Genomic DNA, 71,243 nt, shown 5'->3' with positions numbered 1-71,243 from the left:
TGTATTGCGTTCATCTACCTTAAGTTTTGTTAGACTTGCTTAAAGTTTTCAAGGGCGATGTCAGGTGGGTTACAAGAGAAGTTGACATTCAGACATCAGCAGACTAGTCATGATTAGATAACATAGGACACTGTATTGACTAATTGTGGATGTCCTAGCAGAACACTCAAATCTCTTTAAACCAAATCCGCCGTTGGATTTGAATTCCTTGTTCTTTATTGCTAAAGGAACCCTTGTTATTTGAATTTTCCTGTGCAATACTCTCCTTACTCTGTGGTCTATGACCCCACCACCTTCATGGCATGTAAATTGGTAGTAGTTGCCTGGTTAATAGCTTATGGTGCCACGACGAAACTAAGGGCTCCCTGTGGAATAGCTGCCACATGGTGACGCTGCTCGGCACGCGCTGGTATCGAGGTTGTTGACCAAGTACCTTTACCAAGTTACACCGCCATACCACTTTTGCTACAAATAATTTCCTTGGAAATGTTCAGGTGTTTAAATGGGAAATCCACAACGGGTTAATGAGATAGTGTTCTTGCAAGGTAAGCAAGAGGAGGTGGTTTTGAGGGAAGAAAGTATGACATAGTCTCAGTCTACATGAAAGACAGATATGGTCGAGTAAAGGAAAGAAAAAGAAGGGTAGTATGGGAAGTTAGCCTTGGATAGTCGGGAGTAATTGTAAAAGCCTAAGTGGATATCATGTCCCAAGCCCTGTGTTTAGTTGACCGCACTACGCATGCTGGGTCGTTTTGCTGTGTGCCTTATGAACATTGTCTGTATCGGGTCCTTAGCTCTCCGTTCTTGCATGGCCACGGCATCGTGCCGCACTCATCGTCTTTGTGCACTGTGTGTTTCTCCTTTTTCCAGCATCCGGTCGGCTCTCGACTCTCATGCCTCATCCCCGTACCGGACCCCCTTCCCCTTCTCTTTTGTCTTGGAAACATGGTCGCCCGCACACCTTCCTCATCGAGTGGACCCCCTCTCCTCTCCTCTCCTCTCCCTTATCTTCTGCCTGCTCACGTAGGAAGCACACCATGTCTGACCTTATCTCCACAGCATGACCCATCTATGTACCCTATCCATGTCGCCTCCACTTCTAGTGTGTTGTGCTCCACCTCCGTTCACCACTATAAGATCCCCTTGATCCTTGCTCTTCTTCTTCTTCATCCCATTCCCTCACATTCGGAGTCTGGATTTTCCTCAAGGATAGTTTGGAGAGATGCTCCGAGACCTCGGCCGGCGTGCAGCATGTTGATGGTTGGTGGAAATTGGTCGGCGAGCTGGTCGGCGAATTTGCCCCTCAGGGCATCCTGATATGTAGTTGCGGTGTTGGCGAGCCCGAAAGGCAGGGCGGTGGGCCCTGGAGTCTGCCGAGCATTGAATGTTGACAGATCGGGATCGGAGGGTGCTCGGTGCTGAACAAGGGTGTCCAGAGCCGACTCAGCAATGGAGAGGCAATCGGCGAGTTTCAGGCCGACCCGATCGATAGATTCGATCAGATTATCGTTGTTGACATGCCTCCTCTGGTAGCAAGGAAGCGAGCGGCGGGTGGTTGATGGAGTCGACCCCGGAAGTGGTTCCGAGATTGGATCTGCAGTTGCAGGTGCAAGGGTGGTCAGTGCAGAACAGATCTGCATCGGCTCAAGAAGCTCTCCAACTCCATCGGCGCTGATGACCCATGTGATGGATCCAACCGTGAAGATCTGGTCGGGCTACGGGAGGGACGAAGAGCCTGTGGGAAAAACCATCTTGTTCGACAAGGAAACAACACGCTGAAAGGTCCTAATGGCTAGAGGGGGGGTGAATAGCCTAATAAAAATTTCTACAACAACACTTAACCAAATGGTTAGACAATTATGAGGCGAAGCGAGTGTTGCACTAGCCTACTTAAAATGCAAGCCACCTACCACAATTCTAGTTTAGATAGTGTCTATTCACACAATAGCAAAGACACTATCCTATGTTAGTGTGCTCTCAAAGACTAACTAAAGAGCCACACCAACCAAGCAAGCAAGCTCTCACAACTAGCTACACTAAAGAGCTTGTCAACTAGTTTGCGGTAAAGTAAAGAGAGTGGTTAGGATAGTTATACCGCCGTGTAGATGAAGAGCCAATCAATCACAAAGATGAATAATAATGAAGACCAATCACCTCGGAATCAATGATGAAGACAATGATTTTTTACCGAGGTTCACTTGCTTGCCGGCAAGCTAGTCCTCGTTGTGGCGATTCACTCACTTGGAGGTTCACGCGCTAATTGGCTTCACACGCCAAACCCTCAATAGGGTGCCGCACAACCAACACAAGATGAGGATCCCACAAGCCACGGGCAATCCACTAGAGTACCTTTTGGCGCTCCACCGGGGAAAGGTCAAGAACCCCTCACAATCACCACGATCGGAGCCGGAGACAATCACCACCTCCGCTCAACGATCCTCGCTGCTCCAAGCCGTCTAGGTGGCGGCAACCACCAAGAGTAACAAGCGAAATCCACAGCAAAACACGATCACTAAGTGCCTCTAGATGCAATCACTCAAGCAATGCACTTGGATCACTCCCAATCTCACTATGATGATGAATCAATGATGTAGATGAGTGGGAGGGCTTTGGCTTAGCTCACAAGGTTGCTATGTCAATGAAAATGGCCAAAGATAGTGAGCCACAGCCGGCCATGGGGCTATAAATAGAGCCCCCATCAAATAGAGCCGTTATACCCCTTCACTGGGCAAAACGCGCTCTGACCGGATGCTCCGGTCATACTGACCGGACGCTGGCCCTCAGCGTTCGGTCGCCCGATGGACGCCACGCGTCATCAGCTTCAAACGCTGTTCGTCAGATTCCAACGGCTACGAAGCTGACCGGACGCTCCGATCAAAACTGACCGGACGCTGAAGCCCCAGCGTCCGGTCGTTTCCAGTAAGCTCCCTGAGGCATGTTTTTCCGACCGGACGCGTCTGGTCCACCTTGACCAGACGCAGCCAGCGTCCGGTGCTCAACCCTAGCCTTCTGTGCCGTCTGACAGCTCGACCGGACACAGCCTTTCAGCGTCCGGTCGCTGAGTGACCCAGCGTCCGGTCAGTAGACCGACGCCAGCATCATTTCGACCAACTCCATTTCAACTCTAACTTCTTCACCCTTGCTCCAATGTGCCAACCACCAAGAATTTTGCATCCGGCGCAATAGAAAATAGACATTTCATTTTTCCAAAAGCGACCCAAACCCATCTCAACCCTACAAACACCTTGTGCACATGTGTTAGCATATTTTCACAAATATTTTCAAGGGTGTTAGCACTCCACTAGATCCTAAATGCATATGCAATGAGTTAGAGCATCTAGTGGCACTTTGATAACCGCATTCTGATACGAGTTTCACCCCTCTTAATAGTATGGCTATCAAACCTAAATGTGATCACACTCTCTAAGTGTCTTGATCACCAAAACAAAATAGCTCCTATGGTTTATACCTTTGCCTTGAGCTTTTTGTTTTTCTCTTTCTTCTCTTTAAGTTTAAGCCCTTGATCATCTTCATGCTATCACCATTGTCATGTTATGATCTTCATTTGCTTCTCTACTTGAAGTGTGCTACCTATCTCATGATCACTTGATGAACTAGGTTAGCACTTAGGGTTTCATCAATTCACCAAAACCAAACTAGAGCTTTCACACGCACACCCCTACCTGGCGCGCCAACTATCGACAGAATATCGTCGGCAGTCCACCGAGGGGCACCCCATGATGGTAGATTGATCGGTAGAGGAGAGTGTAATCAAGAACAAGAAGGCAACAGAGACACACGAGTTATACAGGTTTAGGCCATCAGTACGACGTAATACCTTACTCCTGTGGTCTGTTGGTTTGCATTAGCTATCGTATGATTTGTCGTGAATTCGTAGGGGGTCCCTGCCCGCCTTATATAGTCTGGGGGGCAAGGTTACAAGTCAGTTAGATCTGAGAGATAACCGAAAAGTAATAATATATTACAAGAAACATGGGATCGTACATATCCTATCAAATCTCGTAACATCTTTAGGATATCCTCTCTGTGCCTTGCGGGGGCCACCAAGCAGAATCGTGCCCCGCAAGTCTCCTTCTTGCAGGCTGGGCCACCCCTGGAGGCATAGCCCATATAACCTGCCGTGGGTATTCGGGGTCATACCCCCCACAGTTACGAAATCTAGTTGCCATTGTAAAGCTTGGTTCATCAGTCTGAGGTGATGGTGTAATCTGAGAAGAAGAAAGGATATGGTTTCCAAAGAAGTTCAAGTTCCCTTGGTTAGTTTGGTCTTAGGGTTCACAATGTTTGAGTTCTAGGAGTCCTGTTTCTGGATCTGTTGGTGCTACGCCATGTTTTATATAATCATTATCTTGTTGTTTCTCCATTGTCCTCGTCTATCTCAACTTTTGGATTAAGTCTCAGTTGTACTAGGTTGCTCTTGACCAAGTATCCCTAGATCCCCATGTAGTTTAGCATTCGAAGTCATGTAATCGTTCGTGTAATCCCTGATATACGAAATGTAATCACGTTTCCCCTCTTTTGGTTCTTGCTTCGAATCTCGGGACGAGATTCTTTTTAAGGGGGGTTGATTGTAACACTCCTGGTGTTACGATCTTGTTTAGCACCATGATTTAGGTCTAAGAAAAAATTTTGAAATATTTTTTCTTGGATTTTAAAATTTTTAAAACCAGCTTTTCGCGTCAATGGTAAGAATCAGGAATTATATTTTAAAATGTTGTTTGTGGCGATTTGTTTTGCGCAAAAGAATTACGTAACACTTTTATATTTTGTTTCATGGCATGGTACGAGTATGAGCTATCGTGTTCAATATTTTTTATGTGAACGGCAGTCACACCGAGCATTCAAGCTTGTAGCAGGTCCTTTTTCTTTTCCCCGATCTATCTGGCGCGCCTGCTTTTCAAATGGCTCTTGTCTTGTCTCTTTGCCTGCCTTGCGCGGTCTCATCCTTGCCTACCTCCGTTGTCCCGTCGAATTAGTGACCTTGGCGTGCTGCCCTGGCTAGCACTGCCCTGCACATGCCTTGGCCGACCGCTCACATGCGCATGCTTCCTCAATGGCCCCGCTCTCGTCCTTCTAGACCTTGGCCGCACTCACTGCTGTTGCTGCCCTCGTGCGCCTTAAGACAAAAGCCGAGCCGCGCTGCTGCCGCATGCCACCGGTGCTCTCGGCTCCCTGCTCGCTACCCTACAGTGCCGCCCTCCTCTTCCTCCCCCACGCGTGCCCTGACCCCGCGTGGACCTACTGCTCCTCCACGTGCTGAGCCACAGCGCCCCGTGCACCAATGTCCCTGCCGCTTCCCTTCCCGCGCCCACAGCCACCTCGCCCTTGAGCAACCGCTGGGGTCACCATCATCGCGCCTCACCAGCCGGTCTGTCCGCGCCTTGCCGTGGCCGGCCATCTCTTTCTGGCTAGGTCCGGCACGCCGCCTCCTTGCTCCTGCTGCTTACCGTTGGCCCACGTCGGCCAGCGCTATGCGTGGTTCCACCTCCTGGCGCCACCTTTGACCATGTCACGGCTGCCTTGGGGTCATGGAGGGACCCGTGCTGGAGCCGACCGTCCCGTCGTCGCCGTGGCATACCTCCCCGCGCCGCCGTAGGGGCCGGTAGATTATTTCCTCTGCTCTGTGCTCTTCATTGGGGAGAAAGAGTAGGTGAGGATGTAGAACTATGAATAGAATCGTTCCCAGGGGCGAGGTGTGATGACTGTGACTCACATGAATAGTGGCGTACCAAATAGATGGAAGCATAGGTACGTTTTTGCAAAATTGTCATGCGCCGGTCTGTTGGGCCACTCGCCTTGCACCTCCGCGGCCTTGGCCTGCTCATCGTCCGTGTTGGGCAGCGCTCACTGCGCCTGGGCCGCTCACGCCTGCGCTAGGCCGGCCTGCCATCGCCTGCGTCGTGCTAGGCCGCGCTCGCCGTGCCGTGGGCCGCGGCCTATGGTCGCGCGTGCGTCCTGCCCACGCATGGGCCATCCGCACCGCCTGCCCACGACTGGGCCACGCGTGCGCCTTCGGGCCAGGCTAGTTCGCTAGTTGTGGGCCGATCTGATGGCCGCTGGCCTTTTAAATTTCTGAAGCAGTGTTAATATAGGTTTCTAGTTAGCTTGTAAAATCAAAATAATATTGTATAGGTGTTCAAAAATGGTGAAATCAGTTTTGTTGAGTTACTAAAAACATGATCCACCTGTTAGTATATTTTGTTCACATAGTTTGACAATATTCTTGGAAGCTATATAATTAATTTAAGGTACTTAATATTGTAAAAATATAAACTTGTAGGAATTATTGTGATAAATTGGTAATAGTGTTGAATCTGAAATTTTTACAGTAGGCTCCTAGCAATATTAGGTACTCATTGTAATTTTTGTGGCTCCAGAATAATCAGTTTGCTAGGTAGTTAATGATGCTCTATTGCGAACAAGGATTAAACCGATAGAATGAAATAAAGAAACAACATGGGTTTATATAACTAAAATAATTATTGGGACATAACGCCTTATTCGACAACATGGATACGTAGACTAGCGTTAGAGCTACCTCGTTAGCTTGTGAGGCATGATCGGATTTCTAAGTATTTCGGCTGTCGTCGATTATTTACATCTATACATTTGCATCAATGCATATCATATAGGTACGATGATGGGTCAACGGATCCATTGAAGGATGATTAGAAATCTGAGGATGGTGTGATAGTATTCTCTCTAGAAGATGATGTAATGGGTTTTCTATCTAGTTGATGGGGATGATCTGAAGATGCAGATACTAACTTTTTAATATATGTTACCCAGGCAAGCCCCGGTGCATAACCCCTACTTTTCTGCATTTTAAATTATATTTGTGCATTAAGTTTAAGGAGTTGAATGAAACCTAATTGCATATATATATATATATATATATCTTTATCCTATGAGTCTTACTAGTTTAACAGGATCGTGTAGATTGCTATGCTACAGGACTCCGGTAGAAGTCGAGTGATTGCCTGTCACTCACGAGAGATAGAAAATATATTACTATATTATTATCACTTGGAAAATATAAATGGTGGAAAGGAAAAATGGTGACCGGGCAGGGATATGGTTTGGGTATTGATGGGTGTAAGAGGTTGTATTGCCGTGGACGCGGGGCATGGCTTGGTTACACTGCTTTTCCTATCTGTGTTGATTAAGGACCGGTTGTTGCATAAGCCATCGAGGTAAGTCATAGATTTATTATCCCGAGCACATACTTGTGTATAAGTGCTTGGAAGACTTGTTGCTCTTTTGTCGTGGGTTCTGGCTCTTTCCGGACCGACTGTTAGGGTTTTGTTTTGATGGAGGAGGTTCTTGCACCGCACTGAGTCTGGGACTCAGAGGCGGGGACTTGGAGTCCCAGTTTGAACGGGGACCTAGGACCCCAGGACAAAAGGGTGATGGATTGGTCCTACTTGTGCCTTGGATACAAGCGGAGCGTGTGTTTTCGGGATACCCAGCTAGGGACATTGATTCGCGAATCGCCGTCGAGTCGGTACGGCTTGTTTCGTGCCTAGCACCGTAGTAAGAACTGAAAGATGGAAGATGAAATAGAAAAAAGAAATCTAATTGTTTACCACCTGCTTGAAAGTAGCACAGGCGCTTACATAGAATGGATAGTTAATGAACCAATGTTGCTGTTAATAAAAATCGAATATAAGGACGCACGCTTAGTAATGCTTCATGCAAATATAATAAACCCACGATCCAGATAACCTTGCATATCCTTAGAGTCTTTTCTTTCCTCCTGTCGGGTAAGTTTTGCTGAGTACAATTGAGTACTCAGGGTTTTATTTCCCCTGTTGCAGGTGACAGGTGGATGCTAGAGCTGACCCTTGTGTGTGGATACCTCTTGATGAGCTCAGCGAGGATTCCTTTACGCCGTGATCGTAGTTGTTATTTATAACTCTCACCAAATGCTTTTATGAATGAAAGTTTCAGAATATGTTGTCGTAGTTTATATATCAATACTTCATCATGTCATGATTAGATATTTATTCCCGTTGTAATTCTGATCACATGTTTATATTTCGCTGTTAAATTAAATTGTTCATAACTTTGATAATATGATTACATTCCGTTGTTATAATAATAAATATTATACTCTGATATTATATTAAAAGTGATGTAAGAAATGGTTAAGAATAATGTAAGCTTTATTCTCTCATTTGTGATCCTGATGGAAAAATATAGATTTTTGGGTTCTCCTTCGGGCTGTGCTCGACGGGACCACTTGATTTGGTGTCCTCCCTTGGATGCTTAGTGTCTAATGAAAGACGAGTGCTCCTGAGAGGCATTAGATTAGGTGGTTCTGCCACAGCTACTTCCACTAAGTTCCTAAAATAAATCATTTTGGACAAGGCTAGATCAAACATTAGGAATATAAATCGTGAATAACTTTTAAGTTGTTGTGTTTGAAAATATGAAAATCAATAGATTTGTGTTGAAAAATATTTTCATAAAAATATACCTACATCACTTTTCAATAAATATTTTTTTATAAAAATAAAAAATCAAAGTTATGCTTCGGAGATCGTGTCGCTGTCGGGACGACATTATTTTAAGAACCCGGAGGGAGTACCTAGCTAGCTCTAGTGCTTTATTTGTTTCTGTTTGGGATTTGTTGGTACATTGTAAACTAACTGAAGGTGACGCCGGAGCTCTCTCACATCACATGCATGACGGTAGGGATCGGAGGTCCAAATAAACTAGCGCATCATACAGTGAGTACCTCTGTAGTCCTCGATGATCTTTCACTGTCAGCATCACAACCGACCAAGTTAGGTTAGGTTGTTGACCTAGCGAGCATATATCATGCTTTGCCTATATATATATGTAGGTGATAATCGGTGCCTCACCAATTTTTTCTTTTCACGGCCGTGCCTAATATAAACACCTAATATAATTAAAAACGTTTTTCATTAAGGCCTCGTTTGGATGATCATTTATTCACCTCAATTCATATGCGTTGTGGATTGAGGTGAATACATGGTTATCCAAACAATTCCTAAGAGAATAGTTCAGAAACTTCTTCATTTGCATTGATTGCGGCACTAATTAATTGCAACAGATATTCTGCAGTAAAGGGTTTGTTGTTGGCTTGTTACCGACACAAAGAAAATTTATTCTTGACATAACATATATTACCTCCGTCTAAAAAAAAGATATAATTGTAGATTTGGATTGAGTCAGACTTCTTTAAATTTGACCAAGCTTATAAAAATATTATAAACATTTATTACTTCAAATAAATACACTATAAAAATATATTTTGTGATTAATCTAATAATATTTATTTGTTACTATCAATGTTAGTATATTTTTATAGATCTAGTCAAACTTAAAAAATGTTTAGCTCCTTGAAAAACGAGAATTGTAATATTTTTTTATGCCGAGTGAGTGTATACTTTGTAAATAAATCAGCCAAGCAATGCAAATTTTTGGGGTAGCAGTTTGGCGGATGGATGTCGAAAAGTTGCTTTTCACTCGTGTTTTGATCCAAATTCCAAACGGATCGAGTACAAACTGCCTCCCATCGTCGCATTATATTGTGACATAATAACAAGCAAAGCGCAAAGGTATGATGTACTCCTATATACTAGTTGCTATACTCAAGAAATGCCAATGCATACATATTCTCTCTTGGCCCGGGCTGGTGGGTCATGTGGTTGGGATCCGATGGCAGCATGCCTGCCTGCCTGCCATTGTCCTCTGAAATTATTATTAGGCTATACCAAGCTTGCGGCTAACTAAGGCTGTCCGCAGAGACACAAACACCGTATGAACTCATCAACCCCACAGAGCAAGTAGTAGTCATAAGGAGGAGGAGGGAGGCGGGGCGGTGCGGGTGCGGGTGCGGGAAAAGAGGAGGGTGGTGCGGGAAAGGAGGGAGGCGGGGCGGTGCGGGTGCGGGAAAAGAGGAGGGTGGTGCGAGAAAGGAGGGAGGCGGGGCGGTGCGGGAAAGGAGGAGGGAGGCGGGGCGGTGTGGCCAGGAAAAAAAAATTTATTTCTTTACCGAGTATTCTAGATCAGAACATTCGGTAAAGTTTTTTTTTCATTTTTTTATTGTCTTTCTTTTTCTAGAAAAAAGATTTTATTTTTTGTCGAGTGTTTTTTTTACACTCGGCAAACCCCCTCTTTGCCGAGTTTTTTTTTTGCCAAATGTTTTTAGCGCAACACTCAGCAAAGAACATGTTTACCGAGTACCCGAGAAAATACACTCGGTAAACATAAAAACACTCCGCAAATTTAAGAATTCCAGTAGTGCAGCTCACGGCGGCTAGCCAGCTCGCATATTCTATACTAGTACTACGCGGCCGTCACGACCGCCGAGACTCGCGTGCAGAGACGCGAACGAGACTGCGGCAGAACCCTAGCCGCACAAAGCGAAGGAAAAAAAGGAGGGAGGGAGTGGCACGCAGTGCCTGGCGTCGCTTTTTGTCCAGCCGTTTGGCTGGGCTAGACTGCCGAACGGCTAGGCTGATAAGCCCAAACACATCCAGCCCAGCAAGCCAGGGTGTTGAGTAGTCAATACACAATTTCTCATGCTTCTTGTCTACAAATGTTTTTTCTTTTGAGTGTCACTATGGAGATGCTCAACTTTTATCTGTTCATATCTCAAGAAAAATTATCTTTTGCTAGGCTTACCTATGCACGCCACAAACAATTGATGCATACATGTTTTAGAGGCAAAAAAAACTGATAGTGTCAGCTGGCTCTGCCTAGCCCGCGGCAATTGTTGCGGGGATCTGTCTAGTTCATATGGCGTTCCTGCAAATGAAAAATCTGACAGCAGTGCCAGCTAGGGCCCCGGGGGTTTCACTTGTTAGTAGCTTCAAGTTGGGATCCATTGCTCTCCAATCTAGTTCTATGTTATTTCCAATTGCAAAAGCCATGCCAGCAACTGCAGCGATCAAAACTGCTGTTGAACAGTTCAGGACTTGTTGCAGGGAAAAGCAGCCAAAAGAAGGCTATTGAACCAGCCAGAAACGCTACCGATGCCGCTCCTATGACAGAAAAACATAAGGCCACATAAGAAGTTGGGCATAATAACTTTACAAATCTTAACGTTTTATTTTGTTTTGTCAAAAGAAAACAGGACATACATATATGTATACAAATACACACCTTTTGTTCGTGGTGACGAGAAAACAGGCAAACCCATCATATTACAGAAGACGTGAGCAATAATTGGACATAACAGATTCCCTGTAGTTTTTTTTTTCAAAGTCAATCAACAATGAAACCTTGTTATCAGATCCATATTAAAATTGCTTACAGTAAAATATCTATAGTCACCATCCATCATGTCATAGAACCAAATGGAAATTAGAGTGCAAGCACAATCATCTAGCCAGGTTACAATCCATAAACTTAGTCAAATGTACCAAAATATGGTTGAAAAAAACAAAGATGAAATATGGAACATGGAATCATCATTTTGCTGTCATACGGTTTTGCTTTTCATGTTTCTGCAATATGGAATATCATACTAAAACATAACTGGTAATCATAACACGTACAGTGCAAATTTGATTATCCAAAAAATTGATCGAGCATGAAATAGCATGAACCAACAACCAAGTATGAATGATAAACATGGAGACTTCAATTCTAAAACCGGAAAAAGAGTTCCAGCAAGAATAGCAAGAAAATAATAACACAGGTGACAACATAAAGGAATGAGTGAGACCTGTTCGAATGAACAAAAATGCAGCGTACCATCCAAAGATTACAGTGTAGCCTAACTGGACACCTGAGGAGGGAAGGTAAGAAGTTAAATCAAGCTCAGAAGGTGCAGCAATTAGGTGTCCACAATCGATGAAACAGAAGTAATCCATTTTTTTATGCCAATGTCTGAGAAAAATATGTGGAGAACCAAAGAAGACTAATGAGTTTGAAGATGCCAATTTTCTTACCAAGCATAGTAAAAGGTAAAAGTGTAGGTTTCTAGCTTCAGATACAATTTGTAAGAGCAATAAGTCCCAGTGCCTGAACTGGAACCATCTCACTCAAGAAGTTAATATTTGCAAAACAAGCCTAAGGTTATTGCAAGAATGTAGGAATACTAAGACCATAGCTTATAGCTTAATGTATTCTATGTGGACTCTTCTGGAATGCAGATGCAGTACAGTGGTAGTGAATATTTGAGACCATTGTGCAACTGATTTAAAGGTAAACTTGTCACTGCAGAACAAACATATTAACCTAATATGTTATAGTTCTCCTTGTTTTCAATAGAAATAAAGTTAGTTCAATAGAGGTCCGAAAGTCTGCTCTGAGTTTCTGACACCAATGCTAAGTTAATCTAGCTCAAGATTTTCCCCCAAACCATTGCAGGAAGATACTAAAGGAGAAAACAAGATGTGTAAAGAAAAATACCTACAATCAGTAGCGATCTCATAAAATTGCATCCCTGCTGGTGTAGTTCGAATAAATGGTTTAAGTGTGCTGTCAACAGAAAGGTTCAGTTCTAATTAGAAGAGTACATCAATATCAACAACAGAGAACGTATAGGCAATACAATGTAGATGTGGTATGCAGCAATTTGGTTAATAAACGAATCATAAATTAGAGCAAGAAAGAGTGGAAAACTTTAGGTTCTCGTCGCCTGATCAGACCGGCCTCATCCTAAGTAGGGTCCTTGTTGCCACGCAGTGTGCGATCCAGACACGATATTGCGAGGTTCAACGCGCAAACCTGTTTGGCGCTCTCGTCGTGCGACGCTTGGAGGCTCGTGACCTTCACTGGCAAGCGACTCCAGGATCTTTGCTATTGGCGCCAACAGAATCAGGGACTGGACCATCTGCTTCAGATCCATGAGGATGGATGTCAATGGATACGACGACGTCGATATTCTTGGAGAGCTTGTCTTGCAAAATGGGATTGGAACCAGACAAAGCAAATACCAGAAGTGACGGTCGTGGATGATTGGAGGCAGGAGCATTGCGTAGGCTTTAATCGTATGACGTACTCGGGCGTGGCCATAGACCTTGAGGCCATGGCTTAGAAGCCAACAATGGCGCACACGTGACCAAGAAGCAGGGACAGCAAGAGGTAGTGGATGATGGATTCCATCTATTGCTTGAGTTCACCAATTACAATCAGCCAACTCCATCTAATTTCTAAATCAATCTGCTAAAGATAGGATCATAGGACCCGAAAGGCTGCGGAGGGCACAATGGTGAGCGACCAGCAGCCAGTGTTTGAACCCCTGACAGCGAGCACCGAGCAGGTGCCCTTCTTGCGCATGGCAAGGTGAGAGCGTAAATGGGTTCTGGTCAAGAAGCAACAACTTCTGTACTGATCTTGCTTAACAATCAAATGATAGTGTTTGGGCTATTTAAATAGCCGAATCCTAACAAACCAACAAACTTATCAAACCAAACAAACTCCTATCTTTGGGCTAACAAACTGAGAAACAATTCCCCTGAACCGACTGAAGCGATGTCGATGCTATCGCTGGTTCACCACGGTGACGCTTGGGACGACATTGATATAGAATGCGGGTCATAACAGCTAACGATCCAAACCCCGTAACAAACGAGATATCCTAACAAACCGAACTGACAACCATTACTAATCCAATGCCCCTGACTAACTGAAACTTCTGACGGGATCCGAACTTTCTTAAGAACCTAGCTACTATCTTGCCCTGCACCGTGCTCCAGAGCAGGGTCCTTTCACTCATTGCGCCACCCGTTCACAGACGTGCGCCCGTACATGAGAAGGTTAAAAAAGATACAGGCAAAGTTGGTTCCTTCGGAATACAAAAAAAAAAAATTAGAATGATGCTATAGAAATTTACCTAGACTGAAGAAGACTGGACTCAGAAATATAATTGTAGACATTTTGAATCCCCCGCATAGAAGAAGAGGTATCATGCATGCCCTGAAAACCAGCTCCTCAGTAAATGGCGCCTGGTCAAAAGGTCATCACCAAACAATATCACTACAATAGAAGAGGGAATCAAAGTGTTCTCAGTAGTAGCACTAATTAATATCAGTAGCATCCTAAACAGTACTACAGATTGCAGTATGTTCTCAGTAGCAGCACTAATTAATATCAGTAGCATCCTAAACAGTACTACAGATTGCAAAGGCACTACAGTAATTGTTAGCTGGTAATTATGGTCAATGAGTCAACAATTCTTCATTTATTGCTAGTTTGCTACAATAACCTTCGATCACTGGTTTACAACGTGTAGTATCTTATAAGTAGAGAAAAAGGTAAAAGGGGGAAGAAGGACAGACCACTACATAGTTCCGCCAAACCATAACATCCGCAACAGCAGCTTGGATCCATTGTGCAAGCCTCTGGGCGCAGCCTATCTCCACCTCATCGCCACTGCCCCACGAACTCTCTAGGAGCCACAATCTAGTGACGAATGACCCAGCATACACTAGGGATGTAAGGAGAAGTGGAATCGCCACGGCCTGAATCTGCAGAAGAACCAGTGTTTCAATACAAGCATGAAAAGCTCAACACTAATGAGCGAGCTACAAGATTGTAGCTTATATTTGGAAAAGATCACTTACCAAGTGATCCTTCCTAATGCCGAACACAGCAAACATATCAGCAAAGTCGCTGAGGCTCCAGACCTGAAGAGGAAGACGAGAAGATGGGGGATTTGGTATTCGTTCAGTTCAGGTTCAGGTATTGGAGAGGAAGTATGTACCGGAGGAGAGCACGGGTACTTACTCGGAGGAGGGACACGGTGGCAAGGGCAGAGGCGGCGGATGCGACGGCGGCGCAGGCGAAGCGACGGTGGAGGAAGGTGCGGAGCGAGGTCGGGGGCGGGAAGCGGAGGATGACCATCGGAGCATAGAGGACAGTGACGTAGGATACTGCCATGGCGGCGCATGCCGCCACCGCCACGACGCCTGATATCGCCGGCGGCGAGGCGGGATGGAGGCTCGCCGGCGTCGCCATATAATCCAGTGAAGCGGGCGTCAGTCGATGTTGCTCATTGGATCCTAGATTTCGTAGGGGGAGAGGAGGGGAGCGGGGGTGGAGCGAGGAAAAAGATGCCGGCGCCGGAGTTGGAAGGAGGAGGAGACAAGCGAAGCGACGGCGGCTGAAGTGACAAGTGAGTCACCAGTATACCAGCGATGGGACAGGAGAATGTGCCGGGATTATTCAGGCTCAATGTTCGGATGGGCTTTGATAGTGCAAAACCTTTTAGCATGTAATTTGTGGAGGCATCTATCAGAGATTGAGATGCATTTTATCTTGAAGAGAAAATACTAACTGAATTGTCAACAATAATTTTTTGATGTGCAAGTACTCAATACCACTAAACATTATTCAGTAACTGGCCTATTTGATGGAACTGACATTGCCTTTTCGTACCTGCGGAGCAATAGATTGTTGTAAGGGCATGGCAATTAAAAAATAAAAACAATGTAGTGAAGAAGGGAAATAAGAGTAGGCTCAGAAGCAAACCAAATGGCCATGTTGTTTCAAGGGCACGACAATAAACAAATAGAAAAAAATCTAGGGAATAAGAGTAGCCTCAGAAATGAACAAAATGACATCATTTGATCTCTTGTAGCTAGGCAGAACGGCATGCACTGAGAAATAGCATTATTTGCAGCAATTCATGTTGCCGGCACATACAGAAAACAATGGATGCAGAGAGGAGTGGGGTATAGTGCCAGCCTTGACATGGAATTGCAATAGACCTAGCCTAGGGAAGTGCCATGATAGGATAAATAAACAGATAGCAATACATATATATACATGAACATGCCGTGGGCCTTTCAAGATCATCAGTCTATACTCCCAAGTTATATGGGAGTTCATTTTCATCACAAGCCATACAGCCAAAAAACATTTCCATCACTTGCACGAAGCATCAGGGGAAAAACAGTAGCTAGTCACGGACGAAGCACTCAAATCAGTAAAAAATATTGTGCAGGAATGAAATTCGTATGATAAATACGTGCATCAGATAGCAGTATGGAGCTGTGTCCCAAATTACCATATCTATGCCATCTTAGCTGAGAAGACGAACCAGGGAAAGCACTGCAAAAAAACGAGGCACATGGCCAAATTAAGATGAGACTCGGAGGTGAGAGATGGAGGGACATAGAGCAGGCCTTGACAGCCGGCAGTGGAAAGGCCAGGTGCACGCCAATCCCAGCTGCTTTGTAGGGGTTGCATTGCATTGCACTAAAATAAATGCTCACATGTAGAGCGTTGTGGTGTGGAGCAACTAAATAAGCACTGAGCATCTTAGTAGTTCCTATAATGAACGACTATGCTGCTACTTACTACTGGTTCAAACAAGCAGGGCATGGCAAGGCGATTGGGTTCGTTTCCGCCGAGCCCCCAAATTGCCGGGAAAGCAAGCTGCCCACCCCTCGGCGTGCATAGCAAGCGAACCCGTCGATCCCAAGAAGAAAGATTCGGGCTTGATTTGCCTCAGAGCAAAGGGGAGAGGGAAGATCCCGCGGGGCACGATCCGGTCCTAGAACAACAACCCACTCCACACGCAAAGGCTAGGGCTTGCATCCTTACCAGGAACCGACGGAAGCGGCGGGAAGTCCGGTGCGGATCTCCGCCCCGCGGTGGCCCAGGAGAGCACCGGGGCGGGCGGGCGGGCGGGCGGGCGGGAGAGCGGTGGCGCCTCGATTCGGCTCCTACCTTTTGCCTCTACTCGTCTGTGGAATCTGAAGCGCGGTGGGGAATGGGAGGGGCGCGGAGGCAGGGGCGGGCGGCGACTGGGCGAGGACTCGAGGAGCTCGGCTGCTGCTGTGGCTGCGCCTGCGGCCGCTTCTCTCGCGAGTCGCGATCTCCGGGTGTTTTCTTTCTCCTCTAAACTTTAAACTGTAGTACAACATATATATATATATATATATATATATATATATATATATATATATATATATATATATATATAAAACTACTATCCTATAGCTGGCTGTAGAATAACTTATTCTGTAGCCACTTTGAGTTACGATAATTCCTATGTTAATTTACGAGATTTATAGTAACTCCTTACTAAGTGGTTTACTATAACGTTATGATAAATATTCCCATGTGTTATAGTAACCCAACTATCGTAAATATGTATTGACATTATGGTAAATTAGTATATAAAATTATGGTAAATAGAGGTGGCTACAGAATAATATATTGTGACTAATCTATGAGATGAATCTTTTAAGCCTAAGTAGCTCATGATTTGATAATGCGGTGCTATAGTAACATGTGCTAATGACAGATTAATTAGGTTTAATAAATTCGTCTCGTGGATTAATGATGGATTCTGTAATTTATTTTTTATTAGTATCTGAACACTCCATGTGACACCCTCATGTGACACCTCCTAAACTTTAGTCACCGGATCCCAACACCCCCTTAGTCGCGAGGGGCGCTTGGTCTTCTTGGTCCTCGCTCTCAGTCCTGTCCTGCCCGCCTGCTCTCTCTCTCCCTTTTCTCTTTTGTCCCGTTCGCTGGTTGGTTTTTGGGTTGATAAATTCGGCTGGTGCTAATTTGTTGTGAGAGAAAAATATTATCTGGTTGACTGATAAACTCTGACTGAAATCAACGAGCGACGACTAAAAGTCTGATTAATAATAATATAATAATTACGGAGTACAAGGGAAAACAGTGTACTGGACTTGTTCAGCAGCAAGTACTTTTTTTTTTACAACACAGCAAGTACTCCTGTTGAAGTTGCTTCACATTTTCTCTAGTGCAATTTAATTAAAAATGAAGTTTTCGTCACCGGGCAAGTCAGGCTCGTGATGAGTTAAAAGAGTCTGATTGGTTCCCTTGCTATGCTATAGGAGGTGTATCACGAGCTCACGGCGGCTAGCCAGCTCGCATATTCTATACTAGTACTATGCGCGTAGGTAACCATGGTCTAATTGGAATCTGCTAACCATGATCTAATCGGAGTTCATTGGAATCCGCTAACCATGATATAATTGGAATGTACGTCCAACAGTGGATATGCATACTTTTTGCCAAACAAAGAGTACAAACTGGGTTTCAATATGCAGCATGTTCGGTTGATTGGTTCGTATCATTACTGGTTCGTGAAGAAGTACTGCTGGCTGGTTTATGTAAGAGAAAAAATACTGTTCCGGCTAGAAATTTACGATCGTTTACGACAAGCCACAACCAAACGAACAGACTACATCAGGACATGGCATAGCAAGGGAACCTTGGACATGGCATAGAGTGAGTCTTTGACGCAAACAAGCAATATCTACTTGCTCGACAACACACTTATGTAGATTTCTCTGAACATTGGACATGGCATACTGATGGCAAATTTTGGGATACATGCCGCAACAGTCGGCCAAAGGTTGGACGCCTTGCTAATGTTGCTCCGAACCAAGGGGAGAGATTTGACCTACGAATGTTGCTACACATAGTCAAAGGACCGCAATGCTTTTCTGATATTGGCACCATTGCTGGATAGCAACACCCAACATTTTGTGCAGCATGTGACGCATTGGGTTTACTTGGTGATGACTAGAAATGGTTCCATGCAATGAATGATGCATCACATTGGGCATTTCCATATCAATTAAGACAATTATTTGTCACTTTACTACTTTTCTATGAAGTCAAAGACCCACTCAAATTACTTGAAGAATATATAAAGGTAATGGGCGAGGACATGGCATGCTGTGCAAAGCAGCTAGCTCCAGAGGCCCCAGATGTTATCATACAACAACATATCAGATCCTATGCATTACAGGAGCTACAAAAACTCCTCAGCGATGTTGGATACAGCCTAGATCACTTCAGTTTACCAAAGCCAGATTAAAGTTCTTCAGAGGTACTCACAAATAGATTAATAATGGAGGAGCTTTCGTATGCTTCAAACGATGCAGCCACTGAAGTAAACCAATTGATCACTCAACTCGATTCGGAGCAGAGGCATATATCTACGATATTATAGAGCATTCAATCTCAAATGAATCAGGGTATACCTTCTTCATTTATAGATACGGTGGCACTGGTAAGACGTTTCTATGGAATACTTTGTTCAGCAGTGTTAGAAATAAGGGGAAGATGCATTAGCAGCTGCATCTTCTGGCATAGCAGCTTTGTTACTCCCAGCAGGTCGAACACCGCACTCGCGTTTCAAAATACCTTTAGACATCCAAGAACACTCTGTGTGTGCCATCAAGGAAAACACACAGTTGGCTGAGCTGATACAGCACACTTCACTAATTATATGGGATGAGGCACCTGTCAACCGTAAACATTGCTTTGAAGCACTTGACCGCATGCTTAAAGATATCATGTCATCTACCAATGACGCCTCAGCACACAAACAATTTGGTGGTATAACAGTTTTCTTGGTGGTGATTTCAGGCAGACTCTACCAATTATTCCAAAAGCAAAAAAAACATAGATTTTAAATGCATCAATGACCCGATCTTATTTTTGGCGGAATTGTAGAGTGCTTAGCTTAACTGAAAACATGAGACTTAGATGTCTAGATCTCTTAGAATCTGAACGGTATGAACTGAAGAAATTTGCTCAGTGGCTCCTCTCAATTGGTGATGGCACAACTCATACCAACATGCCTACTGACCAACCGGACACATCATGGGTTCAAATTCCGGACAACCTTCTGCTACCACCTGACCAAAGGAAACTTGAGAGTTTAATTTCTTTTGTGTATGGTACCTCTCTAGAAGCATCAGAGCTAGCAGATTATCTATGCGAACGAGCAATACTAGCCCCAACAAATGAGGTAGCTGCCACCATAAATGCAGAAATCATCGGTAACATAGCTACCAACGAAATGTCATACTACAGTTCTGACTCCATTGATGATCCAACATCCAAGTATTGTACTCTAGAGGTCCTTTAACCCCAAGAGTTCCTCAACACTATTAAAATGAGTGGCCTTCCAGATCATCATCTGCAGCTCAAGATTGATGTTCCTATAATGTTACTAATTAGAAATTTGAGTCCCTCAAAAGGTCTGTGCAACAAAACTAGACTCATAGTTACACAACTCATGCACCGTATGAAAGCTCTAGTTTGGTTTTGGTTAATTGATAAAACCCTAAGTGCTAACCTAGTTTATCAAAGTGATTATGAGATAGGTAGCACTACTCCAAGTGATGAAGCAATGACAAAGATCATGACAAAGGTGATAGCATGGTGATGATCAAATGCTTGAACTTGGAAAAGAAGAAAGAGAAAAACAAAAGGCTCAAGGCAAAGGTATAAAATGTAGGAGCCATTTTGTTTTAGTGATCAAGACACTTAGTGAGTGTGATCACATTTAGGATAGATAGCCGTACTATTAAGAGGAGTGAAACTCGTATCGGAATGCGGTTATCAAAGTGCCACTAGATGCTCTAACTCATTGCATATGCATTTAGGATCTAGTGGAGTGCTAACACCCTTGATAATATTTGTGAAAATATGCTAACACATGTGCACAAGGTGTTTGCAGGGTTGAGATGGGTTTGGGTCCCTCTCTCCCTCCCGCCGAGCTTGCTCGGCGGGATTCGGCGCTTTTGGAAAAATGAAATGTCTATTTTTTATTGCGCCGGATGCAAAATTCTTGGTGGTTGGCACATTTGAGTAAGGGTGAAGAAGTTAGAGTTGAAATAGAGTTGGTCGAAATGATGCTAGCGTCGGTCTACTGACCAGACGCTGGGTCACTCAGCGACCGGACGCTGAAAGGCTGCGTCCGGTCGAGCTGGCAAAGAGGTCGCCAGTTTTGGTGTTGCACCGGACGCTAGACCTGAGATGCACCGGACGCTGGTTTCTACATCCGGTCAAACTGACGGGTCTGCACAGTGGCTAAGGGTTGAGCACTAGACGCTGGCTGCGTCCGGTCAAGGTGGACCGGACGCGTCCGGTCGAAAAAACATGCCTCGGGGAGCTTACTGGAAACGACCGGACGCTGTGGCTTCAGCGTCCGGTCAGTTTTGACCAGAGCGTCCGGTCAGCTTCGTAGCCGTTGAAATCTGACGAACAGCGTTTGAAGCTGGTGACACGTGGCGTCCATCGGGCGACCGGACACTGAGGGCCATCGTCCGGTCGGTATGACCAGAGCGTCCGGTCAGAGCGTGTTTTGCCCAGTGAAGGGGTACAACGGCTCTATTTGATGGGGGCTCTATTTATAGCCCCATGGCCGGCTCAAGGGATAACTCTTGCTCATTTTCATTGACATAACAACCTTGTGAGCTTAGCCAAAGCCCTCCCACTCATCTCCATCATTGATTCATCATCTTTGTGAGATTGGGAGAGAATCCAAGTGCATTGCTTGAGTGATTTCATCTAGTGGCACTTGGTATTCGTGTTGCGCTGCGGATTTCGCTTGTTTCTCTTGGTGGTTGCCACCACCTAGACGGTTGGAGCAGCGGTGAAGGATCGGCACGAGTTGGTGATTGTTCGTGGCCGCCTTCGGTGATTGTGAGGGGAGTTGTACCTTCCCTGACAGAGCGCCGAAAGGTAACTCTAGTAAATTGCTCGTGTCATTGAGTTACCTCACTTGTGGGTCGGTTCTTGCGGTGTCCAATCGTGTGGACGAGGTTTGTGAAACACCTCTTAGCCGCCGAACCACCAAGTGTTGGTCGACACAACGGGGACGTAGCGTGTTGGCAAGCACGTGAACCTCGGGAGAAAATCGATTGTCTCTTGTCTTTGGCATTCTCCCGGTGATTGGCTATATATTCATCTTGTGATTGGTTCATCCCTTACACGTCGGTATAATCACTCTACTCACTTATTTATATTCTTGCAAACTAGTTGACACAAGCTCTTTAGTGTAATTAGAATTGAGAGCTTGCTTTATTATTTATATTCATCTAGTTGAGCTCTTTAGAGTAGCAAGGTTGAGAGCTCTTAGTGAGTAATTACATAGCAAGTTTGTGTGCCTAAGTAATCATTGCAACTAGAATTGTTGGATAGGTGGCTTGCAACCCTTGTAGAGCTAGAGCAAGTTTGCATTATGCTATTTGTCATACTAATCAAATTGCTCTAGTTGATTTGTAGATTTTTAAATAGGCTATTCACCCCTCCTCTAGCCATATTAGGACCTTTCACCGTATCATCGAAGCTCAAATAATTACAGGAAAGGCCAAGGGAACTAAAGCTTACATTCCAAGAGTAATCTCCATTTCAGCTGATCCTAAATGGCCCTTTAAGATAAAACGGGGGCAGTTCCTAGTCCGGGTATCATATGTGATGACAATAAACAAAAGCCAAGGACAGACTTAACAAAGTTGGTGTCTACTTACCAAGCCTGGTGTTCTCTCATGGGCAACTTTATGTTGCGTTCTCACGTGTTACATCACCCATAGGCTTGCGTGTGCTTATTGAAAACAACTCTGTTGAACATGAAAATCAAACACACAATGTTGTGTACACTGAGATTTTTAGTGATATATCAAAATGTGCCCACTAAATCCATGTAATACTACCTCTCATTCATTGTTCAAGTCATATCATGCTCTTTTCGTCAAACTGAACTTTAAAGTTTGAATCATCTCATTTACTCTTAATTACCTACTCTAATGTTACATGTATTCTAATTCCATAAGGTTGTGTTTTTACCTCTTTCCATTTTTGAGGGATTACAATATGATGTACTCCACTAGAAGTTATATTCATAGGATACATTATCAGGACAATGAATACAATATGGGGAATGTTGTAGAATCTGTATTGATGGGTGTCTGCATTATTCATAGACCTGGTGTAAATCAAATTTGGAGTATATATTCTCCATTGGTCTCATCCTCATGTTCCCGGGTTCAGAGCTAAACTAATGAATCAACATGTTGTGTTTTCTGAGTATCAGCTCAAGCAGTTGCCATTACATAAAGACATGATAAGACTGATAATACTTCCTATCTTAATATGTTTTGTCCATTCGGTGTCATTGCACTTACAAGAAAAACAAAGCAGAAACATGGAAAATTGAATGCAGGTATTACAGCAATACAACAGTAAACACCAAAACCAATCTGTATGCATGGTTGAAATCATTAGCTTCTTTGAACGCTTTTCTATTGCTTTCCTCACCATGATGGGAATTTCTTACATGGCTTCATATGATAGCTAAGTGATCAAAAGGGAGGACCCCCGTACAATAATACAGTTACTGAGTAACAATGTTGACCCCTTGCCATCATGTTCATGCGATAATTTATTTACAGCCAAAAATCTCTGTCTTATTCTTGGTAACATTATGCTTTACTGCTGTGCCGATAACTGCCCTTTCAGAAACACCGGTTAGCAGTGTCAAACAAAAAATTGTAGCATTATGCTCTATTGATTATGGCCCATCAGCCCACCTTACCCTAGTTTACATACAGGTCGCAGGAAAAAAAACTAGGGGCGTCTCACTCTCGGCCTCTTCCTCTCTCCGTCCCTTTGTTCCGTTGCCTCCTCGATCTGGAATGACGCATCGAGCGCCGCCGCACTCGCTCGCCGCGCGCTACGGCCACCCTTGCCCGCCGCGCGGCAAATATTGGCTACGCATGCAGATCCAAGAGGGAGAGATGGTGACGATGTTTTGAGTTTTGACCGCCCTCATGCTCATCTTCGTCGTCAAGCGTAGGGCTCCCCAAAGTCCATCTTGCCACCGTTCCCAAGTACCTCTCCATCGTCCTCGTATTGAGGTTCGTGTCCCCTCCTCCTCGATCTGAATCACATACTATATGCAACTCATGTGTTAATTGTTATAGACATCTCCAAGTGTGGGATCATTCAAATTTGTGGCTATCTGGAAGTAAATAAGACTGAAACAAAGAAAATATGGCAAAACCACAAGTTCTTATTATTATCTTTTCTTTTTGATAAACAAGTCCTTTTATTAATTTGACATCGAACAGAAATACGTACTGTCATGCACTAGGGGAACATGCATGGCAGCAAATGAACATCACAATACACAGCACAATATTACGTACACATACACATACTGTCACACACAAACACATACATACACATACTGTCACACACAAACACATATATACGCATACACATACTGACAGACACGAAACGAACACATGAAACACGATACAAACAGAAACTGAGCTTATAAATTGCTTATTTTCCACGCGACGAAACACAAGCACGGAAAATGACAAGACAACACAGTGACAACACCATGGGTATGCTAGTTCACATGACACTGCACGAGGGCCCGCCGCCCTGCCTGTGGTGGTGGTGGCCATGCTGCTGCTGCGCGTGCTGGCAGTCAACGTCTTCACCCTCGGTGGCGGCGGAGCAGCCAGGCTCGCACTGGTCGCCGGCGGCGGCGTCGGCGTCGACGTCGGAGTCGGCGGCGGCGGCGCGGTGCAGCAGCAGCACGTACGCCAGCTGCGTGACGGCCAGCGTCGCGGTGATCGCCTCCAGCGCGCGCATCTGCCACCCGCGCGCCGCGGCTGCGGCGGCCCGCATCTCCTTGCACGCGAGGCCGAGGGCGAGCGCGGTGGCCGCCCACGCGACGGTGCCCAGCGCCGCGGCGGCCGCGAGGCCCTGCGGCCGCCACGACGCGCGCGCGTGGAACGCCGCCGCGGCCTTGGCTGCGCTGCCGAGCACGGCCGCCAGCAGCGCGAACTGGATGAAGTGGAGCGTCGCCTCGTCGCCGGCGCTGCGCGGCGCCGCTCCTGCAGGCATGCCCGTGCACATGCACGCGTCGTCTACACGCATTGAGTTGAGTATGTATATACATATAATAAAAGAATCTCTGCAAGGGTCATTATTTGCACGGTAGGAGAGGGTGACCTGCAGGTGGGTAGTATTCCTGATCGCCTATGTCGTCGACGAAGCTGTTGAGCGCCCAGCTCGCGAACCCCGTCATGGACACGTAGAGGGCGAGATTGAGCAGCAGCAGCGGGCCGGCCACGTTCCTCCTCCCCAACGCCTCCAGCGACAGCAACGCCATTATTACCAGGTGATGCCCCAGATCCGATCCCAATGCAGCCCCCTTCCCTCTAGCTAGCTATTCTCTCTCTCGATCTCTACCGTGCCTGCTACGACCAACAGCCGCCCACCGAAGAGCTCTCAAGCTAGCTGGACCCTTGTTTAACTGCACGTGTGTTCGTCGACTGAGTCTGCCGGTACTTGAAGGGCGCGCGGCCAGCCAGCCCGCACGGCAAGGTTTCGTGTGCGTGTGCGTGAAGCGCCGGGCGGGCGCCGTCCGTGCGTTCGGGCTGGCATACAGGTGCACACGCACGCGGGCGCCGCTGCGCTGCCGTGCCGGGCGGCCTCCGTGCTCCATCGCTTCGCTGATAGCCCATGCGCTGCAGTAGCGTGACAAGAGGAGATGGTGAAGCCGCCGCCACCGGCATGTCACGGTCACGCGCGAGGGGAGCTGGCCAGCTCTCAGCTGGTCGGCGCGGCGTCGTTGTGTGCGCGCGGGCCGCGGCATGCATGGTAGCTTGCAGAAATGAGTTGCTTTGGGATGACAAGTACACGTCCTCCTCTTTGTCTGATCGTGGTCATGGCGTCTCTGTTCGTGCGCCCACCGAGTCAGTTTCAGTAGCACGTCGTCTTCGTCATGCCGTGCGCCGCCAGCGACAAAAGGCCCGGCCGGCTCGATGGCGTGGGAGCTACCGAGCTAGCACAGCTTGCATTGCCTTGCCTTCTGGCTTTGTTTCGAGCTACTGGGGATGAGCACGCATGTTCTGTACGTCGACGACTTCTTGTGCTTTTGACATGGCCAGGCTCAACTCTATCCAACTCACGTAGGAAACAGAAACGCATGAGCCTTACCTCTTTCTGTGTGCAAAGGCTGTATAGAAGCAAACCCTCAAGTACACATACATTATATATATATATATATATATATATATATATATATATATATATATAATGTGTGATAAGCCCGAATGGTACTGGTTTGTTGTGAGATGAAAATACTGTTAACTAGCTGATAAGCCCTAACTGAAACCAACGAGCGAACAGCATGTAAGTGTAGGAAAAGGCACATCTTGTCCCCCTTGTCACATAGGGTTTTGACTCGTACGCCCATTGCCCTTGGGAAGCAACAAGTGCGTATGACTGCATTCGGTTGTTCTAAAAGGAGCCTAGAAACCGTTCCGGCTGATGAAGCTTAATCAAATTAACTAAGCAATCCAGCTAGGAATTTATCCTGGTGGTAATTTCTAAACAACTGTACATGCCCTTAGAGGAGCACGGTTTTTTGGTTGGAGCGTCTTCTGATCACTCGTATTGGGATCCAGTGACAAGCCGTTGCACAATAGTTAAAGTCAATAAGGGGGTTAATCTTCTTGAGTCGCATTTGATCACTCCTGATGGATACCTGTGGTAATGTACTCGTCAATAACTCCCTAAATTTACATCTTAATTATATTCACCTCTGAATTATGAAAGATACTGCAAAATTAGCCCCCTAAAATGCGATGGTCGGACAGATAAAAGAAGATGGGTAGATGCGAGGGACGTATTTGAATTGAGTATGTCTACTGCATAACCATGTGTTTTATGTAGTTTTAACACAAGTTTTTTTTGAACTGTAGGATGAAGATCCAACGGCCTCTAGCCTTCTTCTACCTCCAGCCTCCAGCCTTCTTCTACCTCTAGACGCACTGCACAAACTCGCCCCTACCGCCGTCGGCCGCCCCGCCCTTGGCCGCGGCTATGTCGGCACAAATCACAAGTAACAACAAATCACAAATCTCAGATCACAACAAACAATTTTTTTTATGAAAGGGCAAGAACAAATCGTGGCTGTGTCGGCACAAATCACAAGTAACAAATCGCGGCGGCGCGGACACGACGCGGCGAGGCCGCAGCGGCGGCGCTGACACGGGAGCGGCGGCGGCGCAGGCACGGCGCGGCGAGGCCGCAGCGGTGCGGGCACGGGCACGGCGCAGCGAGGCCACAGTGGTGGCGCGGGCACAGATTGGACGAAGGTGTGCTGGAGCTAGGAAAGATCAGACGGCTTTAAAATCACGTGTTGGATTGCTCTAAAACGTGTGGTATAGTATTTCTGATTTGAATTTATCATGATGACGCATCTCGATCAGGAGGAGGCCGGCGGCGGCGGGAACGGTACCTCCACGAGCCCTTCCAGCATCAGGACGACGCTCCTCATTGCGGGCCTCGCCTGGGGCTCCGCCTGCGCGCACCACACCGCAACCTTCACCGCCCGCTCCACCTCCACGGCCTCCGCCGCCTCGTCTTCGCAGCCCACGGCCCGCCACACCTCGCCGCGCAACAGCCATTCGTGTGCGCACTCCATGAGCGTCCGCTCCTCACCGGCCTCTTCCAGCTCCATGCTCCGGCGGCACGTCACGATCTCCAGCAGCACCACGCCGTAGCTGTAAACGTCCGCCTTCACCGTCAGCGGCCCAACGCCGCGGTACCACTCCGGGGCCATGTACCCGCGCGTGCCGCGCACCCCCGTGAACGTCCGCGTCTGGTCCGGGAGCAGCAGCTTCGCCAGCCCGAAGTCGGCGATCTTCGCCGTTCCCGACGCGTCCATCAGGATGTTCTGCGGCTTCACGTCGCAGTGGATCACGCGGCTATCCAGCTCGTCGTGGAGGTAGTGCAGCCCGCGCGCGACGTCCAGCGCGATGCCCATCCGCTCGCCCCACGCCGGCGGTCCGCCTCCGCCGGCGCTGTTCTTGAACAGACGCTCCGCCAGCGACCCGTTGCTCATGTACTCGTACACCAGCAGCCGGTTGGCGCCCTCGTGGCAGAAGCCCAGCAGCCGGACCAGGTTCCTGTGGCTCGTCCGCCCGATGGCGCGCACCTCCCGCTGGAACTCCACTTCCCCCTCCTCCACCACCTTCTCCAGCCGCTTCACGGCGATCGCCTTCTCGCCGCCGTTGTGCAGCAGCGTGCCCCGGAACACCGTGCCGAACGCGCCGCGGCCCAGCGGTTCGCGGAAGTCGCAGGTCGCGTGTTCCAGCTCCTGGTAGCTGTACGACCTCAAGGGCGCCTCCTCGTCCAGGGCCTCCGCCGCGTCCGGCTCCGCGAACGTCCTCCGGTTCGCCCAGAACTAGCCGCGCCGCCGCCAGGAGCGCGGCTAAGGACACGCACGCGAGGATCCCGGTGCAGATGAGCGCGATGGTGGCCGCGCGCCCGACACGGCTGCGGTAGCTCTTGTCGCCAGGCGCGGGGGCGGGACTCGCCGCCGTCCCCTCTGCGTTCTTGACGAACAGCGTGTACCTGCCGCCCGCGCGGCCGTAGAGGAGCGGGAGCTGCTGCTTGGTGCACCTGGAGGCGTTGGTGTCCAGCAGCACGGCGGCGCAGAAGCAGTCGTTCATGCACGCGGCCTGGCAGTCGGGCTCGCTCGTGACGTTGCCAATCACAGCGTATGACTTGTCCACCCACCACATGTTCGGCATCGTCGCCATGGACAGACCAGCTGCGGCGGCCGCGCAGTCCCCGGCGCCTGACCTCCGGGTGCAGCCAAGCGCCGCGTTGCTGCCGTCGATAAAGTCGAAGCCCGGCGGGCACAGGCAGGTGGGCTGCGCGTCGCGGTCGAGGACGCAGTAGCTGTTGAGCCCGCACACGCCTTTGACTTCGCACCGGTCCTCCGGCCGTGTATACTGGACGTCGGTCTTCCACACGCCGCCGGACGAGACGGCGTGGCGGTACAGCCGCAGGACTCCGTCGGGATCGAGCGTGACCCGGTAGAAGACTTGCTCCTCGCCGGCCGATTGCGCAGCCACGGGATCCGACACGTTTCTGGTGAAGTTGCCGTTGTTGCCCGCGGTGAGGTAGAGCAAGCCGGTGGCGTCGAGGCGCAGCGTGAGCTGGAGGCCGACGAACGTGCCGGTGTTCCAGTACGAGTCGGCCGCGACGTTGTCCGTCTGCACGGGGTACAAGACGAGGTTGCCGTCGTTGAGCTGGTTGGCGAGGCGGTACTTCCCGGCGGCCCTGTTGGTGGGCGAGACGCTGGAGAAGAGCTGCGCGCCAGGCACGAGGTCCTGACCGGTGAGCAAGGTGTCAGTGGGCGTCGCGAACGTGGACCACACCACGGTCCCGTCGGCGCCGTAGAGCACGAAGCTGCCGTCGTCGCGCATGGCCGCTGCGACGACCGTTTGGGGCGCCACGGCGAGGCTCCTGTACAGGCCGTCGGCGCCGGTCCAGAGCAAGCCGCTGTTGGTGATTCGGAGCTCGCCACCCGTGGCTGGAGTGCTGTTGCCGGCGGCCGTCCACACGACCGTCACGTTGGGCGTGGTGGCGAGCCAGACGCCGACGGTGAGGCCGCCGCCCGTGGCGTAGAAACCGAAGGCGAAGCGGCCGGATGGGGAAGACCAGGCGGCACCGGCGGCGGCCGGCATGGAGGTTCCTAAGGTGATGTTGTTGGTCTGCGCACCGGCCATGGGCAGGGAAGCAACCGTGGCGAGCGCGACCAACAGCAGACGGATGGGTATAGGTATGGCCATGGCTGCCGGAGTAACCATTTGTGCGCGCTCCTAAGCTCTATATATGTATGTATGGTGCCATGGTGGGTCAGCAGCAGTGATGAATGCACTTGCTCTGTTCCTCATCTGGCAGCTTGACTAGTTCTCCTTCAGTTGAAAAATGTGGGAGTCGCTATATTTTGGGCGCCTTAATTTTAAAAAAAATTCAGGCAACAATCTTTCACAATCAGAAATTGTTTGACTCAGGACAAATTCTGGGAGTTGCTATATTCATGCTCTTTTCTATAGGTTTGGTTGAACTTAAGATTGTTTGAATCAAGACAAATTTGCAAATTGTTTTTATTTTATTTTAAGGTGGTGGGTGTATAAAACATCATAGATCCATTTACGAACTATATTATTTTCATACATACATAGCTTACCTCTATTTATGATGCCGTAGATGTTGATCCTCTTTTGTCTAAGCCTTCTTTTTTTTTGACAAACTACTACGTATTTTCTATAAGCCTGATTAAACATAAGACAGTGCATTTGCTATTTGGTGACCTCTCAGTTGACTCCATTGCATGGTTTATTTCATAGTATAGTACCGCTACATTACGTTTTTTTTGTGTTGAAGGAGTATTTAGTCAAATTCATTGACCCGCGACCGCGCTGTGCTGTGCAGCTAGGATGCACGGAAAATCCATGTCATGATGGCTGGCACGGAAAATGATGACACGGCTACCGATGGCTTGTTTGCTAAGGTCTTCATTTTACAAATTTTTTCAAGATTTTTCTTCACATCGAATCTTTGACGCATTTATGAAGCATTAAATATAAATAAAAAATAAAACTAATTACACAGTTTAGACGAAATTCACGAGACGAATCTTTTAAGCCTAATTAGACTATGATTGGACACTAATTATCAAATAACAACGAAAGTGCTACAGTACCGTTTCGCCAAAAATTTTGCAAACTAAACAAGCCCTAAGTATCCTCTCTTTTACGGGGGATCGATTGGTGGGTTCTTCCGTTCTTACGGTCAGCCGATACGGGCGGGGGATCACGTTTTCGCGATGGCTGACGCCGGCCCCATACTTGACCAAGTGGGTATTGAACTGGATTTGTGTTAGCAATAGATACTCTCCTCCCCCTCTTACTTCTCCTTTAGTACTCTATCCTATTACAGCCATTCTGCGCTAGCAACGAAGGACAGCTTCAGGTTCAAAGCTTGGAACGGTTGTCGGACTGGGAACTGTGTTAACATTCCCTCACTCTTGGGAATCAGCATGTTCCCATATATACCGGTATATATGCACGGGAACGGCTAGTGAAACTGCTCATAGGGCTCCCAGTCCCAGGTGGCGGGCGAGGCCAGCATATACCAGTTGATCAAGACCCGCTCCACCGGATGATCACCTGAGGTCCTGTGGCGTTACAGAATTTCTTCAGGAAACTCAACGCCAGAGGAATCTAAGGCTGATGTTGCCATGAGACTTCTTGAGCTGGGAGACGTGGAAGACCGGGTGGACTTGTGAAGTACGGAGTAGCAGGCAACGCCAATTTATATGCTACAGCCCCAACTTGAGCTTCTATCTTGTATGGCCCAAAAAATCACAAGACAAATTTCTGACTGGATTCTGTGTTAGCGGCGACGCGAATGTCATTATTATCTAACTAACGTGGGCCGGCAATGGCAGCAGACTAGCAGCTAGAAGGAATTCAGCACACACGGTAGTAGGTGCGGTGAACACGGAAAGATCGTTAGTAATGGAAAATGGAAAAAAAAATTAGAGGAAGTCTATATAGAGTTTCTCCCTCTCCCAGCACTCGATTTTTTTGGACCGTTGTTCTCCTCATTCAACGGCTCACGCTCTTCTTTTCTCCTCTCGACGCCTACTGTTCTTCTTGTTCGTCGCCGGAGGAGGAGGAGGAGGAGACCTACCTTGCCCGATCCGCCATGGCCGCTGTTGGTGGGGGGAGGAGCTTGACGCGGGTGGAGGCGTTGGTGCAGGGAGGATCTCGCTGGGGAGGAGCTTGCCGGTCGCCGGAGAGAGATAGAGAGTTGTTCCGGGTCGGCGAGGTTCGGCACCGGTGGAGCGGGCCGGCTCGGCAGGTCGACGACAGTGGAGAAGAGGACAGAGAGGAGGAGCAGGGTGCGGCAGGCCTGGGAGTGGGCGGAGGGGAAATCGCGCGCGAGGAGGAGGGGAAACGCGCAAGTGCTGTATAGACTTCCTCAAAAATTAGGCAGGGAAACAGCAAGAAGGGGGATTAGTTTCTGTCTTCAGATGAGATGGTGAAGCTAAGACGAGTTCAGAGTTCAGAGTTCAGAGGAGTATTTTTGGATTCAGTTATCTCACTGCATTTTCATGGTCTGGTTTTCACAGTAGAGTATTATGTGCAAATTCATTCCAGATCTGGCTTTTCTTCCTACAAATTTTGCGACATTTCAACTGTTTTAGCACCAACTGGGAGTAGTGATGACAGAGGGTGGAACCTCGTTCCGTTATTTATCTAAAAAAAGCTGGTAGGAGGGAGTAGTAGTACCAAGCTCCCACCAACTGCATGCTTTTAGCAACTTCAGTTAAAAGAGGGAAATCCATAGCCATAATTGAGAAACCGAGAACAGCATGATGTTGAACTCCAATATTACTACACGATCGAACCTTGTGAAACTGTGTTATCCCTTTAAATGTACCAACACAATTACAGAGGTTTAAGAGCCATATTCATATAAATTGAAGTTCAAATCAAGTGCCTAGCAACTATCGTTTGAAGATATAGATAGCCAAGACTAAATAAAAAAGAAATCTAGAATTGTTAAAACAAGCAATATCGCAAAACTATCATCTGCATGCCCTACATAGATCACCCAAATTATATGGGAAAAAGATATACGTTCAGGCGATATTCTGCAAATTATAGACGTTTATTATGTCTCAAGAGGATGGTAAGCTTTTCAACTCTGGCGTGCTTGGATTAATTTTCACCACAGAAAGAGAAGAGAGTTGTGAAGGGCGTGTGGGTTCAGGCGCGGGAGTAGCAAAGTTGAACCGGGCCGGGCGAATTTCATAGCAACTGGGAGATGGGCCGATTCAGGCGGTGTAGGCGTGAGTGGGCGGGCCTTAAGGTGGTGCCACGTGCGTTGCGTCTGTGAGCCCATCCTTAAGTAAAATCGAACGACATTGGTTAACTCAACCCAGAACCTATCTCTGTCTGTGTTCACTTGTCTGAACTAACCTCCTCTTTGATTTGAGTAAGAACTAGGAAGTGGTATTTAGTTTTAGCGAGTTGTTACTGGATTTTTTTGGTATTTATATATTCTAGCTGTGTGTTTTTTTAGTCTAGTTTGCACTAAAAAACTGAATACCAACTAATATATTTTCCTTTTTTAATACAACTTGTGGAAAAACTTTTATCACTTTTTTTAAATAAAATTTATATATATATATATATATATAAAACTCTTTTTTTTTAGTGACATTGATGATGAGGCCATGGCTCTATTTGTGCGTAAGATGGGCAAATTCATGAAGAAGAAGGGCTATGGTGCAAGAAAGAGAAGAGATCACACCAAAACCAAAGAATATGTGAGAAGATGTTATAATTGCAAGAGCCCCGATCACGTTGTAGCGGATTATCCCTACAATAGTGATAATAATGAGGATAAGAAGAAGAAGCACGAGAAGGAGAAGAATGGAAAGAAGATGACCTTCCAAAATAAGAAGAAGGGTGGAGGCTATGTGATCACTTGGGATAGTGATGGCTCTAGTGATGATGGCAAGAAATCTATCAAGAAAGCACCAGCAAGCATCGCCATCAACAACAAGCCCTCCATCTTCGACACTCCATCGACATGCCTCATGGCAAAGCCTACCAAGGTAAAATATGACGTGAGTGATGATGAATAATGTGAAAGTGATGCTTGTAGGAGTGATGATGATGATGATGAGTACACCAAGGAGGAGCTCATGGACATGTGTGAGCAAGTGCACACTTGCTTTGAGATAAAGAGAAAGGAGTGCAAAGAATTGTGCAAGAAAGTTAAATTTCTTGAGTAATCCTTTGATGAGCTAAATGTCACTCATGAGAGGCTAATAGAAGCCCATGAGAAGCTTGGCAAAGCTCACTCTAAGCTTAAAAAGGCTCACCCCTCTCTCATTTAGCAAGTCAAAATGGAGGAAATCAAGGAGGAGCAAATGATTGTGTCTTGTGATGTAGAACTAACATGTGATATTATTGATGAATCTTTTTATAAGCCCATTATAGTTGCTCCCACTAACCCTTCTTATAACACTTCTACTTCAACTTCACCTTTGAGTGATGGTTTTACTTGTAATGCCTCACTAATGGTGAAAAATGAGACCCTCAAGAAGGAGGTGAATGAGCTCACTCGTGCCTTAGGCAATGCCTATGGTGGAGATGCCCGTTTGCTAAAGTGCTTGGGCAGTCAAAGATTTCCTCTCAACAAAGAGGGATTATGCTATACCCCCAAGAAAGACAAGGTGGCCTTTGTCACTCTCAAAGCGAGCTTTGTGAAGGACAATGGTTGATTTTGTAATAAATGCAAGCAAGTTAGGCATATAGAGCAATATTGCAAGACTAACAAGAACAAACAACCTAATGTATCCCCAATTAGATTTGATTCTTATTAAATGCTTGTTAAGAGTGCCAATGGTGTGAAGGCTAAGTTCATTAGTGCACCAATTATGGGCCCAAAGAAGAAGGTCATTTGGATACTAAAGACCTTGGTAACTAACCTTCAAGGACCTAATCAAGTTTGGGTACCTAAAAAGAATTGATCTTCTTTTGTAGGTCAATTATAAAGCTGGAGGAAGGCATTGGGTGCTTGATAGTGGGTACACATAACACATGACCGATGATCTAAGAATGTTCAATTCAATCAATGAAAATAAGAGCAATAGGATTGATAGTATCATATTTGGTGACAATGGCAAAGGCAAGGTCAAAGGTCTTGGTAAGATTACAATATCCAATGACTTGAGTATTTCTAATGTGCTACTAGGAGAGAGCTTGAACTTTAATCTATTATTGGTAGCTCAATTGTGTGATCTTGGTTTCAAATGCATATTTGATGTGGATGATGTAGATATCATACGTGTAGATGGCTCTAACATGATATTCAAAGGATTTAGATACGAGAATCTATACTTGGTTGATTTCAATGCTAGAGAAGCTCAATTATCAACATGTTTGCTCACTAAATCTAGTATGGGTTGGTTATGGCATAGAAGGCTTGATCATGTTGGAATGAAAAAATTAAACAAGTTGATAAAGCATGACTTAGTTAGAGGTTTGAAATATGTCACATTTGAGAAGGATAAACTATGTAGTGCATGTCAAGCTGGAAAGCAAGTTGGTAACACACATCCTAAGAAGAGCATGATGAGCATATCTAAGACATTTGAGTTAGTGCACATAGACTTGTTTGGACCAACCACATACACTAGCATTGGTGAAAATAAATACGGATTTGTGATTGTGGATGATTTCACTAGATACACATGAGCCAAGAAAGTAGGCTGCAAATGTGTCTACAAAACTAAATATGACTTCAAAGGGAATGTAGAAAGATTTAAAACGCGACTTGTGACGAAAGGCTTCACACAAAGAGAAGGCATAGATTATAATGAGACATTTTCTTCAGTCTCATGTAAGGATTCTTTTAGAATTATAATGGCGCTTGTAGCACATTACGATTTAGAATTACATCAGATGGATGTAAAGACGACGTTCCTAAATGAGGATTTGGAGGAAAATGTTTACATGGCATAACCCAAAGGTTTTGTTATAGAAAGAAAAGAACGTATGGGATGCCGCATGAAAAAATCCATTTACGGATTAAAACAAGCATCAAGACAATGGTATTTAAAGTTTGATAGTACAATAAGGAAGTTTGGGTTTCAAGAAAATGTAGAGAACAATTGCGTTTATGCAAAGTTCAAGAATGGGAAATATATTTTCCTAATCTTATATGTGGATGACATCTTACTCGCTAGTAGTGATATTAATCTACTACTAGAAACGAAGTTCTTGTCATCGAATTTTGATATGAAGGATAACAGTGAAGCTTCGTTCGTTCTAGGAATAGAGATTCACCGAGATAGAAGAAAGAGGGTTTTATGATTATCACAAAAGACATACTTAGAAAAGGTTCTAAAGAAATACAGTATGTAAAATTGTAAGCCTTCACCTGCTCCCATAGTCAAGGGCGATAGATTTAGGGAATTCCAATGTCCCAAGAACCAATATGAGATCGATCAAATAAAAGTGGTTCCATATGCTTCTTCTATCGAAAGTTTACAGTGTGCTCAAGTGTGTACACGTCCTGACTTAGCGTTTGTTATCGGGTTACTTGGTAGATATCTGAGTAATCTAGGAATGGAACACTGAAGACTGATAAAAAAAAGTTTTGCGTTACTTACAAGGCACAAATGCTCTCATGCTAACGTACAGAAGATCTGATTCCCTACACATAGAGGGGTATTCAGATTTAGATTATGCGGGAGATGATAGAAAGTCCACGTCAGGATATATATTTACTCTCGTAGGAGGAGCTATATCGTGGAAAAGTTCTAAGCAAACCGTCACTACATCATAGACAATGTATGATGAGTTTGTAGCGTGTTATGAGGCCACATGGTAGGTGAATTGGCTGAAGAAGTTTATGCCCGGGTTGAAAGTGGTAGACGACATACATAAGCCACTCAAGTTGTACTGTGATAATAATCCAGCAGTATGTTATGCTCACAACAATAAGCCAAGTGGTGCTGCCAAACACATTGACATAAAGTATTATATTATGAAAGACAAAGTCCGAGATCATATAATTAGTCTTGAGCACATAAGTACAGAAAAGATGCTCGCGGATCCGCTTACAAAAGGCTTACCACCCAACGTGTTCAGAGAACACTTAGCCGGCATGGGTTTAGGGAAAAACCTATGATTCCTGACAATAAGGCCCTAGTTGAGAATCTGTTTCAAAACAGAGAGGTGCATTGTAGCTGTTAATCTAATGGCACTGATCGTGACGATGAAGCACGCTCTATGCACTGATCTATGATGGAATGAAAAAAATAAAGTAAATTAAGTTTAAGTAATAAGATGAGATTAAGGGAGATATTGTTAGTGTTGATCTCTCCAGCTCGTCCCAACGGCCGAGTTGGACCTTGACCTCGCGCCCTGATCGGGGCGCCCAACCCTACATGGTTGGTGGGCCCCGTCGCACTGCGCTATAAAGAGAGGTGGAGGACGGCTGCTCTCAGTACGAGGTTCACCGTGAGCCCAACAAACCCAATCCGATCTAGCGAGGGGCGCAGCCAGCGACGGAAAGCTCTACTGCCGTCTTCACCGCCGCCTCTCTGCCACCACTGCACTGCGACTGACCTCAACACCGTCACCGCGACACCGCCGACCCGGACCGCATCACCTTCGCCATGGCTACGTCAAGCTCTTCCTCTAAACCCGCGGATGGTCGGTGACATCTCACATCCCTTCATCTCTCTCTTTAGATCATGTTCTAGGAAGTTTTTATCTCGTAGGTAAGGTTGTACCCGCTAGATCTATGTCTAGGTGATCCACTGTGTCTATCATGAATGTGTAGAAGGATCTGATCCCATTCCTGGTTCACTTCCTGATCACATTGATGCAATTGTTGCTGATGAATCATCATCCCTTGATTAATGAGATGATACCCAGTTCAAAAAAATTAAACTATCTACTCATCTCTGATGAAAACGAGGGAATGCAACCTATATGATGCATGTCCATCAGGAGGAGGCCGGCGGCGGCGGGAACGGTACCTCCACGAGCCCTTCCAGCATCAGGACGACGCTCCTCATTGCGGGCCTCGCCTGGGGCTCCGCCTGCGCGCACCACACCGCAACCTTCACCGCCCGCTCCACCTCCACGGCCTCTGCCGCCTCGTCTTCGCAGCCCACGGCCCGCCACACCTCGCCGCGCAACAGCCACTCGTGTGCGCACTCCATGAGCGTCCGCTCCTCGCCGGCCTCTTCCAGCTCCATGCTCCGGCGGCACGTCACTATCTCCAGCAGCACCACGCCGTAGCTGTAAACGTCCGCCTTCACCGTCAGCGGCCCAACGCCGCGGTACCACTCCGGGGCCATGTACCCGCGCGTGCCGCGCACCCCCGTGAATGTCCGCGTCTGGTCCGGGAGCAGCAGCTTCGCCAGCCCGAAGTCGGCGATCTTCGCCGTGCCCGACGCGTCCATCAGGATGTTCTGCGGCTTCACGTCGCAGTGGATCACCCGGCTGTCCAGCTCGTCGTGGAGGTAGTGCAGCCCGCGCGCGACGTCCAGCGCGATGCCCATCCGCTCGCCCCACGCCGGCGGTCCGCCTCCGCCGGCGCTGTTCTTGAACAGACGCTCCGCCAGCGACCCGTTGCTCATGTACTCGTACACAAGCAGCCGGTTGGCGCCCTCGTGGCAAAAGCCCAGCAGCCGGACCAGGTTCCTGTGGCTCGTCCGCCCGATGGCGCGCAACCTCCCGCTGGAACTCCACTTCCCCCTCCTCCACCACCTTCTCCAGCCGCTTCACGGCGATCGCCTTCTCTCCGCCGTTGTGCAGCAGCGTGCCCCGGAACACCGTGCCGAACGCGCCGCGGCCCAGCGGTTCGCGGAAGTCGCACGTCGCGTGCTTCAGTTCCTTGTAGCTGTACGTCCTCAGGGGCGCCTCCTCGGCGTCCGGCTCCGCGACCGTCCTCCGATTCGCCAGGACCAGCCGGGCCGCCGCCACTAGCGCGGCTAGCGACACGCACGTCAGGATCCCGATGCAGACCAGAGCGACGATGGTCGTGCGCCCGACGCGGCGGCCCCTGCCGCCGCCGCCGATTGCCGGGCTCCCCGAGGTGATCTTGACGAACAGTGTGTAGCCGCCGCCCGTGCGGCCGTACATGAGAGGGAGCTGCTGCTTAGTGCACGTGCCGTCGTTGCTGTTGAGCAGCACGGCGGCGCAGAGGCAGTCGGCCATGCACGCGGCCTGGCAGTCGGCGGCGCTGGTGGCCGCGCCCAGCACGGCGTACCCCGTGTCCGGCCAGGACATGTTCTGGATCGTCTCCATGGACAGACCGGCCGCGCAGTCGCCGGCGCCTGAGGCTCTGGTGCACCCGAGCGCGCCGTTGGCAGCATCGATGAAGTCAAACCCCGGAGGGCAAAGGCAGCTCGGCTGCGCGTCGCGGTAGATGACGCAGTAACTGTTGGGCCCGCACGCGCCCTTGACCTGGCACGGGTCGCTTGGCCCGATCAACTGGACGTCGGTCGTCCACGCGCCGTCGGACGCGACGGCGTGACGGTACAGGCGCAGGACTCCGTCGGGGTCGAGCGTGACGCGGTAGAAGACCTGCGTCTCGGCGGGCGACCGCGCGGCTCCGGGCCGCGTGAGGTTCTTGGTGTAGTTGCCGCCGTTGCCGGTGACGTATAGCACTCCGGTGGCGTCTAGGCGCAGGGTGAGCGGGAAACCGATATGGAACGTGCCGGTGGCCCAGTACGCGGCGGTCGCGACATTCTCCGTCTGCACGGGGTACAAGACGAGGTTTTCGTCGTTGAGCTGGCTGGCGAGGCGGAACTTGCCGGCGGCCCTGTTGGTGGGCGACACGCTGGAGAAGAGGTGCGCGCCAGGTACGAGGTCCTGACCGGGGAGCAAGGTGTCCGTGGGGAACTCGAACGTGGACCACACCACGGCCCCGTCGGCATCGTAGAGCACGAAACTGCCGTCGTCCCGCATGGCCGCAGAGAGGGCCGGCTGGGGAGGAGCAGCGAGGCTTCTATACTGGCCGTCGGCGCCGGTCCAGAGCAGGCGGCCGTCTTCGGAGAGCTGGAGCTCGCCGCCGTTGGCCGGCGTGTCGTTGCCGGCGGCCGTCCACGTGACGGTCACGTTGGGCGATGTGGCGAACCAGACGCCGACGGCGAGGCCGCCGCCCGTGGCGTAGAAACCGAAGGCGAAGCGGCCGGATGGGGAGGGCCAGGCGGCACCGGCGGCGGCTGGCAGGGAGGTCCCCAAGGTGATGTTGGTCTGCGCACCTGACATGGGCAGGGAAACAAGCGTGGCGAGTGCGAGCAACAGCAGACGGATGAGCAACACCATGGCTGCCAAGCTAGCTAAACTAACGTCTTGACTCTTGAGCACGCCTAAGCTCCATATATGTATGGTGGAGCTGGACTGCTGGAGCAGCAGCAGTGATGAATGTACTTCCTCTGTTCCAGTCTGGCAGCTTGACTAGTTCTCCTTCTGTCCAAAAATATACTTGTCCCGTTTTGTGAATTATAGTTCACTTTTTCAAGTTTGAAGAAGTTTGACCTAGGACAAAATCGATGGAATTTTATTTTATCCTAATAATAAGTTCGTACTATAATTTGGAAGGGAGGGCATAATGGCTTATATGAGTTTGTCCACCGGTGGCCAACTTTATACTCTCTCCGTTCTAAAAAGATGATTTGATTTTTCTTAATACATTGTTTTTTTAACTAATATATGCTTTTGCTATGTACTATATATCTAAATGTATGACAAAAGCTTCGTATCTAGAAAGTCAGAACGTCTTATAAATTGAGAAAATAGAGGGAATAAAAAGGAATAATAGCATTTACAATACTCCCTCGGATCTATAATAAACCAACTTCTGTACCTGTCCTAACTATTCAAACTATTTAAAATTGATCAATTCATAGAGAAGATTATCAACCTCTGCACCTGGCCTAACTATTTAAACTATTTCAAATCGATCAATTCATAGAGAAGATTATCAACGTCTACGACACTAGATAACTTATTTATGAAAGTACATTTTATGTGGAATCTAATGATTTTAGCTAGATAGCATAAAGTGTCTATGCTCTTTACTATAGGTTGGTTAAATTTAAAGATTATTTGACTTATGACAACTTTACATATTGATTTTTCTTGATATAGTGGGAGTCTATTATTTCCATATGTAAGCTTCTCTCTATTTATGCTGCAGTAGATGCTGATCTTTTTTTCTACTAGCAATATATGCACGTACGTTGCAACGGGAGAAGAATTTAATGCATTGTCAGTGGCATGAGTGTGGCTACACGGTGAAGCCATCCGTGTGTGGGCACAGTGGCCACAACAACACGCGCACCTAGTGTCACCGTGAGGCAACCTAGGACGTTAGTGTGCCAACCATTGACAAAGACATGGGCTAGCATTGTGCAATGCCGCAATGGGGCGGTACGGCGTGTGGGCGTGACTCTAGTGGTGCTTGAGTGGATGCGTCTGCCGGCGATGGCATAGGCGTGGCCTGACGACCGCGGTTGAGCGAGCGCAACCCTTAGAGTGTCCTTAATGATCGAGAAGAGCAGCATGCATGGGAGACCTATCGTCCATGCCATCGGTGCACGCGACGACGCAACGGTTGGTGGTGGTCAGCCTGGCAAGGAGTAGTTGGATCACGTGAGGGTCAATCGATTGCTCCACTGTCGGCCTTCCCCACTGCAGGTCCTCATAATTTCAGTATGGTTTATGTGTCCTCCGCCTTGCCTTATCATTATTGTTCTCATGCGCCCTCTCGAGGTCTCTAATTCTTATAGGGTCATAGGTACGACAATCCATTTGCACGTGCTAACGAGACTTTAGAAGTGGAACGGGTTATGGCCTGAGAGAGGGAAGGAGAACAAATAAGGCTACCTCTACGTAACTCGAGTAAAGGATATAATGGATGCAACAATTCGTGGTGGAAATATCTACTAAAAAATAGGAGATACTGGTTTAAAAATACGACCAAGTGATTTAGTATTAGAGATAAAGGCATTAGTAAGAAATCAACAAAACCAATAAAAAGAAAGGAAAACTCAGAGCAGACATAATTTTTGGGAGAGGAAAAGGAAAAAAAAAAAGCAGGGAAGGAAAAACAGATGAGGAGACTGAGAAAAAAAAAGATGCAAAAACAGAAAAACTAAAAAAACGGACGAAACTAAAAAACAATGAAAACGGAATCGAAAAACAAGGCGGACGAACTACCTCTCGCGCTTAATATTTAATATATTATTAGGAAAAGAAAAAAGAAAAAAACATCTGTCTACCGACCAGACCAACAACGGAACGGGCAAAAACAGAAACGAACACGATGAGAAAAATACATGATGTTTATTTATAAGATACTAGAAAATCAGATTATTCAATATCAAAGGAATTTATTTGATTAGGATTACTATCCACCTTACCTCGAGACTCCTGGCGGGGAGAAACATGGACCGGGTGGTATGCTGGTACTCAGGACTGGTTAGTCTTTTATTAGGACTACAAGTAGATAAGTGATTTTCGTCCATAGCGATCGTGTTTCGTTATAGGCCCTGTTCGTTTAGCTTATAAGCCGTATTTTTTCAGTCAACGGATAATATTTTTCTTTCACAATAAATCAGCCAACAGTACTTTCAGTCATGGCTTATCAGCCAAGCGAACGTGACAATAGTTGGCCGAATCAAACTCGTACACAACTGCACATATGAGGCAATTGCTTGTCGCCGAATCCTAGCCAGCAAGGAGGTGGAACTAAGACAAGATCTAGTCTAACTCGTATGGGCATATGTTATATATATAAATTTAGAAGGAAGAAACTCTTCATTTATCCGGTAGTTAGAGGGAGACGGATCAAAAAAAAAAATAAACTGAATTTTGCTTTTTTATTATTAGATAGGTATAGATATAGATAAGCCTTCTTGTTTTGACAAACTAGTATTTTCTATAAGCTTGATTAAACATAGGATAATACATTTGGTCACACCTCTCAATTGACTCCATTGACCACTACCTTATGTTTTTGTGTTCAAGGATTATCGGTCAAATTCATATTGACCAGCGACCGCAATGTGCGTTGTAGCTAGGATGGACAAGGACAATTCATGATGGATGGCGATAGGAAAGACCGGACGGACTTTGTGTCAGCGACGCAATGGCGGTATATATTATATATTATCTCTAATGGGGGCCGGCAATGGCGTTTCGTAGCAGAAGCAGCTAGGGGCAAGGAACTGAACACGCACGGTAGGTACGGTGCCCGTCGATAGCAATGGAAAATGGTAAATTTAGGCAGGGAGACAACAAGAGGAGGGAGTTGTTTCTGTATTCAGACTTTCAGAGGTTGAAGACGACTTCAGAGTTCAGAGGAACAGTTTATGGATTCAGTTATTTCATTGGTAATCGTCATCAGGTTACAACCCCTAGCTTATATAAGTAGCTAGTAGCGGTGTACCACTGCATTTTGATGATCTGGTTTTCACAGCAGAGTAGATGTGCAATAAATCTTGCTTTTCCTTCGAATTTTGCAACATTTAAAATGTTTTAGCACCAACTGCAGCTGGTAGCAGTATTAGTGGTAGGACCAAGCACCAACCAACTGCATGCTTTGAGCAACTTCAGTTAAAGAGGAACCATAAATATTTTTCTACTATCATGAACCTAGGACGTTAGTGTGCCAACCATTGACAAAGACATGGGCTAGCATTGTGCAATGCCGCAATGGGGCGGTACGGCGTGTGGGCGTGACTCTAGTGGTGCTTGAGTGGATGCGTCTGCCGGCGATGGCATAGGCGTGGCCTGACGACCGCGGTTGAGCGAGCGCAACCCTTAGAGTGCCCTTAATGATCGAGAAGAGCAGCATGCATGGGAGACCTATCGTCCATGCCATCGGTGCACGCGACGACGCAACGGTTGGTGGTGGTCAGCCTGGCAAGGAGTAGTTGGATCATGTGAGGGTCAATCGATTGCTCCAGTGTCGGCCTTCCCCACTGTAGGTCCTCATAATTTCAGTATGATTTATGTGTCCTCCACCTTGCCTTATCATTATTGTTCTCATGCGCCCTCTCGAGGTCTCTAATTCTTATAGGGTCATAGGTACGACAATCCATTTGCACGTGCTAACGAGACTTTAGAAGTGGAACGGGTTATGGCCTGAGAGAGGGAAGGAGAACAAATAAGGCTACCTCTACGTAACTCGAGTAAAGGATATAATGGATGCAACAAATTCGTGGTGGAAATATCTACCCCTAGCTTATATAAGTAGCTAGTAGCGGTGTACCACTGCATTTTGATGATCTGGTTTTCACAGCAGAGTAGATGCGCAATAAATCTTGCTTTTCCTTCGAATTTTGCAACATTTAAAATGTTTTAGCACCAACTGCAGCTGGTAGCAGTATTAGTGGTAGGACCAAGCACCAACCAACTGCATGCTTTGAGCAACTTCAGTTAAAGAGGAACAATCCATAATTGAGAAACCGAGAACAGTTTGTTTCTTGAAGAAATTAAAGTCACACATAGCTAGACGACATTTAAAAAAACGATGAGAAAAATGTAAACGATCGATTATCCAATGTCTGGACAAAGGAAAATCTAGTGAAGGAAGCTGCCCAACAAATAAACATGCACCCCCTTCCAGGTCTGAACCTGCAGGCCAGGGAGAAGATCAGCGTATGTAGCGTTGAACGCCAATATTCCTGCACAATAGAACCTTCGCTCCGAGACTTTTAGCCCTTATATTAAATGTACCAATGGGTCCTGTTTAGTTCCCCTCCAAAACGCTAAATTTTTCAAGATTCCCCGTCACATCGAATCTTTGGATGCATGCATGAAGCATTAAATATAAATAAAAAATAAAACTAATTATACAGTTTAGACGAAATCCACGAGACGAATCTTTTAAACCTAATTAGACTATGATTGGACACTAATTGCTAAATAACAACGAAAATGCTACAGTGTCATTTTGCCAAAATTTTCGGCAACTAAACTGGGCCCAAGGCAATTGCAAAGGCTTAAGAGCCATATTTATATGAATTGATTGAAGTTCAAATTAAGTGCTTAGCAACTCCTCATCTGAAGATGCAGGAAACAGGACAGATCTTTGGCAGTGGCACCACTAAGATTAGACATGAGACATGGAGAAATAATCTGCATGCGTCCTACATGAATCATCCAAATATATAGGAAAACATATATATATATGTTAGGGTTTCAACTCTCAAGCGCTTGAATTTTTTTTTTCTTTTTGGTTTTCCTATACACTACAGTGCCACAAAGGGGTGACAAGGGAAACGTGCGTAGGTCAACACACCATCTCAAAATGTCTTTTGCTTTCTAGCTTGTTAAATCGCTTTTCGAAAATATACTAGTATTTATGAATTATGATGTATACTCAGTATCATTAGCCTAGATTAATAGTAAACTGTGTTTTCAAAATGAACATAGACAATAAAATTAATTAATAGGACCTTCTATTACGAATCTAATCAATTAATTTCTAAAAAATTAAAATCCTTAAAAGCGAGCTGACTGGCAATTCAAGAGAGCATTGATCAACTTCTAAAAAAAATGGCTACTCAGAAAGCAAAATGTGTACTCCCTCTGTCCCAAAATAAAAGTCATTCTCGATTGCAAAGATGTCAATATTTTTTAACTTTAACCAATTATATATAAAAGAATATTAATATTTATAATACATAATTAGTATCATCATTAGGTAGATCGTTGAATATAATTTTATAATAAATTTATTTAAAAATATAAATGTTGATCAAAATCGAGAAAGTTTAACCTACGCGTATCCTGAAACGACTTCTGTTATGGGACCGAGGGAGCAGTTATTTTGCGACTGACAATGGGGGAGCATCCATCAATTTCATATTGACCCGTGATCGCGACGTCCGCCTACCTACGATGAACAGTGCTACGGATGCACGAGTGTTTGCGACAGGAAAGCAAGTGTTTGCGTGTGCTTTGACGACTGACGATAAGGACGCTGCATCGTGCAAAATAAAGACCATGGACCGACCGAAGAAACCTCACTCGTGCTCCATGTCCACGACGCACAAAATCTCACGACGACATCACTCCTTTTTTTTTTCTCGTTGTCGTAGGCAGGGGCGGATAAAGGGGAGCTCCAGCTCCTACTGAGTCTGATTTCTTCGTTAGATCGTAGTTACTTAACCTCATATTATTATTAATCTCTAGCTTTAACTTTAAATCTTTATTATTTAGTCTCCTTTGTCCACGTCCTACATCCGCCACTTGCTACAATACAAATAGGGCATCTACTCCGGTACTCCTTCAAAATTTTACACGCATCTCAAAGCATTCAATTAAGGAAATTAACTTTTTTCTTATTTTTTTTTCAGTCTGGGCCACGCTTAGACCTAGCCCATCCAACCCAGACCTGAGTCTATCTATGGCCCTGTCCCCAAAGTAAAATCACCGTCACGACGCCATCCATTTGTTTCTGCCCTTCCGTGTGCTGCACCTCGTCGAGGAAGGAGACGGCGCCGCTGCGTCGACATTCCAGAGCTAGTGGAACTCAGCCGACCGAGCGACGCCGTCGTCGCCATTGAGGAAGAAGAAACCCCTGCGCCCTGCCGCGCCACCAGCCGGGAGGTGCTTGTCTGCGCCCTCACGCGCCATGCGTTCGACCCTTGGTCAACGAAGATCGGCAGCATGTTGAGAAGGTGGCCATACAGAAGCCCTTCGATGAGAGAGTTCCAGCCACAATGCGTCAAGAACGCGCCTACCGCGCCATGCGCCAGTATGGTGATTTGAGGAACCCACTCCATGGTGACCATCCGTTGGCCATGAGTGCGCTCTTGGAAGCCGGGTGGGAGAACGTCCGACTCTGGGACACCGCGTGGGGGCGCGGATAGGTGCCTCCTGGCTGGTGGCGCGGCGGGGCGCGGGCGAGCGCCTCCCCTTGCCGGTGGCACGGCGGGGCGCAGGGGGTTTCTTCTTCCTCAACAGCGACAACGACGGCGCTACCGAACCTCCTTGATCGAATTGTCGCGGTGCCGAGGTGCCGGCGTCGCTCGGTCGGCTGAGTTCCACTGCTTCAGAATGTCGACGCGGCGGCGCCGTCTCCTTCCTCGATGAATAAACGGTGGAGCAGCACACGAAAGGGCAAAAACGAACGGATGACGCCGTGACGGTGATTTTACTTTGGCGACAGGGCTGCTGGACCGAGGGCTAGGTTGGATGAAAGCTAGGTCTAAGCCTCGCCCAGACTTAAAATAATTACCTTAATTGGATGCTTTGAGATGTGTGTAAAATTTCGAGAGAGGAGTACCGGAGCAGATACCTACAAATAGGCACAGTGGCATTCCTTCCATTCCCGGATTTCCCAGTAGCTACGGCACCTGCAGTGAGCAGTGCAGACGTCTGCACTTGTGCAGTGTGCTCAAGAGTCAAGTCAATTGTTGTTTATCGTCAACGATCAGTATTCTCATGCTTCTCTGCCCATGCATGCTCTGTTCGTATGTCGGCTGATTTCAACTAATTTAATAATTATCTATAAAGGAGAATAAGCTAAATTAAGCTACCGAGCAACACCGAAGCCGCCAAGGTGGAACTGCATGCGACATTGGTCACGGACGAAAGAAAATGCATATGCATGTCACGACGACACGTCAGTCCTTTTCGTCGTGCAGTGTGCTAGCGCTACTCCCAGGTTGCTACGGCACCTACCTCGGTGTGCCAACGCGTGGCATGGCCGCATGGTCCTGGCTAAGCTTTCTCTGTAGCTGTCATTTGGTGTTTTTTTTTTCTTTTCTAAGAAATATAATCAAACGTTTATAGAGTATTTTTTTTAGATTTGATGATTGATTAGATTTATAGAAGATACTATCACTTTTTTATATCTCTTATAATATTATTTATGCGAAAGAAAATAAATTTTATTATTCATTAATAATATATATAATGATATGACATAAACTCGGAATATTTATTTTTTGAAAAAAGTGATTATTATTAACAAGAAAGCAAGAGACACTTGAGACGGTGCGTTGACCAACGTCCCTGTCCATGGTCAGTCACCCTTGCCTTGCAACGAATTGGACAAATTAATTAATAAAGTGGTTGCGTACGTGTGGCGTGACGAGTGCCGATGCCGAATTTGGATTGGTGTCGTCCAAATTAAAGACCATGGAGCGACAAAAGGAAAGCTCGCTTGCTCCATCGAGGAATTTGTTGGGTGTTACTCCATTTTTAAATTATAAGTTGTTTTAACTTTTCTAGATACATAAATTTTATTATATTTCTAGACATAATGTATATCTAGATGTGTAGTAAAATCTATGTATCTAGAAAAGCTGGAATAACCTGTAATTTGAAACAAATGAAATATATATATATATATACTAATAGAAAAAACTTCAAAAAATTATGTTGCCTTCTTTTTTCGGGTAGGAATAATTATATTCAAACTTGGTACAGTACACCCCTTTCTAAATTAGAGAAAAAAAAACAATATTTCATCTAAGTCATTTCATCACCTTCCTCTTTGATGGCCTTGGTCGATATAGTCCATATTCTAATCCCATCCAACATCGAAACCAGAATACAGCCGAATCCGCCTCGAAACCTTAGAAATGCATGCCGTAAGATCCAATGCCAACACATGATATATCCCTGTCGCCGTCCAGCATGCATTCCAGATATATAAACATATGCACTACCACTACAAGTGTGTGTGTGTGTAAACCAATTTGGCCTATATGAAAGGTGACCTAAATATATCCTCATGTACGTTCATATTCAGCTTGGACTTAATGCACGCATGATGGAACAATCTTTGACTAACAACACAACCAAATCTCTAGTTTACTTGCAAGGACCATATCCTAATTAAATCCTCATCAGCATGCTACCAGTCAATGAATTCAATTCAATTCATCACTCCTCCTTCAGCTGCAGCCATGGTGGAGTTCATTTCATTTAGCTAGCTTGGCCACCGACGCGCGCCATGGCTCTACCCACCCCCATGCTATCGCTGCTCGCGCTCGCCACGCTTCTTTCCGTGCCCGTGCCAGGTGCCGCGCAGCAGCAGACCACCAACGTCACCTCGGGGACCTCCCTGCAGGCGGCCGCGGGCGCCGGCTGGCCGTCCCCGTCGGGCCGCTTCGCTTTCGGCTTCTACGCCACGGACGGGGGCCTCGCCGTGGGCGTCTGGCTCGCCACCACCCCCCAACATCACCGTCACGTGGACGGCCAACCGCAACGACACGCCGTCCACGGGTGGCGCGCTCTGGCTCACCTACGACGGCCGCCTCGTCTGGACGGGCCCCGCCGACGGCCAGGACCGGAACCTCGCGGTGCCGCCCCGGCCGGCCGCCGCCGCCGCCATGCGCGACGACGGTAGCTTCATGCTCTACGACGCCAACGGGACCATGGTCTGGTCCACCTTCGCCGCGCCCACCGATACCCTGCTCCCGGGCCAGGACCTCGTCCCAGGCGCGCAGCTCTTCTCCAGCGTCTCGCTCACCGACAGAGCCACGGGGAGGTACCGCCTCACCGACCAGCTCAACGACGGTAACCTCGTCCTGTACCCGGTCCAGACGGAGAACACCGCGAACTCCGGGTACTGGGCCACCGGCACGTTCCAGATCGGCTTCCCGCTCACGCTGCGCCTCGACGCCACCGGCGTGCTCTACGTCAACGGCAACAACGGCAACTACACCAAGAACCTGACGCGGCCTGGCACCGCGCGGCCTCCAGGCGAGACGGACGTCTTCTACCGCGTCACGCTCGACCCCGATGGGGTCCTCCGCCTGTACCGCCACGCCGTCGCGTCGGGGGGCGCGTGGACGACCAGCGTCCAGTGGATCGGGCCGGACGACCGGTGCCACGTCAAGGGCGCGTGCGGGTTCAACAGCTACTGCGTCCTCGGCCCCGACGCGCAGCCCGACTGCCGGTGTCCGCCGGGGTTCAGCTTCATCGACACCGCCAACGCACCACTCGGGTGCACCGAGACCACGGGCGCCGGTGACTGCGCCACGGCTGGTTCTGGTGCTACTGCTAGCATGGTCTCGATGCAGAACATGTCCTGGGCGGACACGCCGTACGCCGTGCTGGGCGCGGGCACGAGCGCCGCCGACTGCCAGGCCGCGTGCATGGCCGACTGCCTCTGCGCAGCCGTGCTGCTCAAAAGCAACGACGGCACCTGCACCAAGCAGCAGCTCCCGCTCCGGTACGGCCGCGCGGGCGGCGGGTACACTCTGTTCGTCAAGAACGCCGCGGGAAGCCCAGCGATCAGCGGGGGGCGCCGCGTCGGGCGCTCGGACACCGTCGCGCTGGTCTGCATCGGGGTCCTGACGTTCGTGTCGCTAGCCGCCCTCGTGGCGGCGGCGCGGCTGGTCCTGGCGAACCGGAGGACGACCGCGGAGCCGGACGCAGGGGAGGCCCTGGACGAGGAGGCGCCCCTGAGGTCGTACAGCTACCAGGAGCTGGAGGATGCGACGTGGAGCTTCCGCGAGCCGCTGGGCCGCGGCGCGTTCGGCACGGTGTTCCGGGGCACGCTGTCGCACAACGGCGAGAAGGCGATCGCCGTGAAGCGGCTGGAGAAGATGGTGGAGGATGGGGAGGTGGAGTTCCAGCGGGAGGTGCGCTCCATCGGGCGGACGAGCCACCGGAACCTGGTCCGGCTGCTGGGGTTCTGCCACGAGGGCGCCAACCGGCTGCTGGTGTACGAGTACATGAGCAACGGGTCGCTGGCGGAGCGTCTGTTCAAGAACAGCGGCGGACCGCCGGTGTGGAGCGAACGGATGGGCATCGCGCTGGACGTCGCGCGCGGGCTGCACTACCTCCACGACGAGCTGGACAGCCGCGTGATTCACTGCGACGTGAAGCCGCAGAACATCCTGATGGACGCGTCGGGCACGGCGAAGATCGCCGACTTCGGGCTGGCGAAGCTGCTGCTGCCGGAGCAGACGCGGACGTTCACGGGGGTGCGCGGCACGCGCGGGTACCTGGCCCCGGAGTGGTACCGCGGCGTTGGGCCGCTGACGGTGAAAGCGGACGTGTACAGCTACGGCGTGCTGCTGCTGGAGATCGTGACGTGCCGGCGGAGCATGGAGCTGAGGAGGCCGGCGAGGAGCGGACGCTCATGGAGTGGGCGCACGAGTGGCTTGTGCGCGGCGAGGTGTGGCGGGTGGTGGGCGGCGACGAGGCCGTGGACTCCGCGGAGGTGGAGCGGGTGGTCAAGGTGGCGCTGTGGTGCGCGCAGGCGGAGCCGCAGGCGAGGCCCGCCATGAGGAGCGTCATCCTGATGCTGGAAGGGCTCGTTGAGGTGCCGTTCCCGCCGCCGCCGGCCTCCTCCTGATCCCCAATTCCCGTCGGGATGGCCGGATGGGGATGCTTGCGCGCGCCATCGCGTAGCTAGCTATCTAGCTAGCTTCTTGCATTGAGGATTGACAGCATACAGTAGTACTAGCAGATTGAGGATTGACAGCATATATATATTTTTTTAAGGGAAATTTTGCTGTTGGACACTGGAAAAACATGTAATTGGCCGGCACATACCGTCAGACCGAGAATTTGCTAAAAGACACCGTAAATTTGTGGTTTTTTTCTCAGACACACCGTACCGATTATTTTATTCATTTCTCAGTTTCAGGGAGAGAGAAGGTGGAAGAAATGTCGTTTTTGCCCTTGTCTTCAGCCTCTGGCCGGCGCGACCATGACTGGAGTTGAACGTCACCGACGAGCTGGGGCTGGGCCTAGAGAGGGCACGGGCCAAGGGTCTCCTCCACCACACCTCGAGGCCCGGATCGAGCGGCTCCTCCTCCACGCCTCGCCCAGCGCCACCGGATCTGCGGCCGGCTCTGCACTGCCTCGCCCAGCACCATCGCCTCCCTACTGCCGCCGGCTCCGCACCAGTGGCGGCATGATTGCTCGGCGGCCCCGGGGAAACAGAGCAGGCGCACGCAGCAGGCGAACCACGCCAGCCGGGTGCGCGGCCCGACCTGCGGAGGTCAGTGGCGCTCTCGCACCACGCGCACGCGACAGCTCTTCCCGCCAGCCATGGCGCTCGCTCCGGCACGCACCAACAGAGGGCGAGGGAGGGAGAGGGAGCGCAAGGGCGATTGAGGAGGGCGCCGGCGTCATCAAGGCCGTCGACTGCGCGCCACCTCTCCGCGACAGCTCTGCCCGCCAGCCATGGTGCTCGCGCCGACACGCACCAAGAGAGGGCGAGGGAGGGAGAGGCAGAGGGAGAGGGAGTGAGGAGGGCGCCGCTGGCATCGGAGGAGTAGATCGGAGGAAGAGGACCCGAGCGGCAAGTGGGGATCTCACCGGCCGACCAATGACCAAATCGGTGGCGGCGTGTGTTACAGCAAATAATCAGCAAAGGTCCGGAGGTCGAAGACAAGGCTAGTTTAGACATTTCTTCCACTTCTCTCTCCCTAAAACTGAGAAATGAATAAAATAATCGGTACGGTGTGTCTGAGAAAAGAACCACAAATTTACGGTGTCTTTTGGCAATTCTCGGTCCGGCGGTGTGTACCGGTCAATTACATGTTTTTCCAGTGTCCCACAGCAAAATTTTCCTTTTTTAAACTATGCTTTTAGAAAGCACAAGGATATACACTAGTATATATATTCTTATGCATACAGGAAAATGGAAGCAGATCGGGGCACAAACATTACAATTTAAAAAGAAACTTGAATCATAGAGGTCATTTCACTTACAAATTGCAGGAATTACAAAAGGATGAGTCGATTGATACACGAGAAGACATGAACACAACAGACAGATAGCAGTAGTAGAAGAAGAGAGGAGGGGAAAAAAATCAATGGGTCGAGAAATCAAAAGAGCGAGGAAGATGAATCATAATATGTGGGCTTACGGAGCAGCGATTATATATAATATGGAGCTGAACCGATGAAGTAATGTGCTGGGCGATCAAGCCGGGGGGCCGCCGGCGGCACCAGCGGCGGCGCCCTGGTCCGTGGTGCCGCACGCCTGGTTGCACATCTTGGTGCAGGCGGGGTCGGTCTTGCCGTTGGCGCACCGCTCGTAGCAGTCGTCGTAGCAGCCGTACGCGGTGGCCGCGGGCACCGACGCCGCCACCACCAGGAGGGCCACCAGGGCCAGCGCCACAATCCTCATGCTCTGGGCCATTGCAGGGGTGGTGATTTTGCTCTTGTGAGTGCTGCTGCAAGCTTTGGGTAGCCTCGTCAATGTCGTCCTTGCATTGCGACGTGCGTGTGGTGGAGTGTATATATAGGAGAGGAGGAGAGAACATGAGTGTGGGACGTGCGCGCTTCACGGGACATCAATGGAGGGGTCGTACTGTGGACAAAAAATTGCGTTCGGACCGTCCCCTTGTATTGTTGGTGACGACGGTAAGTGCAAGCCAGACACGTGGCGTTGGTAGAACCGAACGCGCCGGTGAAGCAGGAGAACGAAATTGTGATGGGCCGGGCATGAATGGGATAGATGCTTAGCGTTTTGGGCCTCGTCATGGATCTTCCAACCATTTCAGCTTTCATTCTCTCTCTCTCTTCTCCACCACTCGAATTCAAAAAGAAAGAAAGAAAAGAATCATGACTGCAAACGTATGAAACCATATGATGATGATGGTTCAGGAATCAGGACTCGGTAGGCAGGTATCTCAGAACCAAGCTTTCATACAAAGTTCATCACACCGTAAAAGAGCAAGTCTTTTTTAGAAGGCTCTTCCTCTATAATAATCATTCGATCTAAATATCGTGCTATATGAGTTCTTCGTCATCCGTGATCTTACAGGTAAGATGTAAGACTCCTTCTAAAGTAAGATTCCCTTTAAAAGTAGTAGACTTTAAAAGTTTGATTGTTTGGAGGAAAGCGAGACGTGTACTCCTATTTTGAAACGGATCGGAGAAAACTCTGCCCAGGTAATAGAAACGAAGTCACACACGGCCTGAGCAACGGAAACGAAGTTGGATGCACGGCGACGGACTCGGCCACTCGGGTGTTGGCCATGTGTCTCCTCCGATCCGTCAGCACATTAGACAACGAGCAGTACACGGCGCATAACTGTGGAAGAGTGCAGGTTAGCTCCGCTTGCAACCGAATTAACAGCGCTGCTCCAGCCTGCTCGCCTGCACTTTAACAGCGTGAGGAAGATGCTGATTACCGAGCCTCTCTTCCAATAGTGCTCCAGATCCGGAATATCGGATTGACCTGGATTCGTTTTTTTTTTCAAATAATTATAAATTATAAATTGGATTCCTTGGTTAATGGGCTGGTCACATTAGGCAGCCCAACAGAGCATCGTTCCTTCTACGCCTTGCATTACTTATAGTACCATATTGTGAATAAACAGCAGCAGCAACGTGGAGGTGGAAATAAGATCAAGGTACGTAAAACAACACAATTCACACGTGAGGGACAAACAATCCCTAAATCAAAATAATGTATGATAAAAAGGTGGAAAACAAAAATCTAAACATGTTTGTAAGGAATAATGAAAAAAAGATCATGCAAAAAGGGAAAAAATATAAGGTTACATTGTTTATGAGGGCAAAAAGTAAAAAAAAGTTATGTTTAGATAGACCTGCTAAATAAATTAATGCTACATTATATAAATCATAATTATTTTGCATCTAGAGATGATTGTTTATTTATATCTGTTCATTTAATAAAGTCATAATATCTCACATTATTTGTATGTGTCTACAGTAAACATTGGGTAGCCAAATATAGAAAGGATAACTGCTGAAAATATATAAGTTGTAAGCTTACTCCAAATGAGTGCTCTCTTCTCTACACCCTCCGGTAGCGCAACTAAGACTACGACGGGTCCTCCACCCATACAAGGATGGAGGTTCTCCACCCATACGAGGATGGATTGAAAGAACTATGGATATATGATAAGATAGGGATAGCACGAGCCGTTCAAAAAGGTATCAAGTCAAACTGCAGCGCTGAGACATCCTAACGAACAAAAAATTTGAACCTTGTTCTACACGACCCGATTAAATCAATCAAACACTTGCCATCTACCTTTATTGTATATCAACAACTCAATTAACATTGCCATTGCATTTCAAATAGTTTGTAGAAACACGTGCGTGTCGCACGTGCATATTTGCTAGTATACTATAAAGGAGCGAAGAAATTGTAAATCCATTGTCAGCGTAAAAATTTTCTACCCTTTAGATTGACAAGTGGACCCACGAGAGAAGGACGTCGGGAACATACGAATCATGTGTGTTTCTCTGTTCCCGCGCCTGGCTCCCCTCGTGTTTTTTCACCGACGATTCTATACCCGTCCGCGCGTACCCACGTCCACACCCGCGACCCCTTCTTCCTCTCGCCAGTCGCGACGCTTGTCACCGCGCGCGGCCGTGCAAGATCGCTTAACACACCGCGATCGCTCCTTCCTTCTTCCTCCCTCTACGTAGACTCCAACAGGCGCCTCCCTGGTTCCCACCGCAAACCTCTCCCTCACAGACGGGATTGAATTTATCGGATTGGTGGTTCAAGGACGGACCCTGCAATCGGTGGCGATCCCATCCCCATGGATGCAGATGAAGCTGCCATGGCGGTGCCGGTCGCGGGCGCCAGGTGCACAGATTGACCGGCACGAGGCGTTGGTGGTGCCTGGGACTGCCGCGCAGTCTTCTGATATAGGTTTGAATCCTATTGCGCTTCAATTCTTGCTTCTGCATCTTCAATTTAATTTTGCATACTCCACACCAGATTAGATTGGCATGCAAAGCAGTGTTGACGAGTTCTTAAATAAGATGGGTTCAAGTTCGATCGACCTGACGGGCAGCAGTTGAATCCAAGCGATCGAGATCGACGAGCGCACGACGGCGCACGCATGAGCGCGCATGCCGATAGCCCATCAGATTCAGATTGGCGCTGCCATGCAAGTGCAAGTGCATGGCGTGGGTGCGTTTGTGGTCGAGTGCTCTAGCTCCGCCGGCGCTCGGCACTCTTGTTAATTCAGCAACGTAACATGCGCGCATGGCCATCAAGCAAGAGTATATACAAGATTTCTGATCTGCAGTTATGCTTCCATTCTGGCCGTGTCCGTCAAAGTCAGCTCTCACACCCGATCGAGACGATTATCAAAACGCAGGGTTGAATTGAATTCCGTAGACAGAATGGTTAGAGATAACTGGCGGTCGTCTAGCTATTGGACGCGTTGATAAGTAAAACTAAGAAGCTTACTGATGCGCAAGAACTCGACAGACAGTATACCTAAAACAGTCCTGTTAACGGACTATCATATTTCTTATGCCCTATGCTTATCATGCCAGCCTGATCTCCATATAAGTAGAAATTTACTTATCTTCCTATCACTTTTCTTATGTGTAGTATCTGATATATATATATATATCAGATACTATATAGGGACAATTGTCTGTTGGACATCCAAAGTAATGATTCTTTGCTGGCGGACATCCACTTTGGAGCATTTTGCCAGAAGACACTCTGGTTCGGTAAAATTAGGCCACAGGTCACCGCGGACTAATTGCAGCCGGTTCAGGAGAGAGAACAACGGTGAAATGACATTCTTGCCCACCATTAGGCCCAGCCCAAGTGCCTCCTCGGCTGTATCAATCAACTTGAGCCGCCGCGACGCGCTGCGGAGCGCGGACATGGACCGCGCGCGGCGGTGCACGGACGCACTCCGGGGCGCGAGGTGTATGCCCCCCTCTCCACCATTAGGCCCAACCCAAGTGCCTCCTCGTCTTGGCCCAGGCCGCAGCAGAGCACGCACACGCCCGCGCCGCGTCCGCCGCGTAGGCTCCGCGTCGCCACTGCCGTGCCCAGGCACGAGGAGCACGGGAGCGCCGTCCTTCTCCGGCTATAAAAGGCCGGTCATGGTCGTTGCCGAGGCCAAGCATGGGAGCGCCGCGCCCCGCCTCCGCTAGAGCACCTCGAGCTGAGGCCATGGTTGACGAAGCTCGAAGCCGTCGGAGCGCCGCGTCCTCCGCCGCCGAGCCGCTCCGCCCTTGCTCTTCTCGCCTCGCTTTGCCTCGCCGCAAGCCGCAATTACCGACAGTTATGTTTTCAATAAAAACATTTGTGAACATAATTATTGTACTTGCAGTCAGTGAATGTCATGCTAGATTATTCTCTCCTTGTGGGAGTGGACAAAGGGAAGCATGAACTTGTGTTTGGCATCATTGATTATTTGAGGCAATATACTTGGTACAAACAACTGGAGATATGGGTGAAGACTTCTAGATATTTTGTATTATATAATATCTAGATATTGATTCCTGGAAAATAAATATGAATCTATTATTAATTGAATTATGGTTGCACTGTATCATCACGTATTGTTATATTTTTAATATAGTATAATATATATGAACTGAGATGTTTCCTCCGCTGTGTATGATTTGTTTTAATATCTTGTTAATTGGCAAACAAATATTTTCTTACAAAAACTTTAGTTATTTGATTTTTTTTAACGTTAGCACGGACATTATACAAGTATACAGAAAGATTATCAAAATCCTTCCTAGAGCAATCAATCACGCCTCGATCGTGACCAACAGAAGAAACCAACCAACGGGAAGCGACTCATCGTGTTTCATGTACGACAGATCAAGGGCCAGCCACCACCCACCAGCCCTTCCTCGCCGTCGCCGGGCTGTGCCAGTGTCTCCAGGCAGTACTCAGCTATGGCCCGTCTCCATGGACAGTTCCACCACCTCGGTGTATTCCGAATTCTTTTTAAATAATATTATTTAATGATTAATTGCAAATCTAAAAACGGTTATACAAAAATTTGACATATAGCATCATGTCGGTCTCTCACTAGCCGATAGGCCCACGTGCGCACGCGTAACATCCGAACCCGCCAAAATAGCCCGTCGTCTATACTGTCGGCATCCGGAGGTCCAGTCGGCCCGTGGGAGGCCGACAGGTCAGTCGGCAGCAGGTGAGGCAATTCTCAGGCCACTTCATAAGTAACAGCGTATCAACTTTCTACGGTTTGAGCCTGCCGTCTGTACTTGGTTAATATAATCAGTGTCTGTAAATCTGTTGATCCAAGAAAAGCCAGCTGTCATGTGATTAATGATTACTTAAGGGCGCCTAGTTGTAAAATATTAAATTACTATACAGCTTAAATTAGTTTGTTATAAAGACTTGGGGCGGCGTATGTGTATGTCAAGGGTCAGTCAAGTCTTGTATTAATAATCTTGTACGTGCCACTGAAGTTAATGCTCCAAATAGTGCTTTAAGAATTTCTGCCAAGTTCAAGCTACTGAGGGCTGCTCTCAAAAAGTGGGGCAAAAAATTATCAAACCTCTACAACCTGCTCAAGAATTGTAACGGTAATCTAGAAGTTTTGGATGCTCTAGAGGAGCAAAGAACACTTTTCATTCAGGAATATAACTTCAGAGCAATCCTAAAAGCCCATATCCTCAGATTGCTCAGATATAAAAAAAACAATATTCGAAAAAAACGATACACTGTGAGATGGACTAAGCTGGGAGATGAAGGAACAAAATTCTTACATGCTGCTGCCACAGAAAGGTATAGATTGAACACCATCACTAGTCTAGAAACTGATGATGGTAGAACAGTCACAAACCACAATGAGAAAGCTACTCTACTGCTTGAGGAGTACAAAAAGAGAATGGGATGTTCCTCCAACCCAACAATGCTCTACAATCTCAGTGAGCTGATTCAACCAAGTGATGACCTAGAACATCTATCCAGGCCCTTCTCCACCCTGGACATCGATAAGGTAATCAAGCAAATGTCGACTGACAAAGCTCTAGGCCCATATGGCTTTAATGGTTTGTTCCTTAAGAGATGATGGGACATAATAAAAGAGGATATCTATACCCTATGCTTTGATTTCTTCAATGGTACTCTAGACTTGGAATCTGTAAACTGCTCCTTTATCACTTTGGTCCCAAAAGTGCACAACCCAACAAGTGCAAATGATTTTAGGCTCATCTTCCTTCTAAACTGTGTACTTAAGATCTTCACAAAACTACTTGCTGATCGGTTGCAGACAAAGATTATCCCTCTGGTTCACACAAACCAATACGGCTTCATCAAAACAAGAACAATCCAAGACTGTCTTGCCTGGGCCTATGAATACATATACCAGTGTCAACACTCTAAGAGGGAAATTGTAATTCTAAAACTGGACTTCACGAAGGCTTTTGATACAATAGAGCACAATACAATCATACATATGATGAGTCACTTGGGCTTTGGGGATAAGTGGTTAGATTGGATTCAAAGAATTCTTGCTTCTGGTACCTCCTCTATCTTGCTCAATGGGGTCCCTAATAATCATTTTCATTGTTGTCGTGGGGTCAAACAAGGGGACCCCTTGTCACCCCTTTTATTTGTCCTTGCTACGGATCTGTTACAGTGCATCATCAACAAAGGATACCAAAATAGCCTGTTTGAACTTCCCATACCCTCTTATGAGCTTGATCAATACCCAATAATACAATACGCTGATGACACCCTCCGTGTCATGAAAGCATTCCAAAAAGAACTCTTTACCTTGAAAGGACTGTTGGAATCCTTTGCACAATCAACTAGATTGAGGGTCAACTACAACAAGTCATGCCTAGTCCCCTTGAATCTTTTCGACAAAAGGCCCATCTCTTGGCGGGGGCGTTTGGTTGCAAGATTGAATCCTTGCCCTTCACCTACCTAGGGTTACCTTTGGGTACCACAAAGCCCAGGGTTGATCATTTTGAACCTCTTATGAGTAAAACTGAAAGAAAACTCACTACCACTTCAAACTTCTTGACTCACGCTGGAAGACTTCAACTGGTCAACTCGGTCTTGTCTTCCCTCCCCACCTTTGCCATGTGTACCCTACAAGTCCTAGCCACTGTCCTGGACTACATAGATAGAGCAAGGGGACATTGTCTTTGAAGAGGGTCCGATAGCAATGCCAAAATGAAACCCCTTGTGGCTTGGAAGAAATGTGCAAAGCCCAAGAGAAAAGGAGGCCTGGGAATTATTAATCTCTGGAGTCAGAACAAGGCCCTTCTATTAAAGCATTTGGACAAGTTCTACAATAAAAAGGAAATTCCATGGGTCAAACTTATTTGGAATGCCCATTACCCCAATGGTCAAGTTCCTCATGCAACAACTGATAGAGGCTCCTTTTGGTGGAGGGATATCCTAAAACTTTGTGATTTATTCAGATGAATTGCTGAATGTAAAATTGGAGATGGCTCTACTATCCTCTTTTGGTCTGATCACTGGAATGACAACATCCTAAAAACTAAATACCCACGACTATTCTCCTTCGCAAAGAATAAGAATATCACAGTTGCACAGTTTCTGTCAAACAACTCCCTGGAGACCCAGTTTCATCTTCCTATCTCAGAACAAGCATATCAAGAGTTTCAAAGCATTCAAGATTATATTCAAACAATTCAAGTTCATCACAATACAAAAGATTCTTGGCAATACATTTGGGGAAACAAGACTTACTCTTCCTCAAAGTTCTACAATCTCCCTTACAAGAACGTCTAACCTCCTACTCTGTTCATCTGGGTTTGGGATTCCAGATGTTCCAATAAACTCAGGGTCTTCTCCTGGCTTCTTTTAATGGATAGGCTCAACACAAGGAACATCCTCAAAAGAAAAAAGCACAAGCTAGAAGGAAATAACTACAATTGCATACTCTGCAGCAACAACTTGGAGGAAACTACCTTTCACCTCTTTTTCAGCTATCCTTTTAGCCAAGCTTGTTGGCAGTACCTTGGCATTCATTGGGATTTCTCCATGGATTTCTTTTCATATGCTGATTCAAGCTAAGCAGCAATTTCAGAGCCCTTTCTTCATGGAGATCTTCATCATTGGAGCTTGGCAAATCTAGAAGCAGAGGAACAATTACATCTTTGATCGTGGTCGCCCTTCCTTTAGCTCCTAGAAGCAAAGTTTTTTTGGATGAAGCTAATTTACAGGCTCTTAGACTCTGTGACTCTAAAAGAGCGATTTTCTTATTCCTTTTAGCAGTCCTAGTCTAGTGTTGTTGGCTCTCTCCCTTTTCAGTTGTGGGGTTGTCATTCTTCTCTGCTCCACCTCGGACCCCTCCTCTTTCTTTCTGCTCTTGTACAGTTCTTCTCCTTGTTGTTTCTCAAATAGTTGTTGGGCTTCGCTTTATTTTAAATAAAAACTTTACTGTGGGGGCCTCCCCTGCAGTATTTTAGGTTCAAAAAAAGGAGTTGGGGAGAAGATGGTGAGATCCTCGTCGCCGGTGGTGAACGTGTACCCAAAATATGACGCGTATTTCATTGCTTCTATTAGCATTTTTTAATGTGAACTGGGGTGTAATGCTATTTTCACGTATTAGTTTTTCACATGTATGCAAAGGTACAATGTATTTGTTATGTTTACCTGTTGGAACTGTCTGATTTGCTTTTATTTTAAAGGTTAAACTATCAGAGAAGACAAGTCTTCTTGAGGAAACTAAAAAAAGGATTGAACTAACTTCTAAGGTTGAAGAGCAGCAAAAGCTGAAGGTTGGTTTGCATGTTCCTGTGATAATTCACCTAATACCAGTTAATCCTGGCTTCCTACAATTATTCATAAAATCTGTAATGGGTGTATGTCTTGTGCATTTAGCATGCATGAGACATTAACACTATATCTGAATACTATCACTGTTGTTATAACTACATAAATCCGTGTTTCAGAATTCGGATGTTAGAAACCAAAAGACTGCTATATTATTGCTCTACTTTTCAGAAGGGCATAAAACTAATATTCTTCATCATCTATGCTGGGATACAGTTCACCTGATAGGGAAGGAGGAGGCTGAGGGTAGCAATCGGTTCGGCAGTCTACACGATACAGACAAGCCAACTGGTCCCCGTTACCTCCGTTATCTTCACCAGTTAGCACCACCAGGTAACTTTGCTTAGTAGAAGAATAGCTCAGCACAGAACACAACACAAACAAATGCAGTAGACTGAACTAACTCCTTTTACAGGATCAATTGAAGTGAAGCTCATACATTACTGTTGTATGCATATTGTGTGGAGGAGATAGAATCTTTCAGTTTCGAAGAACTATCTGAAGATTCTTACGAGATAATAAAATAAAAGTTGTGCGATAAAGGAGCAAATCATAATATTAAGAGTGTAAAGAAAAAGGTCAGAGATACAAAAAAATTGTATACTTTTTAGAAAGAAAAAATAATGAATCGACTTGTTGTCAAAGACAAGAAGTGGTGGGCCAAACAGGTAATTTTACTTTTGTTTAAATCTTTACGAACAAACATCTAATATTTATTTGAATATTTCTATATGGAGTAACTTAAATTAAAGTTGGTTAATATAAATAAGACTAATTTTATTTATTTTGCAGGGTCGCCAATACCAAAAGCTCAGATATGGACCACCTAAACATCTGAATTTGATTGAAAGAATATTTGAGCCATGTGAAAAGGTAAAAAATCCTTCTACTCTATCCATCTCATGGTATATAGGTTTTGCTACAATACGGCCTCGTCATAGAAAACATCCTCCTAACTCTCAGAGCCCACATCTTAACACACTCGTGATCCTCCCCTGTTTCTCGCGGTTCTCCTCCTCCCACTCATGATCCTCCCCTGCTTCTCGCGATCCTCCTCCTCCTTCAAAGCATGTTCCCAAGCTTCCCACCAAACGTGGAATATATGCGTAATAAAACTTCTATAGTAAATAATTGTAAAAGCTATATATATATAATAGTTGTGTACTATTTGTCTATAATTTGTTTATTAATATATGTACAACTTTTCAACCATGCCCCATATTTTTACTCTCTTTCCTTTCTTCTCTCTTATACATCAGTAAAAATATTGACTAGTTTGGCTACAAGAACATTGTTAGGCTTAGCTCTTATAGTGGTATGATCCCTAGTAGTTGAAGTGCACCCCCCTATTTATAGTGTTATGACATGGCACATTACGCACTATTCTGAAAAAAATATCTATACTCTACAAATTTCTTCATTCTTATCTAGTTTTCTAGATATTTTCTGCCATGCAAAAATATCTAGCTCTATAGTTTCTGCCATGCAAAAATATCTAGCTCTAGGGTATTCCATACCTTCACCATCAAGCATGGTTAGTATCTTCTTCTTTTGCCATGAAGATAACTCTAGAGGAGACTCTCGTCCAATCTATCAAAATGCTCTTCGACCTATACAGATGCATCCAACTAGAGGAGACAATGCAACCTCTAGTGCCCTAGCCACTCAGAGCCCCATCGTGGGGTCCAACTAGTTGGCCAAGGGGTCAAGCATAGATGTCGAATACCCACAACTATTCTCCTTCGCAAACTTTCTCGCATCTCAAGAACGCCGACATATTTGCTTGGTCTCCTTAGTAAATGACCGGAGTCAGCAGAGACCTCGCGGAGCATAAGCTCAATATCATCTGTTTAAGTGAGTCTATATATCTAAGCTACAAGTAAATTTGTTTCACATAGCATCTCTAAGTAGCAAAATCTTGAGCACTATTAACTGCATCAAGTTTGCTCATGTTTGGGATTGCCCATATTAATGCTTGTTTTCCATGATGCAACGGCTTCACTTATCCCAACACGTTTAATTGTTGTGAATGCTTATGCAATTGTTGACAACTAAAGTGGCTCAAATGCACAAGGACTCCGCCATCATGTTTCTATCATCAAGACAGTCAGAAAACATATTTGGATCATCCCATTTGAAGCCCGGACGAAGAAATGGCGTTTTGGGGTGCTGACCCTGCTAGAACTGGCCTGGCAGGTTCCCAGCCCGGTTTGGTCAAGTTTCTCAAATGCAAGATTAGATTGCACCATTGCATTCCTCTCGTTGAGCTGATCGAAAAACATATATGTTTCGCCTCATTTGAAGTCCTGATGAACTAATTACAATTTTTAGAAGATTTTCTGCACCGGACTACAGCAGAACCGGCCATGCTAGTTTGGGAACCGGACAGGCCGGTTTGCCTGCCCCTGTGGTTGACCAGGCCCCGTGAAAACCGGCTAGGCCAGTTCGCCTGTACGAGTCCAACCTAAACACTATTTTGGTCGGGATTTGACGTATTTTCGCATAGGAAACTTAGAGATCACAATCTGGAGTTTTCTCTTATTGGGATAAGACCACCCCCTCTATATATATGAGACAGTCGCGATCTATTGAGGGATCCAGCACCCAATCGTCAGAAAACACATCTACTACCTCTCTTTATCTTCTTTTCCCATCTATCTCTTCTCCTCGTTCTTCGTCGGTGCTGTATGGCTGGAGGGTCTCCAACACAAATTGAAAAAGGAGGGGAACAAAAGGGCAAACAAGTCGCCAAACAGAAAGAACAAGTGGCAAGCACAGCTCCCATCACAATTCACAATAGCAACTATACCACCTTTACTTTAGTTTCACACTTTGGGCAAGAACGAATGATCAGGCTCATGCCATTCATTCTTCAGATACGAGAGCAAAGGAAAGGGCATGGCATGAAGCATGATACATACGTCTGGCACCAGTACCACTAAACACAACTCCACTGCCCTAGGATGCACAGCTTCCTCAATTCACAGGATGGTACAGCAAGAGTTGGTTTTCTTCGCCTGCTTGTAGAACATCTGCATACAAGTTAGGGGAATGTCAGCACGAACATATCATAAACAAGCCACGGACTGGCTAACCGACCAGTTAGCCTAATGTTGCTGGACTCACACACGACTGCTATCATTTTTCTAGGAAGTTCTCCAGGCAAACAATGGAACAGCTATGACATGTCGATGAAAGCAACAATTGTTACTATAAATGATTCTACAAGTGTAGATTTTGCATCCAACCTTTTCTTTCTAAGACACAAGGGGGTAGACCAAGAAATTTGGTCCTATATATGGTCAAATTTACAAGGAAATTTTTACAGTGACACTGAAAGGTGCAGGTTAACCATTTTGCCCCACCCCTCCTGTGTCTAGGCCAAAACCTTTATCCCATGGGGCAACCGAAGCATAGCATCGGTCCCAGGTGCCTTTTTCCACCACCGCGCTTATGTCCCCCACTCAGATCAATCATAGCAGGGGCACACCGCCCTCAGTTCCTTCAGCCCATCCTCCTCTGCCCCTTCTACATCTTCATTTGCTGGCCACACCATGGAAGGGAGGTGCAGAGCTTTGGCTCCAGTTACCTGGTCCGCGGTGTTGATCTGGAGCAGGGGCAGCCGGATATGGTGTGTTGTGGCAGCTTTGGAGGAACAGCGACACATAGTGGTGAGAGGAGCAGGCACATAGTGGTGAGAGGAGCAGAGCTGCGTCTCCCCTGCCCCTCTGCTCAACTCGTTTTGACTAAACGGGCTTCCTCAAGTGATAGTATCAACCCCAAACCCAGGGCAAATATAAAGGGCGTACCCAATACAGAGAGCTCTCACTCTGTGCGGAGTCTGGAAAAGGGTGTCAGTGGCAAGTCTTATCCTCGCCTGTGTAATGCGAGGAGACCACGACTTGAACCTAGGACCTTCCGGTCACAGGCGGTAAGACTCTACCGCTTGCATCAGGCCCGCCCTTCAAACCCAAGGCAAATATGGCCCCAAAAATTGTAGAAAGAAAAATGGGAATAATAAAAAAACACAACAGAAGTGTACTGAGTGGTCAAAATCTGAACTATGGCATCTTTTGGTGGTATCAATGTTTAAGGCTGCTTCAGTGGTGTTTTCCTAAAACTGGCACCTTGTGGTGTCATAGATCCAATTTTTCGAATTTCAATTGTGAAGATTCACACATATTCAAATGCTTAACTTAGACACTACACAACTTCAGAAGTTGCCTTTCAATCAGTATTTTACACAAGGGGTTGCAACTGGACAGATTTTGACCAATTGCCGATAGGCCATAACTTGTATGTCTTTGGACAACATACAACATCAACATAGCCTTTTAGTCCCAAGCAAGTTAGGGTAGGATAGAGTTAAAACCCACCAAGAGCCCTAAGTCATGTTTCAGGCACTTCAATAGCTGCTTTCCAAACACTTCTATTCAAACATAGATCTCTAGGTATATCCCAAGCTTTCAAATATCTTTTTATTGCCTCCCCATGTCAATTTCGGTCTTCCTCTACCTATCCTCATATTATTAGCTTGGCTTAGGACTGCACAATGCACTGGTGCCTCTGGAGGTCTCCTTTGGACATGGTCAAACCACCTCAACCGATGTTGGATAAACTTTTCTTCAACTGGTGCTACCCCTAGGCGATCACGTATATCATCGTTCCGAACTCGGTCCATTCTTGTGTGACCACAAATTCATCGCAACATACACATTTCTGCAACACTCAGTTGTTGAACATGTCGAATCTTTGTACAACATAATACACAGCAAAAATATCCCTACCTGTGAAGAAATACTTAGATCAGAACTCTTCTCCACTAGGCTATCCAACCTTTCACCTCTGGCAAGCACGCTATCAATGGTTTTATGCTGCAAATATCAAAATCAAGAACATAAATTAAAATTTGCGAAAGAAGAAAGTAGCCTTGACTAGCCTTAACCTCAGCAATAACTCATGACCTCTTCACCAGCCTAGCTCAAAAGGCAGGTGATTGAAAGAGTATTCAAGCACCTGTGCAGGGACTTGGTCAAAGTGCCAGCAAACAATAAAGAATCCAGATATTGCGCTATTCCACAAGAAAATGTAATAGAATTACTGAGCATACAGTTGACGGGGCACACTTACTCCACACATTCTGTCAGCTACTAGTTTTCTACAGCAAGCAGAAGCAGAGCATCGAACTCTATGGGCAAACAGTAAAGAATGAACCATAAAGAAAGAAAATAAGAAAAACACTAGTGTTCTAAACACATTCTAGCACCAGTTCAGCAATGTAATAACATCCTGCTCCTTTGCTCCGAACCCAAGCAGGGTAAAAGAAAACTCCCCCTGACGTAATTTTAGCATTGCCTAACATATATGGACTTGTGTATGGTGCAGATGAAAATAACTCCATTTAGAATTTGACAAGCTACTTAGTCATGTTCCCGAGGGTTCAACAAACATGAACTTACTTACCAGAATAATCTTGGTTTCATCCAAGTCCCTCTGAATTTTCAACAACTTGTCAGCCTCTGCAGGATCCTGCAAAGAAAATAATCGGAAGACAAATAAATCATTGACAAATCAAGCTTTATTTAGTCAGTGAACAACGATGTGCTCAACAAGGGGGGAAAAACAGTACATGCATAAAGTTCCAGATTTGGACAGACGCCTAATTAACAAGTATGAGTACAACAACTGTTTCGTTGCGTACAAGAATCAGATTCCTGGATAAGCTACATTTTCAAGACATAACTGCGTGAGCATGGCAAGTGATATGTACGGGATGAAGAGCGTTCGCGAGTCAGCGTGCTCAGACAGATAGCAGAGCTTCATGTTTTCCTCTTCCAAATATTTAGTCTCCGCCCCTAGATAACTACTCAAGTGCTGATGTAAAAAAAAACATCACATATGTGGTGTATGGGTCCAAACGAACCAAACCTGGTATTTGGTTAGGGCATCATCCAAGTATCGCCAAGGTTGGGTCACATCAGTTTTGGTTGTCCTCCATGACTCTCCAAAAGTCTTCTGGTACTCTTCCAGCACCTGTAGAAGACATCAGACATGGATAGCCCTTGTGAGACTGATGTGTCATCATCCTATTCATATATGACAATCGCAAGGGAGGTCATGCATTATCGGTTTATCAACACCAGTGCAGCAAAAATACAGCACAAAGGGGTGACATTACATTACAACAATCAAAAGTATGATGACAACAGTATATGGTTGGGAAGTAATGATAGACATATCAGAGAGGAAAGCCAATTGGCAGCTATGTGGTTATTAGCTTCAGAAAAATAGATGATGAGGCCTAACTGATCAGTGATTAAATCGTCAGTAATACGGCAATTGCAAGCGGTCTAGGCTCGTTGCCCATTAGATAAGCAGGGAAATAGAGCATAAGCACAGCATGACTAGATTGAGTTGGAAGTAACCACCACGTAACATAACATAATAGGGGAGGGAGTTGACGGAGATAGGATTAGGATGGGACAAGAGCAGAGAGAAGCGGTAGCGTACGATGTTGAGGAGGGAGAAGGCGCTCCTGACGGGATAGTGGGCTTCGGTGAAGGCGATGGCGCAGAGGCCATTCTGGTTGTAGCAATGCACCATGTACTCTGCAGGGGATCAGCAATCGAGGTCGGATCAGCGCAGTAGAGGAGGCGGGGAAGAAGGAAGAAAACGAGGGGGAGGCAGGCGTGAGGCGTGACGTGCCTTCGTGCTGGACGTTCTGCCGGCTGCCGGCGGGGGTGCGGAGGGCGACGGTGCGGGCGACGAAGAGGATGAACTCGCGGGCAGCGGCGCGCTGGAAGTAGCCGAAGTGGCTGACGTCCGACGCGTTGGCCAGCACCACGGCCTGCTGCTGCTCGCCGCCGGAGGCGGAGGAATCGCCAGGGGATTTGAGCACCAGGAGCGCCGTGATCTTCATCGCGGGTTCCGGCCGCGGGGGTTGGGTTGGGTCGGGGCGGCGGAGGAAGAGGAAGGGAGGCGAATTGGGTGCCGGTTGCTAGGACACGGTGCGGGGGAGCAGCGAATTCTGAAGGGAACACGGTGCGGTGCGAACACGACGCGATGCGTTTTGACGTGGCTTTCTTTGTGGGGAAGGAAGGAAGAAGCGGCAGTGGGTTGCCGACGTGTAGTAGTAAACAAGATTCCGTCATTTGGAAACTTTTTCGGAAATACTATACCACACCCATGTGTTTTAGAGCAATCTAACACACGATTTTAAGGCCGTCAGATCTTCCCTAGCTCTAGAACGCCTTCGTCTGATCTACTCGCCGCGCCGTGCCCGTGCCCGCCCATGCCCACGCCGCTGTGGCCTCGCTGCGCCGTGCCAATGCCGCCGCTGCGCCCGTGCCGCCCGTGCCCGCGCCGCCGCGATTTGTTGCTTGTGATTTGTGCCGACACAGCCGCGATTTGTCCTTGTCCTTTCATAGAAAAAAATATTTGTCGTGATCTGAGATTTGTGATTTGTTGTTGCTTGTGATTTGTGCCGACATAGCCACAGCCAAGGGCGGGGCGTCCGACGGCGACAGGGGCGAGTTTGTGCAATGCGTCTGGAGGTAGAAGAAGGCTGGAGATAGAAGAAGGCTAGAGGCTGTTAGATCTTTATCCTACAGTTAAAAAAAACCATGTGTTAAAACTGCATAAAACACATGGTTACAACTTTTTCTACAAACGCTTAATTATTTATTTTTTTGGTTAATTGTCATTAAAGAAACGCCACTATAAATTCATATTTTTTTTTTGATACGATAGTCTGTGGTGATCTAGGAACCCCTTTGACAACTACTTCTGCACCTGGCATGTTCTACATTTTCTCATGTTTCTGCAATCAACACAGCAAGCTGACAACAACCACCAAGGAAAAAGGGCAATGATTTTTATAACAGAAAATAACATAGTTATCTACCTAGAAGTAACTTATACGAGTATCGATCAGCTATAACAGTTTACTAGGCCTTGTTTAGATCACCTCTAAATTCCAAGTTTTTTCACTCTCTCTCCATCACATCAATTTTTGGACGCATGCATGGAGCATTAAATGTAGGTAAAAAAAATAACTAATTGCACAGTTTGGTTGTAAATCACGAGACGAATCTTTTGAGCCTAGTTAGTCCATGATCGGACAAAGTTTGCCAAATACAAACAAAACGTGCTACAGTGTCCAGATTGCAAAAATTTGCAATCTAAACAAGGCCCTAATGAGATCGAGGCAAGCATATAAGTTCAACTAGAGTAATATAACAATATAGTAGGGCAATAATAACTAGAGCATGATAGGGGACTCCCTCGCGCCACCGCCACTAGGGCAATGCCACTCCGCCCCCACCTAAGCTGTGATCACAAGGTTAACATCTTGTTATCTAATTAACACATATTGTTTGGTAAATAATCATCTTAGTTCTCGGTAGCGAGAGTCTGTAGTGTTCAGAAGCGCCACCAATCCACTTGTCTCTATATATTTGACATAAACCTAGGGCTTGTTTGGCTGCACTTCAATCCACCACAATACATGTGGATTGGAGTGGTTGGAGTGCAACCAAACAAGACGCGTGCAAAAGATCAATTTAATTGTGTGCTTGAGATTTACATGTTGTCTTTTGAATATGAGGCGGAAAGAGCATTTCCAAGAGATTCTTTATATTGTTCCTAGTTTACATAAATAGAGGTTTTGGTGAAAAAATACCCTTCAATAGCCTCTTCAATTAGATATCTAAATATAGATATAATCTATTCTGGATTTCTTGCTAGCTAAAGATGGAGAGCGAGAATGACTCTCTAGACTATGCAAAGCTGTTGGAGAGTACAAAGATATAGAAAGAGATTTTCACTCAAATGACTCTCTAAATAATGATTTAGAGAGTAGATTTTAGAAAGGCTCGTGGAGATGCTCTAAACCACCAACGCCATACATACTCTATGCCAAAAAAGGAACCCCAAGTTTTTCGCTGAGTTGTTAGTTTAAAATGTTGAGTGGAAAACAGAAGTATAAACATGAGATTCTCTAATAAATGTCAGTTATTCTGGTTTGTTGAGGTTGATTTAAAACCAATATATAGTAATAAATATCACATCTAAAAGAAATTTTAGTGATAAATATCATATTCATCTGATTTGATATGATGTATAATATTATTATGGGTAAAACTAAATCAGATTTGTCCCCCTGAACTTGTCGATGATAAATTTAGAACAAAAACCCTCATCGAATTGAAATACCATAATTTATTGATTGGTTGAGCTTGTCGTTTTATAATATCAGATATCTATTGTATAGTATTAGCGACAGAAGATATATCATTCTTAATTACCAAAACATTTAGGATAGATACACTCAATCAAAGATTTAAGCACGAACCGGAGAATTTACGCTTATACTACATGTCTTTCTCTCTATATAAGCATAGAAGAGAAAGGAAGAACAACGGACGATATTGTTCCGTTAGTGTTGTTCTTCTCCTAACAGAATATAATGGCACTCGTCAAGAGCAGCACAACAAGGGCGGCTGTGTGTGCTGCCTTTGTTTGCTTTATTATTGTTGTTCTTGTGCCCATGCTGCCATGTTCCCTCTCCAACCAACCTCCAAGAAAGTTCGCATCCAATACTTGTGTACTCCTACCATCCCAAATTATAAATCAATCAAACTTTTTTTTAAGAGTCCAAGCATCTCAGGTAGTTTGACCAAATTTATATAATAAAAAATAACATTTATGGTATCAAATAAGTATCATTAAATTCTTCATTAATTATTATTTTTATAGTATATCTATTTGATGTCATAAATCTTTATAATTATCTATATAATTTTGGTCTTGAGATGCTTTGACTCTCCAAAAATTTAGAATGACCTATAATTTGGAATGGAGGGAGTATCGAACAATATAATATGGTCTGATGTGACACGTGAATGAATTATTCATCATGCGTGGTTCCATCTTCATGATACGATGGAATAATTGCTTGGATGAATGCAGATGAGGCAGACGAATGGGCAGTGCGATATCGCGCGGTGCTCCATAGAATGCATGGAGGAGGCCAAGAGCCCAAGACAAGAAGCATACGAGGAGTACTTCGTGCGTGCGTGCATGCCTCCCTCCTGCGACAGGCGTGTCCGTCCTCAGCAGTGCTGCTGGACGTTTCGCCGCCGCCGTCACGTCGTGCTCCTCACCGGAGACGACGTTGGAGCCGATCCGTGAGTGCTCTTCGTTCATGTAATAACCAATGCATCTATATATGATCCGATCAATACAAATTCCCAATAATATATATGTATGTCTATTGTGCTGTGCTCGCCTAGCACGTGCTGGTGTTTCACTCATCGCAACGTACAGTCCCTGATCGATGGGATCCCGTGCTGTCCATCCCGGGGAACGGGAAATCGCTGGTCGTTGCGGACCGCGTGTCGGAAGAGAGCCCCGGGACTCGTCGATCGGGCGGGCGGTGGTGGTGCGTGTTTGTTCGTCACCGACTGGGCCAGGAGCCCGGGATCGGGGAATCCACCGACCGGTCTCCCTCCCCCGGTACAACCCATTGTGGACCCAAGATGCGCACGTTG

At 46.8% G+C, this 71,243-nt stretch overlaps 3 protein-coding genes and 3 pseudogenes across 4 annotated transcripts; 1 reads left to right on the top strand and 5 right to left on the bottom strand.

The window, feature by feature from the left end:
* Positions 1 to 10,578: 10,578 nt before the first annotated feature.
* LOC136451143 (CAAX prenyl protease 2-like) lies at positions 10,579 to 16,833 on the bottom strand. 2 transcript variants are annotated; one of them, XM_066451895.1, is made up of 10 exons: positions 16,552 to 16,833; positions 16,013 to 16,056; positions 14,731 to 15,381; positions 14,568 to 14,630; positions 14,283 to 14,471; positions 13,838 to 13,949; positions 12,412 to 12,480; positions 11,723 to 11,785; positions 11,158 to 11,238; positions 10,579 to 11,036 (listed from the first exon to the last, which is right to left on the bottom strand). In XM_066451895.1, the coding sequence occupies exons 3-10, from the start codon at positions 14,959 to 14,961 to the stop codon at positions 10,903 to 10,905; spliced, it is 942 nt and encodes a 313-aa protein (XP_066307992.1). In that variant the 5' UTR covers positions 14,962 to 15,381; positions 16,013 to 16,056; positions 16,552 to 16,833; the 3' UTR covers positions 10,579 to 10,902. The 2 variants fall into 2 exon arrangements, with proteins under 2 accessions (XP_066307992.1, XP_066307993.1); XM_066451896.1 differs by lacking the exon at positions 16,013 to 16,056.
* Positions 16,834 to 24,156: 7,323 nt separating this feature from the next.
* LOC136454088 (membrane protein PM19L-like) lies at positions 24,157 to 24,954 on the bottom strand. The gene is made up of 2 exons (XM_066454639.1): positions 24,763 to 24,954; positions 24,157 to 24,677 (listed from the first exon to the last, which is right to left on the bottom strand). The coding sequence occupies exons 1-2, from the start codon at positions 24,920 to 24,922 to the stop codon at positions 24,157 to 24,159; spliced, it is 681 nt and encodes a 226-aa protein (XP_066310736.1). The 5' UTR covers positions 24,923 to 24,954.
* A 2,048-nt stretch (positions 24,955 to 27,002) lies between these two features.
* Positions 27,003 to 29,402, bottom strand: LOC136455597 (G-type lectin S-receptor-like serine/threonine-protein kinase LECRK1; annotated as a pseudogene).
* Positions 29,403 to 37,156: 7,754 nt separating this feature from the next.
* On the bottom strand, positions 37,157 to 39,446 carry LOC136454087 (G-type lectin S-receptor-like serine/threonine-protein kinase LECRK1; annotated as a pseudogene).
* An 8,625-nt stretch (positions 39,447 to 48,071) lies between these two features.
* LOC136454086 (G-type lectin S-receptor-like serine/threonine-protein kinase LECRK1) lies at positions 48,072 to 50,496 on the top strand (annotated as a pseudogene).
* A 12,963-nt stretch (positions 50,497 to 63,459) lies between these two features.
* Positions 63,460 to 67,713, bottom strand: LOC136454085 (VAMP-like protein YKT61). Its single transcript, XM_066454638.1, has 6 exons — positions 67,399 to 67,713; positions 67,204 to 67,301; positions 66,622 to 66,726; positions 66,157 to 66,222; positions 65,481 to 65,567; positions 63,460 to 63,725 (listed from the first exon to the last, which is right to left on the bottom strand). Exons 1-6 carry the CDS (start codon positions 67,610 to 67,612, stop codon positions 63,675 to 63,677), a joined length of 621 nt encoding a protein of 206 aa, XP_066310735.1. The 5' UTR covers positions 67,613 to 67,713; the 3' UTR covers positions 63,460 to 63,674.
* Between the last annotated feature and the right edge of the window lie 3,530 nt (positions 67,714 to 71,243).

Source organism: Miscanthus floridulus, chromosome 5, assembly GCF_019320115.1.
Source record: "Miscanthus floridulus cultivar M001 chromosome 5, ASM1932011v1, whole genome shotgun sequence".
NCBI classification, from domain to species: Eukaryota; Viridiplantae; Streptophyta; class Magnoliopsida; order Poales; family Poaceae; genus Miscanthus; species Miscanthus floridulus.
This window is presented reverse-complemented; position numbering and strand designations above follow the sequence as displayed.

What these genes read in the sequence shown, in the direction of transcription:
- LOC136451143 (XM_066451895.1), bottom strand. Translation starts at nt 14,961, where the DNA reads ATGGCGACGCCGGCGAGCCTCCATCCCGCCTCGCCGCCGGCGATATCA. An exon ending in GCATTAGGAAGGATCACTTG is followed by an intron (nt 14,472 to 14,567) that starts GTAAGTGATCTT and finishes GTTCTTCTGCAG; the next exon opens with ATTCAGGCCGTGGCGATTCC. An exon ending in CTCGTCACCACGAACAAAAG is followed by an intron (nt 11,037 to 11,157) that starts GTGTGTATTTGT and finishes TTTCTGTCATAG; the next exon opens with GAGCGGCATCGGTAGCGTTT.
- LOC136454088 (XM_066454639.1), bottom strand. Translation starts at nt 24,922, where the DNA reads ATGGCGTTGCTGTCGCTGGAGGCGTTGGGGAGGAGGAACGTGGCCGGC. An exon ending in GGAATACTACCCACCTGCAG is followed by an intron (nt 24,678 to 24,762) that starts GTCACCCTCTCC and finishes CAATGCGTGTAG; the next exon opens with ACGACGCGTGCATGTGCACG.
- LOC136454085 (XM_066454638.1), bottom strand. Translation starts at nt 67,612, where the DNA reads ATGAAGATCACGGCGCTCCTGGTGCTCAAATCCCCTGGCGATTCCTCC. An exon ending in GCAGAACGTCCAGCACGAAG is followed by an intron (nt 67,302 to 67,398) that starts GCACGTCACGCC and finishes GATCCCCTGCAG; the next exon opens with AGTACATGGTGCATTGCTAC. An exon ending in ATCTAAGTATTTCTTCACAG is followed by an intron (nt 63,726 to 65,480) that starts GTAGGGATATTT and finishes ACTTGTATGCAG; the next exon opens with ATGTTCTACAAGCAGGCGAA.